Below are 60,948 nucleotides of genomic sequence, written 5' to 3'. Positions count from 1 at the left end.
GTTTCCCTAGAAGTGTCTGCACATTTTTAAGTCTCAGTGGAGCAGGCATTTTGGTTGTGCAGATCTTTGAAGTCCCTTTGACCCCCCCCCCCCGCTCCCCCCCCCATTATTTCCTCCCCAGCTCAGGCTTCCTGGCCTCCAGTTAGACTCCCTCAAATTTGTTTTCCATGCTGCTCCTTTCTTTATCTGGCTGTGTCTCTCTGCTGAAGATGAGACCAAGCTCATTGCAGGATGGTCAGGCCTCTCTTGCTCGGCCACCAACTCCCTATCAGCCTCTTGGAGCCCTCTGTGACCATGCTTTTCCCTTCATCTCAGGGCCAGTGCATACCTACACTCAGCCTGGAAAGCCCTGGGGCTAGCTGCCCATCTGGTAATGCCCTGCCTGCCCTTCACACTTAATTCAGAGGGCACCTCACTCATCAGCAAGCCCAATTTCTCCTCCTGTCCTACTGTCCCAGCCATTTTTATTGCCCAGGACTATACGGGCCATAATTATCTGCACCCCATACATCTGCTCTAGTGGACTTGAGCCCACGGGTCGCAAAGTTTAAGTCTGGCTTATGTGTGTCCCCCAGAACCTAGTACAGGGCACTGGTGTTAGGTGCAGTACACGTGAGTGAGGGGCTGTGTGTCCATGTGGATCAGTGAGTGCCATTGCCAGGAGCTGAAGATTGGAGGTGCACAGTGTGGGCTATAAGGTGGGACCAAGAGCAGAGCTGGGAGGTTTTATTACCAGCAAATCTGTACACTATACATTGGGGGGCCCACAGGGCACATGAGGGGTCCTCCCCAAGCTGCCTGCCTTATATCCACAGGCTAGAGTGGATGCAGGTGTGTGTCCCAGATGTCCATTGTTTGCCCGCCTTCCCGGCCCAGGGAGAGCAGAGCGCCTTTCTCTCCTGTCGCAGAGATCCATACAAGGCTTTCAGGGCCGGTCGCAGGGGGCTGGGCCCTTCCTCCGCTCACGGCTCAGCAGTGTCACTAGCTTGGCCTTGAAGCCTGAGTGAGCACTGGGGCGGCCAGAGCCCCCCACCTCATCACTGTCATCCAGCTCCAGTTCCAGCAGCCTCCGGTACTGGGCCTCCAGGCTGCTGTCGTGGGCAGGGCTAGGCCAACCCAAGTCCTCGCTGTTATGGTAGATGGGGCTGGCCAGGGGGCTGCGGCGGCTGGGACCCTCCTGCTCCGGGTCCCTATCCCTGGGCAGCACGGGACCTGCCTCCAGCATGCACAGGTTCTCATAGAGGTGCTCGGCCTTGCCTGGGGGCACGCTGGCTCGCTTGCACACTGAGGCATAGAGCCCAGGTGCCGACTCATCATGGGGTGCCGGGCTCAGCAGTAGGGGTAGGCTCTGGGGCCCGGGCTCAACCAGGCATGCCCTCTGGGCGCTGGGTGGCTCGGGCCCCGGGGGCACCTCCCGTAGCTCTCCTGGTGGGTCCAGTGAAGGCAGGGAGGTGGCCCGAGGCAGGGGACAGGGCCGGGGCCCAGCCAGCTCTGGCAGCCGCTCCCGCTGGCGGCCAATGGCAGCAGCCACAGCCCTGCACAGGTCGAGGGCTTGGGGGCTGCTGAAGGCGAAGAGGCCCTCGCCAGAGTCACAGCGGCGGCCGGCTTCAAAGGAGAACACGCCCTGGACATGGGGGTGGGGGGTGGTTTGGGCGGATTAGAGGTGGAGGGACCCGGGGCACCCCTCCACTTGCCACCCTTCCCAGCAGGGCCAGTGGGGTGGGGTAGCTGCCCAGCACCTCACCTTGTCAGAGCCAAACTTGCGCAGGAAGCGGTAGGGCCAGGTGTAGAGGGCCTGGGGGCTGGAGGGCTCCCTTAGCTGGATGGCGTCTTGGCCTAGCACCAGGAGGTAGGGCCCCTTCAGCTGGCAGCGGGTGGCAGCCTCTGTCCTCTGTACCACTACTGGAAACTCGCCCTCTGCAGGCAGGATGGTGGTGAGGCATCAGGTACAGCCCATATGGGTCCTCCAAAGGCCCCAGCCCCAAGTATAGGATGGCTGAGTCTGCACCTGCACCTCCCTGACTCACCTTCCTGCCAGGAGGAGTAGATGGAATTCTCCTCCATGGGGACCAGGCCCCTCTTGGGAGCCTCCACCTCCCCTGATCCTGAGGGATACTCTCCTGTGCCCTAAGGAATGAAAAAAGGCCAGAAGTTAGAGCCCTCACCCCCACTCCTCTTCCCACATCCTTTCCCTGGGCCAGTAAACCAGGACTCCAGGACAAGCAGGAGCACCTAGGGACTTGAGTGCCACTTCCAGCTTTGCCCCTGACCCACTGCATGACCTTGGGCACCCCTCTATTTTCCCACCTGCAACCCCCAGCTTCCCCCTTGAGGATGCCAAGAGCTGTAAAGTAGTGACACACAAGAGGATGTCCCCATTGCACCTGCACTTGGCCAGGGACTGGGCCTGCCGTATGTGTCCCTAACAGCTTGCAGTGACAAAGGGGCAGGAGCTTCAGGGATGGGACACATGAGTGAACTGGCTACTAGATCCTCCCCAAGCCCTCTTTCGCCAACTCCCCCTTCCAACTCCTCATCCCTTTAACTCCTCGGAGCTCTATCAGCACCTCCTCCACAATCACCTTGGCCCATAGTAGTATGGCCAGGGTCACATGCAACAGCTTCCTCACTGGTTTTCTTGCTCCTGTTCATTTCCTTCATTTGTTTGTTTTTAATTTAAAATATTGTGTTGAGGGGCGCCTGGGTGGCGCAGTCGGTTAAGCGTCCGACTTCAGCCAGGTCACGATCTCGCGATCCGTGAGTTCGAGCCCCGCGTCAGGCTCTGGGCTGATGGATCAGAGCCTGGAGCCTGTTTCCGATTCTGTGTCTCCCTCTCTCTCTGCCCCTCCCCCGTTCATGCTCTGTCTCTCTCTGTCCCAAAAATAAATAAACGTTGAAAAAAAATTTAAAATATTGTGTTGAAATACACAACATAAAAGTTACCATTTCACCATTTTAAAGTGTATAATTCAGTGGTTTTGGTATAGTCACAAGATTGTGCAACGATCACCTTTATCTAATTCCAGAATTTGTTCATTGTTCCAAATGGAAACCCTGTACCCATAAGCAGTCACTCCCCGGTCCCCCTTCCCCCAGCCCCTGGCAACAACAAATATGCTGTCTGTCCCTATGGATTTGCCTATTCTTGGTGTTTCACATGAATAGAATCATACTAATATGTGGTCTTTTGTGTCTGGCTCCTTTTACTTAGCATGATGGTCTCCAGGTTCATTTATGGTATTAGCATATAGCAGTACCTCATTCTTTTTTATATGGCCATGTAACATTCTGTTGTATGGATGGACTACATTTGGTTTATCCATTCATTGGTAATGGACATTGGGGTTGTCTGCACCTTTGAGCTATTGTGAATAACGCTGCTCTGAGTGTTCTCATACAAGTGCTATTTGAACACCTGTTTCAATTCTCTTGGGTATACACCTACTAGTGGAATTGCTGGGTCATATGGCAACTCTATGTTTAACTTTTTGAGGAACCTCCAGCCTCATTTCCTTTTGGTCTATCACAGACCCTGTGAAGCTTTAAAGCTCTCAGTCCCTGGCTCCCCAAAGACCCCCCACCCCCGCCAAAGGCTTCTCTCACTCAGAATAAAATTCCAAACTCTGCATGTGTCCTAAAGTAGTTTCAGCTGGTCCCACCATATTCTCCAGTTTTGCTCCCTCCTGGGTTCCCTACCCATTCCTTACCCTCCAGCCATGCTGGCCTTTCTGCCCTTTTAACATACCAAACTTTTCCCTGCCTCAGGGCCTTTGCCCACTCTGCTCCCTCTGTTCAGGACGCTTCTCAGACCTTAGTGTCTGCATCACTCTTCCCTCAGATCTTTGCCTGGTGGGTCCTTATTTGTCTTTGAGGACTCAGTCTCACTGTCCCTTCCTGAGAGGCCTTCCCATCTAATGTCCTGCCATTCACCCCTGGTCCTACTCGGGCTTTCATGTTCTCCATAGCATGTATGGCCACTGGAGATTCATTCTGTGGGCTTCTGGGCTATTTCCCTAGGCTTATGGGTGCTTGGCAGGTACTTGCTGAGTGATAGGATGTGAATGAGCATGGAGATGAACAAGGTGGGGGAGTCAGGTGGTACACCTCTGGCCCCTGGATGCTCTGCCCATCAGCCTTATGCTCACCTGGAAGGCCAGCTGACAGATGGGGCCCATCCACTCCTGGCGATGCTGTGCGGCCAGTAGATGACTGCGCTCTGTGGTGGTGAGCAGGAAGGCACCAGTGTCTCTGGGGCAGTTCTCACCATCAGCAGGCAGCACAGACACGCAGTCAGCCAGGCGGATGACCCGCCGTTCCCCACGCCGGCCAGGTCCCGCAGACCTGTCACCTGCTGGCCCCAGGCCACCATCCCGGACCTCCCAGCTTTCCAGCCGTGCCACACCTGATGGGCCTCCTGCATACAGCAGACCCCATACTTTTCGCCAGGACTTCTGTGGGAGATGAGGATGAGGGATAAGACCCTTGGGTAGCAGTTCTCCCCATAGCTCAGCTCTGCACAAGCTGCTTGGCAAATGCTCCTGACCACCCAGGCTGGCCTCTGCTTGCCCCAGAGGAGGAGGCCTTGCCAGGGCCAGCCCAGCAGGGGGAAGTCTGTGCTTGGGGCCAGTCATTTGTGGGTTCAAATCCACTCCACAAATTGCCTGTGACCCCTCCCCCCCCCGCCCCTGGGCACTAGTGCCCTCATGTCTCAAAAAGTTATGAGAACACAAGGTTGAGGCTTCTACTGGATCATGTCTCCAAAGTATCTAGCAGCTAAGCAGATCACCTGACACTACCATTATGTTGGTACCCCCTAACACCCAAAGAAAAGATCACTTGGGCCAGAGGGACAAGGCCTGGGGCAGGAGGAAGGCCTCAGTCTCATGATGGCAAGGAAGGAAACATGCAAATAGCGTAAAGCAAAGGAAACAGACTGTTTATCTGACCAGGCAGCAGCTGCAGCTGAGCTGTGAGGGTGTAGGGCCTACCGCCTGGTGAGAAAGGTAAACTCCCCTATGTCCCTTAACAGAGCTGGGAGGAGCTGAGCCCTCTTCTGCAGGGTGGGGCTCCTCCAGCTCAGCCCCCCGCCTTCTCTCAAGGGGCCTAGGTGCCTCTACTACACAGGGCGGAAGGCTGTTGGGTTAGCTACCCTTGCAGCTCTGCTCTGCCCCAAGGTTTGGAGTCTTAGATCCTCCCCACACTTGGCTTCCCCATCTGTAAGCAAGGCAGAGTCTCAAAAAGGCCCACTCAGCCCAACCCACTCAAGCTGAGAACGGGGTTCTGTTCTACTCCCCAACACCTTGCTTGGGTCCCCCACCCTGACTCCCTTCCCCATTCTCCTAGGTCCTGGTAGGCTGAGGCTGGGGCAGAAGCCTACTGTCCTGGGCAGCTGCCTGCCAGCCAGGGTCCTCACCTTTCCAAACTTGACGTGCTGCTGGTAGAGGATGCCGTCCTTGATGGGAGTCTCCAGAGGCTCCATGGCCGCAGCCAGGCCCCAGGGCTGCCACTCTGACGGCCCGAGGAGACTGGTGACAGGCCAGAGGGGAACTCCTCACACTTCCCCTTCTGGCCACTTCCCCCTCCCTCTGTCCAGAGAGGCAGCTGCAGGGCTGGGGAGGGGGAGGGGAGCCTGTCTTCAGTAAAGGAGCTAGGAATGGGTAGGGGCATCACATATTTCTCCCTTGGGGTTCAGTTGGCCCAAGGTGCCCACATGTGCCTGGCCCTGGCAGGGGCCTCAGACCGCTGGATGGCAAATGACCTATGTCTGCACCTGGGTCAGCTGGCTGTGAGTCATAAACTCCAACCTCTCCTCTGTGCAGGGTGGTTGTACACCCCAGCACCTGACATTCCCACAGCCCTGCCCCAGGACCCCACCTCTAGCCAGACTGGCCAATTTCCTGCTTTCCCATTCTTGAGCCCTGATTGGTACCCTCTCAGTCCTACTCTGCTTGTCTTTATCTTGGAAATATTTCTAATATTCATTTGCTCCTGTCTTCACAGCCCCTGTCCATTGCCAGCCTCACATCTCCCCTTTGAACCACTGTCCCACAGGGCCCACCATGGTCCTTTCTATCAGCCCCAAACCAACCGGTCTCTCCCCTACCCAAGCCTTTCCTGGTTTCCCACTGTCCTTGGGTCTAGCCTGGGCTCCTCAGTGCATCACTCAAGATGCTGTGTTCTGGCCTCTACCTCCCTTCAGCCCAATGCCTCCAGGGAACCCCCTATCACTGTGCCACTCCAGCGCCAGGCTGCCTCTTCCCCTGGGAGGTCCCTTTGACCACCCCACGCTGTCTGAGCACCAGGGCCCCACCAGTGAAGCTCAGTCCTCATGGCAAGGCCTGGTCATGTGAGTGTGGGTGGTGTGCCCCCAGTAGGCCCCTAGAGAGTTCACATGTTCTTTTTTAAACTTTGCTTCTTGCTGGGCACCTTTTTTTTTTTTTTTTTTTTGCCTCACCTTGCCAGAGGCTAATATCGGGGCTCTGAGTGTGTGTCTGAATTCTGGGGACAGACTCATGTCACTCATTCAATGCCACGTTTAGAAAGGAATGTGTAACCAGGCTAAGCAATACCGTTTGGGGTCACATATGGGGTGCGGGCAGGACATCTTTCCAAGGGTCTTTCCACCTGGCTTTGTATCCAGTGCAGTCCGGGCAGCCCCGAGCTCCAGTAGCTTGACACCATGTCCTTTGCATGCTCATTGCCATTTCAATGATGAGGAAATTGAGGCTCAGAAACATTAGGTAACTTGCCCCAAACCAAACACCAAGTGACAAACATGGCTTGAGCAACTGCTGTCCTGCTGGGATAAGCATGTGGTCTTGCACATGAAGTGCCGGGCACAGAGAAATTGTTGCCAGTGCTCTTCCTCTGCCTACCCCTTGCCAGATGCTGAAATCCTGTTCCATTTGCCAGCGGTCTCCTGACTGCCACCCCGTTATTCATTTCTCATCTGCCTCTGCCACTTACCTAGGAGCTTCCCAGCAGACGTCTATCTGGATTGCCTGGATCCTGAGCCCAACAGAGAGCTGGGCACGGAGTGAGTTAAGCGAGCACTAGTGGCTTGAGCAGCAGTCCTGTGGCATCTGCTTACCCCCTTGGTGAGGGGAACAGAGGGTTCCTACTGGGAGCCTGTGTGGGCCGGCAAGTGGGCAGGGGGCCTGAGGCAGGAAGTCGCCTCCCAAGGGGCCCCAAGAGCTTCATTCAGCTGACAGGAAGAGGGAGGCTGGGGCAAGGCTGGAGATTATAAAGAGCCAACCAGAGACCAGAAAACCCAACCATTTCCCCTTGGCCCACCAATGCGGTCTCTCGAGTCACCAATTCAGCTAGCCCAGAGGAGATAGCCAGAGCCCCCAGAAGGGGGCCCCAGCTACATGGCTGCTTCCACAACTAAGACCCAGCAGGCTGAGTGTTGGTGGTAGCAGTAGGAGATGCCAGTTCCCTGCCTCAGAGGGGCTATGGAAGTCAGAGGGTGAGGCCTAACCAGGAAGCAGGGGTCAGGTAAGACGAAACACAGAGGCGGGGCTGGGCTGAGACCAGAGAGGCTTGTGCTTTAATGACAGCTGGGGTAAAGGGGAACAAAAATAGAATCCTGGGGGACACAGGGAGCAGGCAGCCAGGCCCAGCCTGGCCCAGCCCAGGCCAGCTGGGCGGAGGATGCTGGCTTTTTGTCCAAGGGGCTGGTGTGTATGTGGGAGGTGGCTGGAGACTGAGGCCTCTTGGAGACAAGGTATGATAGATGGCTTAGAAGTCCATGGAGCTGTGAGCCAGGTAATCCTTGCGGCCAATGTTGCTGACCTGCTTGGTCTGCATAGCCTCCAGTTTGGGGCAGTCCGTGATTCGATGGCCCAGGCCACCACAGAAGGCACAGCCACGCTCTCCTGGGGGCACGGGGGTGAGAGTCAGCATGATTGCAAGGCCAGGCTCCATATCCCAGACCTTGGCTCCCCCAGGACCTCCTGCCCCTGCCCTCTGATGTGCAGCACAAACTTGTTTTCTGGTGTTCCTGTCATGTCCCCCCCCTCCCCCCCACTGGACCCCCACTCCTGCTCCACAGTCACCTCCAATGTCCAGCATGGACTCATCTCCACAGTGTAGCACTTGCAGCACGGGTGGTACTTTCTGCTTAGCCTCTAGCAGCAGGGCTTTGAGGTCCATCAGCACCGACTCATCTGTGGAGGTAAGAATGGAACCATCAGGACCAACCCTGGGTCCTGTAGCCAAGACCCATGTAGCCATAGGCAGATGACCCAGGGGACAGCTGAGGTGGCCCTGGTGGCAGACTTACCACAGGCCTTGTTGATGAAGGTCGTGGCAATACCTGTGTTTCCTGAGCGCCCGGTACGGCCGATACGGTGCACTGCAGAGAGAGGGAACAGATCCTCTGGCCCACTGCCCATGGGTTGGGGTCTAGCCCGCACCGCTGACCCCCAAGCTCCCCACCGTAGTTCTCGATCTCCTCAGGCATGTCATAATTTATGACATGCTGGATGGCAGGGAAATCCAAGCCCTTGGAGGCTACGTCTGTGGCCACCAGGACATCCTTCTTGCCTTCCCGGAATGCCTCGATGGCCTTGGTCCGTTCTTCCTGGTCTGGGGAAGGTTAGGCAGGAGCCATCAGAGTGACCGCAGGAGTCTGGGAAGTAGTGCTAGGCTCACCAGGCAGGGAAAGGGTTTAGGTGAGGGGCTGCAATGGCAGCAGAATCCATGCCTATGCATGCACTACTCTGACCTTTGCCCCCATGGATGGCCACCGCTTCAACCCCCTTGAGCAGCAAGTACTCGTGGATGGCATCCACATCTGCCTTCTTCTCCGCAAAGATGAGCACCTGTCCAGAGGACCAACTCCAGTCATGAGGGTTGACTCCAACTGGGCATGCCCAACCTTCTCCAGCATACTACCCCTCACTGCCCTCTCCCCTTCATCCCAGAGGTCCAGGGTCAGCCTGGCTGGCTGCACTCACGGGTGGGGGTGTTTTCTGTAGGCACTCGAGCAGGTATACCATCTTGGCCTCTTCCTTCACATATTCCACCTCCTGCCACCACAGGGGCCAGGTCAGGTGGGCCTGCAAATGGGCTCACCAGCCATGACCCTGCCAGAGCCTGGGCCCCCAATCCTGGCTGGGAGGGGACCAGAAGCCTATTGTCATCAAGGACTGGTCACCCTAAGAATGTCTGCTGCTAAGGGCTGAGGCTTAGATGAAACCCCCAGTGACCACAAGGTGGTCCCTCAACCCTACTCCAACAGCTTTGATGGAGCCTAGCCAGATCCAACCCTCACAAAAGAGACCCTGGAAGGTGTCCTCATCAGGAGTGCCTGCCTACCTGGATGACATCCAGGCTGGCGGCTCCGGCACGTCCCACGTTGATCGTGACAGGCTTTACCAGGGCACTCTTGGCAAAGTTCTGAATCTTCTTAGGCATGGTGGCACTGAAAAGTAGGGTCTGCCGCTGGCCCTAAAAAAGAGTAGGGTGGGAATGAGGGAATGGGAGGCCTGGGAAGACCAAGGAGCTGGGATGTAGCCCCCTGAATCAGGGCCAGTGGGTGTGCAGTGCAGGGCCTCAGGGCCTGCCACAGTTGAATGTGGCATCCCGGGGAGGGTGGCCAGAAGCCCTGGCTAGGCAGGCATGGGGACCTTGAAGTAGGAGAAGATGGTGCGGATGTCGCCCTCGAAACCCATGTCAATCATGCGGTCAGCCTCGTCCAGAGCCAGGTAGCGACAGATGTCTAGGCTGACCATCTTCTTCTGCAGCAGATCCATGAGGCGCCCAGGGGTGGCCACCATCATATGCACACCACTGGAGATCAAGAAGAGACCCTGAGGTCAGGGCTACCTGCCCATCCCTGCACCTAAGGGCTGCCACTCTGCTCATTCTGCCCTCTGGCCTCTTTCCTGTCTCTCCTCATCTGTCCCCTTATCACTTCCGCCACCCTGCCCTACTTGCAAAACACATCTCTCCTGGAAGGGGCTACAGCTTTCTTGACCACTGCTCTGCTCCAGAGCTCCTACCCAGCCATGAGTCACCTCTGCTTGCATATCCTTCCCCCTTCTAGATCACTCACTCCCCTTGCCCCCAGGAGGGTTTATCTGAATCTCCAAACAGGCCTTAGTCTGTGCTCCTGTAACTCCCTTTGTAGGTGTTGACGGGCTCACTTTCCTGGTATGAGGAATTAATCTTTTCTGTATCTGAATCTTCCTTGAGACTGGGAATGCCTTGGAAAGAAGGGTCTAGGTCTGGCCGGTCTGTGACCCCAGAGCCTGGTCCAGGGCATCTGGCATTGTCTCCTAGGGACTGCGCTGTGTGGAAAGGCCATGGATCCAGCCCTGCCCTAGTGCCTCAGCTTCCATGATGGACCATACTGGATGGCTCTGACCTTCCTGGAAACCCTGGGTCCTCCACCTCTGTGCCTTCTGCCCAGAATGCCCTGACCCCCTGACTTCCCAAATGTCCCCATTCCATCTGTTGTGCTCCCACAGTACCTTACCACATCCCTCTGTCCCAACCCAACTGATCTCACCGTCAGACAAAAAGCTTCTTGAGGACTAGGTCCACAGAAGGTTTCTGTAAGGGTATGTGGGGGTAGTTAAAGCAAAGGGCCCTTTGGCTTATCTAGGGGCTCTGGGGAGGCCCAGGGGGTGCTTATGCTCACTGTCGGATGGTTTCCATCTGCTCTTTGACAGACATGCCCCCAATGCAGAGAGCGCAGCGCAGGAGTGGGGAGCTATCCTCCTGTAGCAGGCGGCAATAATACTCCAGGATGCCGTGGGTCTGCCGGGCCAGCTCCCGCTGCAGGCACAGGGGCAGAGGTTAGCACCAGAAGGCAGGCCTGTCTCTGCCCTGCCCTCCAGCCTGGCTTACTTACTGAGGGACAGATGATGAGTCCATAGGGCCCTTCACGCTTGGAGAAAGGTAACCTCTTTTCTTGTTCCAGGCAGAACATGATGACAGGCAATGTGAACACCAATGTCTTGCCTGAACCCGTGAAGGCAATACCTATCATGTCACGGCCAGACAGGCTATTGGGAGAGAACAGGCCCGATGATCAGGTTCAGTAGAATGCAGGGAATGGGTCTCCAGATGGATACCTAGTGACTACTCCTTCCCATCACCACCCTCTTCAGGGCCCCCCATACTCACATGGTGGGGATGCCCTGGATCTGAATGGGTGTTGGGTGGTGGATGCCTTTCTTCTTCAGGCCTCTCAGGATGGCTATGGAAAACAACTTTAGCATCATCCTTGTGTCTCATGGATACTTTATCAGGCCCCCAAAGCTGTAAAATTAGCACTACCCTCTTTGAGTTACAAATGAGGCCCAGAGAAAGTGAGAGAGAAAAATAGACTTGTCCAAGACTTCTAGGCTGAGTGGAGGCAGGATTTGCACCCAGGTCCATTTAAGGCTAATGTCACTTGCCCACTGAAGCTCCCTAATGGCAGAGGACAGTAAATAGGGACAACTGGGGCAAATGTAATTCAAACCTAAAGAAACCCCTCCTCAAATCCCTCCATTCTCACTACCTGACTCATCGTTGCAGATGCTAAGCTCAGGGGAGGCTGGGACACAGGCTCACAGTTGTTTGACCATCAAATTCCCAGTACCTGCAGGAAATTTCATTTCCTTGAAGCTCTTTATGGGTGGTGGGATACCATCTCCTTCCACCAGGATGTGATACTTCTTCCTCACGCGCTCATGCCGCTCTTCAGACATGCTCAGGACATAACGGGGAGGTGTCCAACTGTGAGTGGGTGGTGGGGGTCAAGAGAGGTCCCAGGCACAGCTGGCTCTGGGGTGTCCCTGCCAGGCTCAGCTACATACCATTCCAAGTAAAGATGACTGCTTTTCCACAGACTAGAAAGACATACCTGGTTTTGATTGGATCGTCATATGTGATTCCCTTGGCCATTTCCTTCACCGACATCAAAGCTGAGGAGACAGATCTGGCTCAGGGATGGCTCTTGCTTCCCAGAGGCCAGGACCTTCAGATATAACATGCCTGGGGCTAGAGAGGAGGCTTAGTCCACCTCTCCCCTTGCCTGACTACAACCATACCTCGGCCCTCTGCCACACTCTCCAGGATCTTTTCCTCTTCTTTCAGCTGCTTCTCCTTGGCAGACTCCTTGCGAGCTGAGAAAAGAAGCAGATGTCAGAGACATGCCAAAGCAGTGCACCAAATTGAGCCTCCCCGCTGCTTCCCAGCACACCTTCAGCCTTCTCTTTAAGGTGCTGGTGCTGATCCAGGAGGCTGACGTTGGACTGTGGGCCCAGAGGGATGTCGTCCTCATCTCCCCGGGGCTCGCTGCCGCTGTCCTGCAGCTCCTCCTCCGCAGCTCCTTTGCGCCTTCGTTGCAATAGCTTCTGGAGCTGAGGTTCCACCAGCGCCCCTCAGAGCCAAGCCCAAGACAAAGCGGAGTATCGGGCCCAGGGGGCTTGCATCAGGATCTTGGCTTTTGGGAGAGGGTCCTGTGCCACGCGACATGGAGGTGCCCTACCCCTCAGATCAGACTGGCAGTCCCTGGTTTGCCTAGGGGCCACGGTCCCAACTACTGACAGCTCACTCCACTGGATGCCACTCTCCCTCCCACACCCTCATTTCTCTTCCGACCCGAGGCCCTCACCAACAGTTGCCGCCGCTGTCGCAAAGGCACGTAAGGCACGTAGTCTTCGTCGTCCTCATCCTCCGCCTCGGAGCGGCTTCCTGTGGCAGTCGCTTCATCTGTGCGAACACGCTACAGATACACATGAATCAGGCCCAGGCCCCCGCTTTCACAGCTGCTCGCCACCCGCACCGACCCCTACCTCGCTCCCACCTTCCGTTCAGGTTCCGAGTCCTCCATCCTTTGCTGTACGCAGGCGCGCTACGGTAAAACCCCGCCTCAATTTTTGCGTGAGATCCAATCAGATGTGAAAAAGCGGAAGGTCGGCACCTAGCAACGACCTCTGAGTGCCGGATCGCGCAGAGGGACAAACTTTCCCGAGACCCTGTCAGGCAGTGCAGCGTCAAAGTACCCTTGGGCGGCTGCGCATTTGTTGCCAGGGGCGAGGGCGAAGCGTCATACAATGCATTATGGGACGCTGGAGGACTTGGAGCATGCGCTAAAAGCTCAAACGAAGCCTGGTGGAAGGTCCCACGAGTGGAGATACAGAAGAGACCCGCCTACCGGAGGCCTAGCTTCGCCCATAGCCTGACGTCATCTGGCACGTTCCGGGACTGGGCCAGCTGGGACCCCACCGGGGACTCCATCCTGGGCACGGGGCGCGGGTAACGAATCAACTTGCACTGCAGCTCTGACTGGCGTCCTTATCTATGTGACAACACGTATGTTCAGAGTGGTGAGGGATAAATAAAATACTGATGACAGTGTTTTCGCTGAGGGTCTGTACTTATGTACGAAGTTATTATTATTGTAAATGCTGTGATAGAGCTTAGAGTAACTCACTGCCTGGGGAACCAGAGGCTTCGAGGAGACCTAGATCTGAGCTTCCAGAGAAGTGTAGAATCTCAGAACAGGGAGGGGAGGAAAGGGAGAGAAGCCTTCTGATGGAGGGCCCTGCAGGAGTGAAGGTCTGGCCTTGTGCAAGCACACAGATTCCTCAAGGAACAGACGGGTCACTTGGCCGGCTGCTGTAGGGATAGGAGTGGTCAGAGCTAAAGCTGGATAGGTAGACAGGGACCAGGGCATGCAGGGCCCTGTCAAAAGTAACTTCAACTTCACTGGGGACTTTTATTTGAGAAAGAATGAGCGTGAGGGCAGGAAAGGTGCAGAGAGAGGGAGAGAAAATTCCAAGCAGGCTCTGCGGTGTCATTGCCAAGCCTGAGCTCCGGGCTCCATCCCACCAACTGGGAGAACATCGCCTGAGCCAAAATCAAGAGTCAAGGCTCAACCAACTGAGCCACCCAGGCAAGCCCACTGGTGACTTTAGAAGAGGAGTGATGGGTCAGTACTATTCTTTCCTCCATTCATGTATTTAACATGAGCACGTGCTGGGTATCGTGCACAGTGCTGAAGCAAATGAAAGATGAAGACACAAACCTGACTTGTGAGCTTATGGATTAGTTGAGACAGAAATATAATGGATCTTGATATTCAGGAGAAATATTTTAAGACAGATAAGGTAGTACTTTCTGGAAGCATCACAAGGCAGGGCAAATTGATTTTCATTGTAAAATGGCCTTTCAGCTGGAATGTGAAGGATAAGCAGGAAATGATAAAGGAAAGGTAATCTAGGAAAAAGGAAATGTGTGAGCGAAAGTTGGGAGACCTGAGAGTGCCAGGCCTAGATGAAGACTGAGGTCATCTGGTATTGCTGGAGTGAAGTGCTGGGAGGTGGGGGCTGGTTGTGGAAGCCTCTGAATGCCACCCACAGGTTTTTCTCTGTAGGTAAAGCAGCTCCTTGATCAGACCTGCAATTTTTGAATGATGAAGCAGAATTTTAGATAATTATGCCAGTTCAGTTGCAGCACGGGAGCCTGGTGCAAGAGTTGAAAGGAAAGAAGAACAAAGGTAATACATATACAGACAGGTTTCACAGGGGAGTTTGCATACTTTCTTGGAGATTAGGAAAGTCCAGGGACCAGGAATTGTGAGCCTGTGAGTGATGGTTTTTAACATCTTTAGAAGAGGAAGCTGGCACTGACAGCCTGTGGTGGGATTCAACCTGGGAGGAATAGAAGGGGGAGGGAACAGTTTCTGATCCTGCTCCCACCTCTCCATAAAGGGCTCTTAGTGACTGAGTGGCCACAGCCTCCACTGCTTCCCACACAAGCTCAAGTTAAGTGTCAGTTTTAGAGAGAAAATGACATTGGGGACAAGGAGTTGGAAACACAAGTGTGTACGAGAAAGCATTGTTTAACAAACCTATTATATTAAAATCTGAATTTAAGAACCAGATTTACTGTGGGGGGTGGTGGGGTAGGAATGAGGTAGTTTGCTTTACTTTACAGAAGTGTTCATTATCCTCAACAATCCAGTACTTAGGTTACAGGTCTCATTCCCATTGGAAAGTCAGATCCAATTTATAGGAACCTCATTTACTCCCACTTCTCCTGACAATGTGAATCACCCAGGTTACAGGTGTACAGTCCATAAAGGCCGTAAGCCTTTCCCAGACTCCATCTCACATCAGTTGCAAAGAGATCGAGTCTCACTCCTCCAACTCACTGGTTTTGCAGAGGGGGAAACAAACACAGTATGGGGAAACAGCTGCTCAAGTTTACATACCAGAGCCCTCCCAACAGGAGGAAAGAGCACAGATGCTGCTGTTATACAGGCCTATGCTCTAATCCTAGTCAGCCAGACTGAGTGCACTGAAGTCACTTGCCCGTCTTAGCTTTAGTTTCCTCATCTATAAATTGGGATAACAGTCCCATTTAGAACTGCTGTAAGAATTAAGAGGAAATTACTGAACTGCTGACACATAGTATGTGCTCAATGAGGTTAATGACTAAGGCAGAGCCCATGCTTCTGAGTACATTCCTCACCTCACCCCCATCCCAGACCAGCAAACCACCAACACACCGACTCTGTGTCCAAATGTTGCTTTATCTTTCGGCAGGAAAGATCTTCACAGTATCAAAAGTAAAGAATTGAAAAACAAGAACAAAAACAAAACCAAACACAAAGAGAGCAGTGTTGGGCCAGCAGTACCATCAGCCCCCAGCCCACAAGCCAGTCCAGCCCCCGGGCTCTGAGTGAGGAGGCTGCGTAGCACCAGGAAGCGGCTCTGCGGAGGTCCTGAGGGGCCCCAGCACGGCACAGCGTCCATTCAACTTTTGGTTGGTCCAGGATGGCGAGGAGCAGGGAGGATCTTGGGCAGGTGGATAAGGATGTGGAGGAAGAAACTGTAGACCTTCAGCTGGCAGTTGGGGTCTCAGGACACCCTGAAGAAGCTTGACCCGGCAGGGGCTGAGAAAACAGGAGAGCATGGCTGCACCATGAGTGAGACCTTTGACTTAGCCTCCCCATGTTGGCTCTGGGTTTCCATGGGTCCCCATGGGTAGGAACAACTGCCTGCTATTTTTACTCCCTGGGCTGAAAATATTGAATAGACTTCCTTGATTACCTCCAGCAGAGGATGAAAGTTAAGACCCTGCCAGGGGACAGCTCCCCTGTCACACCTCTTTCCAAGTCAGGGTAGGGTAAGAGCCCAGCCTCTGGTCTTTGCTCTCCTACTGACAGGAAGGGGAGAGGCGGCATATGCATCCTGACTCCTGCCTCAGGCTCTGGGTACACAGCCCAGGCTAGGTCCCGAATCTGTGCCAGCACTGCTTTCTCATGCACTCTCAGGGCTCCCACTCTGAGGAGGGTGGAAAAAGCAGTGGAGAGCCCTTATGGTGGGAGTGGGACAGGAAGGGAACATCTCCAGTCTTGGGAAAGAAATCAACCAAAGAGGGAGTCCTTGAGAGAAGACGGCCGGATGAGGTTTCCTGGCTGACAAGGGCATTGGGCTGTGGGAGAAGATGTGCCCCTTTTACTCTCAGAAGAGGCAAAAGATGAAAGTGCCTGGGGTCCCCGTCACTCCTGGATCCTGTGGAGGTAGAAAAAAGAGGCAGGAGGGCACCCTGGTCCTGGCAGAAGCTCCTGAGGGTGTGGACATTTCAGTTTGGGCAAAGACCAGGGAACCTAGCCCTTTCAGAGAGAGGGGCTAAGGTGAGTCTATAGACAGTCCTGACTCCGGGCAGCCTAGCTTCAGGCTCTCTGGGCTGTTCCTGGGGAGCTGAGGCCAGCATCAAGGGTGGGAAATCCTGACCCCAAAAATGACAAAGGGACTCGGCTGAGGGTCCAGGAAGTCTGCTGCCCTGGCCCAGAGAGGCGTGTTCCTGGCACTGAAAAGAGAAGTACAGGTGAGGACACCCTCCCAGGGGTCCCTGAGTTCAGCCTACCTGCCTCAGTTTCCTGTTGCCTTAAGGGCAAGTTGTGTGATTGCCAGCCAGAAAAGGCCCGATCCCAGGGACAGAGCATGGAGTTAAGACAGGGCACTGCACAGCCATTAGGCTGCAAACCCAGCACCAAGGCCTGTCTGCTAGCCAGCCTTCTCTCCTACACTATGGTTCTCAGCCCTTCTTGGTCTTCTGTTTGCAGTCCAGAACATCATCTGATATGTTAGTATTGCAGGGGCACCTGGGTGGCTTAGTCGGTTGAGCATTCGACTTCAGCTCAGGTCATGATCTTGTAGTTCGTGAGTTCAAGCCCCTATCAGGCTTGCTGCTGTCAGTGCAGAGCCTGCTTCAGATCCTCTATCTTCCTCCCTCTGCCCTTCCTCACTCTCTTTCTCTCAAAAATAAATAAAACATTAAAAAAATATATATGTCAGTATTTCAGACAAAGGACCAGTGTAGGTGGCTCAGAGAGGAGGCCAGAGCCCAGCTCAGGGCCAGATCTCTTCTTCAGGAGGCAGCCCAGCTATCATTTCTTCATGGAGCTTGTCATATTTGTGGAGAGTGCTCACCAACTCCTCCATGCCTAAATGACCTCTCCAAGGTCTTAGTCTACCTCATCTGCCTTCTCACTGGTCCTTTGGGGCTGGCCCCTTCTTGTATGGTTTTAGCTGGGAAGCATCCTGGTAGCCTACCAGGTCAGGCAAATGAGATTCAACCCTGAGGCTAATAATGTCAGCGGTGGGGGCAGTCCTCTGGGGACTAAGGCTGCTTGAGAGGCAGATGGTAAGGGAAGCAGGGGCCTGGCAGAGATAGTCCAAGGATGGCAGTGCAGGAAGGACGCTTCAGGAGCACAGGCAAGAGGGAACACAGGAGGGTCTGGCCCAGGATATCTTCAGAGAGTGTAACTTGTGGTGCTGTTGCCGTGGAGGTACAGGGGCCAGGGCTGGCAAGCTGCTAGGCTAACTCCATGTGCCCCAGAGCATGAAATGGTCTGGCGGGGGCACAGAAGTGACAGAACTTGGGGAGAGGGAGTACGTGCAACACTTAGGGGTCTCCATACCTCACTGAACTGTGCTGGGAGTGGTTTTCTTGAGGCTGAAGTTGGTCCAGTTCACAGCAACTTTCTGACGAGTTTGCTTTGCAGAATCCAAACAGAACCTATTGGTTTTGAGAGACACCAAAAAAGCACAATTAGAGGTTCTCACTGCTAGACCCCCTTTCTAGACCTGTGTGTCCTGGTCAATAAAGGAACCAAGTCAGCTCTGTACAAGTCCTTTGGTTCCAGGGTATTGGGATCTAGCAGGTTATGTGAGCTCTGCTGGCTTTCTAGACAGAGTGCCCACAAGCCAAGGGAACAATGTGTTAAGAGACCAACACTGCCTCAGGATACAGGGTTGCTCCTCACACTGTATTTTTACTGCAGCTACACTGGGTTGCCTTCTGTTCCCCTAGGTACTGCATGTTGCTTTCAGCTTCAAACGTCTATACCTACTAGCTCCACTGTCACGAAGGCCCTGTTTTACCTTGCCCACTTATTCTTATTTCTCAGGTCTCAGCTTGGTTGCCACTTCTACTAGGAAGGCTGCCCTGGCCTTGCCTACGTTTCAGCTTTGCCTGTCGCCCCACTTCTAGCTGCTTCCCCCACAGCCCCATACCCTTACTCTTCCAACAGCACTCAACATTGTTTATGGCTCTCTCTCCCCACCTAAGCTGTGTTTGATTTGCCTCTACCCTAGAGCTCAGCCCAGGCAGAGCAGAGAAAGTGCAAATGAATAAACAAAGTGAATAAAGCTGGAGAAAGCCCTGGTTCTTGGGGCCTGACATGCCTCCTTCTCCCTGTCCCTTATACTTTTCCAGATGCCCTGTCCTGCCATGTGGCTACCTGGGTTCCAGGAGATATACTGGAGGGAGAGAGCTTGGAGAGGCTCTCCCTCTGAGGGAGTCGGGATGAAGGAGAGCCTGAGTGTGGGTGGGCGAGAAGGCATCCCCACACCTACCTCTTGAAGTACTCCACCTCCCGGTCAGTCTCATCCATCTCCACCCCATCCATGTCCTTGGGCAGGAACACATCGTCTAGGAAGACACAGCCAGGAGGGCTTAGTGCCCACGGCCAGGCCTCTGGGGTCATGCTCTTAGGGCAGCACTGCCCACACGCAAGGATTACCCTCCACCCTCTGGCCTGGCTGGGGTGGGGGTGGGGGGTCAGCCACTCAATTCCTGGTGCACTCACCCAAGGAGGCGGCTGTCTTCTCCTGCTTGTTGCGGCTCCGGCGGCTGCGACCCTTGCCCTGTGGCAAGCTCTGTGGCCTTGCTGGGCCTGGGGGCTGCACAGACTCCTGCTCCAGAGGCCGTGCTTTGGCCTCACCTGGCCAGTTTCGCCAGGAGCTGCCCTTCTCGTCAGCTTTGGGGCCGGCAGCCCAGCCTGGTCCTGGCTGACTCCCCCGGCTCCCTTCTCCAGCCTCAGCACAGCTGCCCACTTTGGGAGGCTCTGTGGCCTTGCCTGGCTGCTTGGTGCTGGGGATCTGGCCCTTGGCATTGGGAACCTCGAGGCTGGCAGGGGACCGTGGGGCTGGGCTTGCCTCGATCTTCTTGGCCTGACTGCCCTGTCTCTTGCCCTTCCGCGGCTTCCCAGCTGAGACCACAGGCTCGGGCAGCTCCTGCTTGCAACTGGGAACCTCCTTTGGGCCTGGCTCCTCAGGGCTAGGGTTGCCTGGCTTGGGTGTCTTGACCCAGATCACCCGGGACAAGTTGGGCACGGCGTTGAGTCTCCTCACTAGCCCATTCTCAGGGATGATACCAGGAGGGGGCCCCCTCACCTCTGTCCATGGTGGGTGGGAGCCTCTCATTTCTGTCCATGGTGGGGCTGGCTCACCTGGAACTCGTAACGTGTGGTTCTGAGAGGAGCCCAAAGTCAAAGGGGACAGGTCAAGATTAATGTCAGGCCGTTGCTCTGAGGAACCATTGAGGTTTGAGGGGGATAGGCTCTGGGGCTCTGGCTCAGCAGCACCCTCCTTAGAGAATCCATTGCTGTCCATGTTGAGCTCACATACACTGAAGCTGGCACGGATAGAGTCCTTGACAGTGTTCTTGATCTCTTGCAGACGGCTGCTCAGGAAGCTATTTACTCGATCCAGCTCCTGGTCAGGCCACTCCAAGAGCCTCTCCCTGGCAGGCCTTGGCTCCCGGCTTCCAGAAACACTACGATTCACCTGCTTTAGAGCTTCTGCTGCCAAGTGGGCCTTCTCCTTTTCCTGCCAACATAAGACGCAATTTCAGCGGAGGCCAGGCAGCTATCAGGCACAGTGTGACACCTGACACATCAGCCTGGGGCCCGCCTTTGCGGCTAACCGGCTAGAGGCAGGGTGTTGCCATCCTGGCCTGCTCACCCACCCTGTGGGAGTGAGGATGAAATGCAATCAGACAGGTGCATGTCCTGGGGATGGAGACAGACCCACAAAGGATAGGGTTTTTATAGCTTGTTCATCCAGAGCCCTGGTGTCGTAGGGCCTACGGACACTAGGACTCAAAGGGATAGGAATGCAGCTAATTGTACCTTGCCTTCCAGGCTTGAGCTTAAGCAGTTCAATCACTTGCTGAGTCTCCGTGGACTCCTCTGAAAAAGGGGGGAACAATAATTCTGGAGTGAAGACAAAACTGGGGATGCATGTGAGGCAGATGGCTGCTACAGAAGCATTCTCTCCAATTCTGCTGGTGGTAGGGGAAAAAAGCTGTGGGATCATGGGGGGGTTAGGGCTTTAAGAAGATGGGCTGTGAGACCACCATGGCCACCATGGTAGGTCAGACTGCTCTGGATGGCAGGAATGTGTGTATGGGCACTATGGAAGAGGGCGAAGTTCCCATACGAAGGCCACTCACCACTCAGCTGCCTCCAGTAATCAAGGCCATGCCTGAAATGTGCCTGATGGCATACAGTGGCAGCCACATGGGGCCCCACAACAAGATGTAAAAGCAGCCCCTCTACCTATGTGAGAACTTGGGGGCTGGACTGTTAGTCAGTGTCAACAGATCTCGTTCTGGAGAGTAAAAATGAGAGTCTTTGGGCTCTGAGTCACCCCATTCCTTTGCTCAACCTCAAGTGACCAGCAGGCCAACAGGCCTTTAGAGGGAGATGGGAGACAGATGTCAAAAGCCCACAGGAAGGAGGTGATGGTGGTGCTGGGCCAGGGGCTAGATGACTTCCACATGTCACGTATTTCTAGCTGATGTGGGAATGGAGGGGAGAAACAGGAAAACGAAACTGGGGAGAGAAAAGAGGGCTTGCGACCACTTCAGAGTCAACTTAAAGAGGGTGACTGTGCCCCAGCAAGCATCCATCTGTTTTAAATATGGCTCTGCAACTGACTAGCGCCACAACTGTGGGACCTTGGACAAATCACTTACTCTCTCTGAATCTTATTGTCCCCCTTTGTAAATTCAGTAGAAAAACTACCTACCTATTCCTCATGGTGTTGCTAGGAGGACATCTGAGGGGGCATGTGTCCCTTTCCCTGGGTGCTGACAAGGCTGTGCCTTGGCACCATGGTGCTCATGTGAGGAAGCAGCTCAGTCTGGAGCAGTGTTTCCAGCCACGTGCCCTGAAGTTTAAGGCCATGAGGATGGACAAAGGAATGGAAGGCCTTTCAAATCACTCCTCCCCTGCACCAGCCAACTTTTTCTGTTAGGAATGGAAGTTCTATGGAGGATTTCAAATCTGAAAACGAGTTAGAGGGAGCGATGTGGGACCACGTACGGCTTGGTAGTGAGAGGACAGAGCACAGAACACTAACTTTCTGTTACATGCCATGAGCCTGACCCTTCCCGCATGTCATCTCGTTTCACCCTCACAATGGCCCCTCGCAAACATTATCCTCAATTTGCAGACGAGGACATGTGACTTTGGAACGAATAAGGAACTGGCCCAAGGTTACATAGCTAGAAAGTGGCAGAGTTGGGACAGCACATCCAGGTGTGATCTGCAGTTCCTATGGCTTTCAATCCTGTTTGACAATCACTTCTTGACCATCAACTAGGAGGCACTGGGCTGGGCTCTGGGCAATTTAACTATGCATGAGAACTCTGCTGAGGGAGGCAGACATGCAAACAGGCTGTTTAATGCTGAGTAACAGGGAAGAAAGTACTATCGATACTCTGGGAACCCAGACCAGGCCATCAGAGGTGCTTCCCACAGAGGAGGCAGTATCTCCCTGGGCACTGGAGGGTGACTGGGATCGTCCTGGACAGAGACTAGCACTTTCTAGGCAGGAGGAGGAGCAAGTGCAAAGACTGGGAAATGGGCACACACAATCTTTAGGGAATGCAAACATTCATAGGGAGAGCTGGAGCCCCAATTTCTTTTAGGAGAGTGGTAGGGAGTGGTGGGCAGGAAGGCCAGAGGGGAGAGACTGAGAAAGAAAGCTGGCAAGCTAAGCAAGGACTGGATCCTGAAGAGCCCTGCAGGCCATGCTCAAGTCTGGGTTTGATCCCAAGGGCAATGTTCGGCCACTGAAGGCTTTTTTAAGTAGTAGTAGTAGTACAGTGGAGAAGTAGATGGTCTGAGCTATTTGGGAGGTAGTGTGGCTGGGATTTGGTGGCAGGTGGGGAGAGAATGAGAGGAGTTACAAGAACAACACTGACAACCACTGGTGCTGCTGCAGCAGCTTCCCTGACCACACGTTTTGTCGAACCTTTCTGTGCATCACTCCATTTCATTCTCGCAACCATCTGAGTTAGGTTCTACTGTTATTCTCATTTTGTGGATGAAGAAACTGAGGCTTAGAGATGAAGTGATTTGCCCAAGGTCATCCAGCAAGTGTGGCAGAGCCAGGTTCCAAACTGAGGTCCGATTCCAAGGCCCGCTGCTCTCAATCACCATGATGCGTTCCTCCCAGAATGGCATCCTGGGTTCTGGTTCAGGCAACTGGGTAGATGGTGGTGGTGCCATTAACTAGACAGACAACGAAGAAGTAAAAGCAGGCCTCTTTGGAGAAAGATAACAAGCTCAGTTTTGGATGTGCTCAGTTTGAGTACTGGTATGACATTTGTGAGGAGGTGCCCAGTAGCAGCAGGTATCAGTGTGAAGGGCAGGGAGGAAACAGGTGGACATAACGAACCAGGAACGACACTATCTAGATGGCTTCTCTTTCTCAGAAGGATATCCTTTAGGGGGAGGGTCAGAGAGAGGAAGAGGAGTCCACAAAGGAGACAGAAGAGAGATCAGAGAAGGTGAGAAATCTGGAGAACACGGCATTCCCATTGTCCTTTCCCTGTCCCCGCCTGGCTGAAGACAGGGCCGAAGAAAGCAATATTTGAAAAGGACAACCAATACAAAATGTGAGATGCTGCCTAGCTGACAAAGAAGGTGGGCCAGGAGAGTGTGATTTGGCAACAAAGTTGTCACTGGTGGCTTGGGGGGGCGGGGGATAGTTTGTGAAGACAGTGCAAAGACAGTGAATGCAGATAACATTTTTCAAGAAATTTGCCAGGAAAGAGAAAGAGGTGAGGTGGGTGAGAGAGAGAGAGAGAGAGAGAGAGAGAGAGAGAGAGAGACACACAGAGACAGAGACAGGGGGGTGGGGGGAGGGAGAGGGAGGGAGGGAGGCTGTACCCTCAAGGCATAATTTGCTTTCAAAAGAGAGAGTACTGGGCATAGTGAAACACTGGGAGATAGCCCAGAGGAGAGACCAAAGCCAGAGCAGGAAGCTGAGGTTAGACTGAGGAGGCAGGAAAGGACTGTAAGGCCTTAGGCAGGAGAAGGGGTAAACTCTTCCCTCATGACAACAAGTCTGCAGGTGGAGTGGTAAGATGCTGAGAGAGTGCCTGTCTGCTGGCTTTTTTCCCTTGCTGAAACAGGAAGTGAGGTCATCTAACAAAAAAGAAAGGCTGGGTGGGGAAAGCCTGGAGGTTTGAGAAGAATCTGGAGGTCTGACAAAGAAGCTGTGGTAGACAGAAATGATGAAGAGCGTAGATCAGGGAGCTATGCCTGTTGGGCAATGTGAGGGCTCAAGCAAGCAGGAGACCAAGGGGCTTTGGTGCCACAGACAGATCTGATCTAGAGCTTTCCTTGAATTACAAAAGGGGAGAGGCAGGTAGGGGTCAAACCCAGGGCTGCGGTTTTTCTGAGTGGGTGTAATGTAAGGGGAACAGGGCAAGGAATTGAGAGTATTGGTAAGACAGTGAGTCAATGATGGTCAGGGGATCTCTATGGCCTGGGTAGTGGAGGAAGGGGCAGGTAACAGCCTTTAATGGACGAATAGGAGTGGCTGAAAGGTTGCAGATGACAGAGCCAGGGTCAGTTTCAAAGGAGTAGGGGTTAGTACATGAGGGACAGACAGTCATGGGTCTGCAAATGATATAAGGGAGCAGAAAGACACTTAGCTTTATTGGTCTCCTGAGGTGGGAGAGAATGAGCAGTCTCCACTGGACGGCTCCCAGGGGAAGCTGTGTTTGTGATGGACAGCCAGACTGTGGTTAAGTCTGAGGGAGAGGAAGGACACTAGAGAGGAGGCTGATGTATAAACAGATAATGACCATGACTCCCCATCACATGACCTTGCAACTGCCTGGTGCTATGTTGTATTCTGGCCTCTAGACTGGGCTGGGCAGACAGTAGCTGTGCAGCAAGTTTCTGAATGAGTGAATAGAGGGTGATAAATGGCAGCTAAGGGAGACATGCAAGGTAGAGTGGCAGTACAGTAGCAGGAGTTACCTGAAGTCTGAGCTTGGAAGGAAGTTGTTGGAAGGAAAAGGAGGGGAGAAAAGAGACTGTTACTGGCGTTACCAGCAAAGGGGTAGGGATGTATGGAGCACAGATTTACGGAAAGCACGCAGGCCTATGAACTTCAAGGTGTGCTCACTGGGACCTAACTGGAAACCACTGCCTTAAGCGGCTAGGGAAGGCTAAAGAGACTGCTGTTGCCCACTAGACACTTCTGGCCAGGCAACACTGGATGGGAGAAAGAAAGTGCTGACCATTTTCTGAAGGCAGCGGTGGAACCTCTTGGCTCACTACTTCAGGCTGCAGGGAAAGGGTCCTGGTTTGTCCTTTAGGCTGGAAAAAGATGTAGAACTGCTGCTTTCCAGAGCACCAGGGCCGTTTGACCACCCAGGACCTGGAGCAAGCTGGTTGTCAAACCCAACTCTTCGGCTGCTGGGCTCCCAAGTGTGGCACTGTGCAGACACAGCTGGGGGTGGGCAGGTGAAGAGGTAATGAGGCAGCAGGGGACGGGCCGTCAAGCCCTGGGGCTCGCCTGGGAGCAGGGCTGCCCAGAAATAGCTCACTGGGTTCTCTCCTCAGCCCTCTGAGGAACTCACCCAGCCTATGGCTGGGTCCTTCCCATGACTTCAATTACACCTCCAAGCTGGAAACTCCCAGTCCCACACCTCCATCTCCACTTGGAGGTGTCGATTCTCCTGAGAATCTCCAAGTCAACGTGCCCCAACTGAATTTCCTGTCTTCTGCCAATCTCATCCTCATTCAGTGAATGGAGGGCACACCATCCTGTCAGTCATCCAAGCAAACACCCGGGAGAAATCCTGACTCCTTCATCTCTGTTCTACAATCAGATTACCAAAGCTGGTCATGTCTGCTTCCCTTGCTCTAGCCCCAGCATCATTCAGCTCTCCCCTGGCCCTCGATATTCCTTCCTGGAGTGTCAACCCTCCAGGCTACCTTCCATATTGCCACACAGTCACAGTGGAATAAAGATCTGACCTAGCGCATCCTTTGATAAAAGTCCTGTAGGGACTCCCCTCAGCTATAGGATCAAGTCAAAGCTCTTTAGCAGGGCCTATGAGGCCCTTTCTCACCTCTACTAGCTGTCCTGCCTCTGCTCTATTTGAGCTCTGGTTACACCAAACTGCTGTGGATGTGCTATGCCTGCTGCCAGAACTCTCCTAAGGAATCTGAACTCACTCCCTACAACTCAACTTTCAAGTCAGCCTCTTGGTAAGCCATTTCCAGCGTGCCCAGGCAAGATGGGGGGGAGGGGGTTCCCTTATCCCAGTGCTTGACACATGCTAATGTGCTCGTCCAGTTTTGTGTCAGTCTCTCCACTGGACCGAGCTTCTCCAGGGAGAGAACTTAACTGCGTCATGCTTTGGCTCCCAGTATTTGTAGAAGTGTTTGGTGAATGAACACATGACTGACTGACTGAAGCAATTCTTGTGCTTTGAGGAATCCAGCAGTTTCTGAGGCCAGGACTCGTCTTTTCTCCAATCATTGGCCCCAGGCTCCCTGACCCTTATGCCTCCCAAACTCATACAGACCTTCCCATAGCAGTGAGCTGTGCTAAGGCTTCTGGCAGCCAGCACTGTTTGTGCCCCTGAAGTCTTGGGGGATTGGGGCAAGGGATTCCTTAGGGAGGAGAGGTGGTACAGCTAGGCTCCCCCCCACACCCACCTTCTTTTTCAGCTTGTGCCGGGCCCGCTTGGCGGCCCTGGCGCTGTTGGGGACTTTGGGCTCCGTGCTGTTGATGAATTCCAGCAGCTCATCCACATCTCGGTGGTCCACGGCGGGCTCCCCAGGGATCCCGCCCAGGGTGCCCCCCTTCACGGGCAGCTCCTCTTTCCGCCTGGTCAGCCTCGAGCGGAGCTTCTCTCGGATCTCTGTATAATTCCGACTCGTCGGGGCAGCGGGTGGCTGGGGGAGGGGGAGGTGCTGACGTTACACACCCTGGGCCCGGGAAGCCCGGAGCACTCCCACCCGCTGGCACCGAACATGTGGTGAGAAGCGAGACAACTGTTCTTTCTACCACAGCCACAAAGGCCAAGTGGCTTCAGCCTCGGCCAGGCCCAGAGCTAAGGCAGCGGTGGGCGGAGGGAGTGGGAGGTATGCAACAGCATTGTGAGCCCACTGACTTGGGAGCCAGGAAAGCAGGTTTGAGCCCGGGCTTTGTCACTCGGAAGCTGTATGACCTTGGGCAGGTCACTTAGTCTTTGTGTGCCTCGATTTTGTCATCTTTGAAATGAGAATAATAACCCCTAGCTCAAAAGTGACTAACAATGTGATTACTTTCATTTCTTCTGTCCTCAACTGCTCTCCCCTAGCCGGCGGCCCTTTGCTCTGCACTTTCAGACTTCTGAACTGTTTTCGCTCTCTGTACAGACAGCACATACTCTGCCCTGAACCTTCTTCCTGGTGCCGCCTGTGCTTACGGCCTATCCCTCGCAGTCTCTCACACTTGGAGGACTGAGAGCCTTTGCTTCCACTCTGCCTTCATCACGCACAAGTGTTGTTCACTTCTCTGTGATTACACACATATACATACTCATCAGAAACATAGCTTTCTCTCTACCATTTCCTTTCCTTTTGCCTACGGAAAAAAAGTCAATCTTAAGGAGAAACCAGGAAAAGAGCAAAGGGAGCAAAGTGTTGAAAAATCCCTACCTCACAAATGTGCTGTAAGGGTTAAGTGAGTGGACACAGGCTGCGAGAACTCAGAAGGTTCCAGTGTGGTTATAATCCCCCTGAGCAAGGGGAACTCTGGGGAGAGTAGGGTGCTCCTTTGGCTCACCTTAACTGGCCCTCAGCCCTCTCTGGCCTGGGCAGGCTCACTCACCGCATTGTGGCCGAAGAACTCACAGTAGCAGCAGTCACAGAACTTTCCATCTCTCTGGTGAGTGGAGGATGAGGTGCAGGAGCTGCGCTCTGAGCTGCTGTCCTCTTCCTCACCCAGGCCCTCATCTGCCTCGCAGGGCTGGGGAAGCTGGCAGGCCAGGCCACTGTGTGTAAACTTGTGCCCTTTACACCCAGGGTCTCTGCTGATGGGGGAGAAAGATAAGCCCACAGATGAGGGAGGGCATGGAAGGAGCAGACTGCAGCAGGAGCCCGGGGAAGCATTCTCACCATTGCCATCCCAACTACCCTTCATGTGCCTCATCCCACAAAGGCCAAAGCAGTCAGATTGTTATCAGTGCCTCTCACAAAAACAGGGCCATCACCCTGTGGGCTGTGGGCTGATGGCTCTCCTGAAGCATCCAAAGGAGGTCAACAGGGTCAATTTCCTTTTACCCTTTAGGTCCTTAGACCAAATCTGTACCAGTGGGTGGAGCTGTCTTAGCTGTGGGGCCTTAAATCTGGGAAAGTCAATGTGCCTTGTGGGCCAGACTCTAAGAGCTACTGTACTATTTGGGACAGGTACTATATTTCGCATATTCTAAGCATCTCCCAGGTCCTGCAAAATAGATGTTGCAGTGGAGGTACTTGCAGTGGAGGTAACTAAGGGAGGTAACTAAGGGTCAGAGTGCTTAACTGCTTTGCCCAAGGAGAGGCTAGGGCTCAGCCTGTGCCTGCCTGTGTGCAAAGCTCATGCTCTCCCACTGTACTGCTCTGTCTCTGGACTTCAGGAAGCACTGGGGGCATCACGTAACATAGACTATTTTTCCAGGATAAGAAAAAGACACTGGCCCACAAAGTCCCAAAACTGGAGCCAGAAGAACAAGAGCCCTGGCCTGGCCATCAGAAGCTGGAATGCCCTAGGGCTGGGGACATGGGGTGAGGCTGGGATGGTGGGAGCCAGGAGAAAGGGCAGGGCAAGGAGCAGTGAGAAGGCTTGGCTCCCAGGGCAGTCTGTTGTGCAAGGGGTAGAAAAGGAGGGGCAGGAACCATTATCAGTGGTGCTCAGAGAAGCTTAATCCAAAATGACCATTCTTCACCTACATTAGCAAAATTAAAATAACCCATGCTCCTGAGAATATGAAGAAGCTAGCACCCTAATATTGGTGGTTACATAAATTTGGAGAGACTTTTGGGAAGCAATTTTTCAATATGTATTAGGAACCCTTCTCAAAAAAGACCTTCTGACATCTTTTAAACGGAGAACTTTTTTCATTCTGAGGGACCTTTTCCAAGGAGAAAACCCCAAAAGAGGGAAACAGCTTTAGGCAAAGACATCTTTAGAGACATTATTTACAATGTTAAAATACTGGAATGATTTAAATCATTAGCAACTAGAGAACAGGGAAGTGCACTATGGAGAATATTCTTCACCCTTCAGCTGAGACCCAGAAGACCACATAGGAACCACACAATGAATGCTATGTGAAAGAGGACAACAAAAAACTGTGAACTGTATAGACACCACCACCACTGTGTGGGTAAGACCTGTAGGGAAAACTGCTAAAAGTGGTGGCATTGGGGTGGTGGGATTTTAGAATGAGAAAATTCAAATGCATAATAAACACAGCTCTGATTTCTAATACAAAAATACGTACCTTTCTCCTCCACAAAGAATTTTATCTTTCACATACATGTTAATATAAACTTCTTCAGTACTTAGAATTACTTTAGGGAATCCTTAAGGCCATAATTCCTGACTCAAACACAGATTTGGGTACAAGAATGTTTATTACAGCCTTGTTTTTAATGGTTAAAAACTAGAAATACCCAAATGTCCAGGAATAGGGGAATGATAAAATAATTTATGAATTATGCTACTGCTATGCAAGAAGACATTTTGAGACCACTGGAAACTTTTCTGAAGAATTTTAACTGGGGAAATGATCTATAATGTTAAAAAAAATAACTACACAAAAATATATAAACAGAGACCTAATTTATATACAGAGACATCAGGAAGAAAATATACCAGTGTTAAAGGTTTATCTTTAGGTTTTGAGGAAATTTTTTCTTCGTTAGACACCCTGAACTTTTCCAAGTTTTTAAAAGATAACAGTTACTTCTTTTAGGATTGTAAATATGATACAAAAGACATAGAATCTATCATTCAATTTCTACCCCAAAGGTATGCTCTGTGAAGTCTCTCAGAACTCAAAGTCGAAGTTAGCAGGGAGTATACCCTTTGTGCCACTCACTTACCTGTGAGTGCTAGGGAGCTGCTGAGAGCTGGGAGGTGGGAGGAGAGGCCCGCTGCAGTGCCCGCCGCAGTGCCCACTACAGGGGTGGCTGCACCCTGAGAATGGTGGAGGCATCTTCAGGAGCGGCATGCTGGTGGAGGGCAGGTGGGGAGTCTGACATGCCCCTGGGGTGTGTGGGGCGGCAGCAGCGGCAACAGGGCATTCTGAAGCTTGGGCAGGGAAAGGCGCTGCCGGGGTAGCAGGCGGCAGGTGTGGATGGGGTGGTGAGCCAAAGGACCCGGGGTGAGATGGGATCGGCGACGCGGGCTGGGGGTGGTGGCCAGTGGGGCTGTTAGGTGGAGCAGTGAGGTCTGAGTGCCGGTGGTGCTCCGAGAGAGAAAAAACCTCACCTGTGGACGGATGGGGAAGAAAGGGGTCAGAGTGAGAGCCAAGACCCTGGGAAGGAAAGCCCAAGGGCTCACTGCTACAACATCCTGCTTACTATGACCAGAGGGAACCTGTCTGGGGATAGCCTCTCAGCACAGTGGACCCTGTGAACTTTTGGGAAAGTCTAACAGTGCCTCGGACTGGAGAGTTTTTCCTTGCAGGCAGCGACTTGGGTAGACAGGCTCAAGGAGCCCAGACCTTAGAGAGAAGGCACCAGGAATGCCCGCCCCACAGAAGGTCCTAGCTCCTCTGCTGTGGCACAAACAGGGGATATGTGTTCTGTCTCTCGGGGCCTCTCTAGGATTGCTTGTTCATAGGTATTCCTCAGGCCCAGGGAAGGGTCTACAGAAGCCAGTGGAGCAGCAGGCCAAAGCTCTGCCTCTGGGCCATGAGGACTGAGGCAGCTAGGGTGTACCAGACTCTCAGGTGTCTCTAGATTTCAGAGAAGTGGGAAAAGGCTTTGAGGATTCACTTTCACTTATGCATTAAAATAAGTGGAATTCTACTCATCTCTCACAATTCTGGGAGCAGCACCCCTCTAGAGAACTCAGGCCCTTAATTTAGTTATTATTATCTTTTATGTTAATTCCAGTATAATTAACATATGGTGTTACACCAGTTTCAGGCCCTCAATTTAGTAGCAGACAATAATTAGTATTTATATCATACCTCAATAACCCAAGACCTTTTCTTTGGGTCTCTAAGGGTTATCTCAGGATCTAAAGAAGGCTTGTATATCTGTGAAGTTGGCTAATAATCCTGGCAGCTTGCACCAACTTCTTGTTGATAGAAGTGCAGTGCTTTTATATCTGTTCTTTAGGTGGAGAAAAAGAGGTCTGGGAAGACAAAAGCACTCTGGACCTCTGTGCTGCTGCAGGGGTCAGGTATTAGGTGACTGTAGTCCTAATTCCCTAAGGATACTCCCAGACTCCACTTTCTGTTCAGCCAGTGTTCACCATGCCCCCTCCTGAATCTGATGGGAAAGCTATCGCAGCCAACGACAGTTATTTTTCAACTTCAGGGTTGTGGGGAAAGGGGTGCCACGGAGACAGTCAAGGGCTAGGTACCCCTGCTTCCATTAGAACAGCTCCTTTTACTTCTTTTAATAACTGGCCTCCTGATTTGTTTAATAAAGTGGACAGGAAAATAGCTCTCTACATTTATGTGGCCTGGCTCTCTCCCGAGCTCGGAGACTCACCAGGGATGGTAGGAGGACTCCCGAGTGAGCTACCCGGCACGGCCCCACTGGAGTGCGGAGAGTTCCAGAGGCCCGAGAGCTTATGTGCTGACAGGAAGGAGCTGGGATCCCAGTCCCCTGAGTTCCCATGGCAGGAGGAGGAGGACGAGGACGATGAGGAGGAGGACGAAGAGGAATGAGAGTCACCCCCACAAGACTGTGATTTGCAGGATGTGTGTGACAAGGAGATCTGGAGAAGGGGGAAGAAAAAAGCTCATGGTAAAACAGCAAACATCAGAGCTGACCCTCTGTGGCCTTAGCTTACCCAGGAGCATCTCCTCCTCCAGGTCCTATGCCATGGTCAAAGCCCAAGTCCCACAACCCCAGGTGAAAGGGCCAACGTGGATCAGGCCTTTGTTGGGAGAGGCCGAGGTGCTCCCGATAAAGTGAAGTGTGTGGATACTGGTGACAGAGACTCTGGTAGGGATACAGACTGCCTGTCAACTGTGGGCCTTTGGGGAGTCCTGATAGCTGCCAAGGAAAGGAAGGGACTTTAAGTCAAAAGTCCTGAAACGGACATGACCCTGGGGAAAAGAAAGGGGCTGGAGGGGAATGAATGAGAAATGAGGCAAGTCTGACTGCTGTGATTCAGGAGATGCCAGTTAGATGGCTCTTGGGCATCTTGGAGGCCTTCTAACTGAGGCACATGGTAGATCCTCAAACGAGCCTTTGCTCCCTGGATCATACTGGTTGGCTTTCAAGCTGCCACAGAGCTGAAGGCAGCACGGTGACATGGAAGGGGCAGGATCTTCATCGACCAGTACCTACAAGCTGGCCCTCACACTGCAGAGACCCTCCTCAGGGGCAAGGGGGCTCCCTGAAGCCTCTCTGTTCTTGCCCCAATTGTGAACCCAACCCGCAGCCCCTAAGTGCTCGGGCGCAGGGTCTGCTGGAGAGCACCTGAGAGAACAGGGAAGGAACAGCTCAACAGCCTGATCTCTCTGGGCAGGCAGCCCTCCTGCATTCAGGGACCCCTCCTCAGCTGTTACCTACCGCCACTGCATGTTCTCGACCTGTCTGCCTTTCATCTTCCTCCATGCTCTTTCGGCAACTCTGGCAGACCCATAGAGGCATCTCGCCTAGGAGATTCTTGACGAGCTTTGGCATGAAGTCAGGGGGCAGCTTCTCACCCTGCAACACCAGTCCATTTTGGGAAGGGCCTTCTTCCCAGCCTTTGCGTTCCCGATGACATAGTAGGCAGCAAGTCTGCACAGACTGGGTGGATGTGGGGGGAACCTGTCCAATAGACAGAAACAGGGTTTCCCAGGAGGGGAAAGGTTTTGCTTAGAAATAATATCAACAAAACTAATACCTTCACTTATTATGTGCCAGGCACTGGGTTAGGCACTTTATTAGGCACTACATAATTTTAGTCCTAGTGATAGCTCTGCAGACTAGGTGTTATTTCCATTTTTTTTTTTTTTTTTAAAGACGAAGAAACAATTTCAAGAAGTTAAGTAAGTTGCTCAAGGTCTTAGAGCCAGTGAATGGCTGAATTAGGAGTTGAGTCCCAGTGAGGTTGACTTCAAAGCTCATGCTCCAATGCCCTGATGTCTCCAAATCTTGAAGATTAAAGGAAGGTCCTCTTCCTTCTCTGGTATGTCTGGGAGAGCCCTCCATTCTTAGGCTGTCTGTGTAGTCCATAGACCAATTCCCATCTGGGGGTGGGGGATGCTCTCAGTTAATGCTGAGTTTGGGAGAATGTCAGGGTTTCCTGAAAGCTGCACAATTCCATTAGGATCACAGCAGAATTTTGGAGGCGGGGTTTTGCACAGCTAGTCAGAAAGCATTAATTCAATAAAAAACTGAGTTGGAGAAAGGGTAAGGCAAACCCTGGCGTTCTGAGAGGTAGTGAGGTATGGTGAAAAGAATCTGGGCTTTGTGGGTCAGACTGACACACATTCTAATGCCTCCCCCCTGAGCACACATTAGCTGGGTGACCTTGAGCAAGTTATTCAACTTCCCGAGCTCTGATTTCCTACCTACCTTGCAGAGTTGTTGTGAGACTCAGTGTATAAACAGGGAAAGTGCCTAGCCCTGTGCATGCTCAAAGCATAGACCCAATATACAGTAATTATTATTTGGACTTTCATTTTTCCTTCTAGGACAAATGACATAGAAATATAAGTCTATAGGTTTTATGTCACATTGAGGGGTATGATTGGGAACCCGATTGCATTTAATGACCCCAATTAATGGCTTTCCTATATCCTGCAACTTTGGAAGGCAGCTTTGCTCACCACTATACCAATGCCACTGCTTCCAGGGCTATTCTGCAACTTTGTAGAACCCTCTCTCTCTGACACTTCGTCATGTCACTTTCTTTGGCCAATGGGATGTTAGCAAATTTGCTGCCAGCATAAGCTTAAAAGTATGTATGCATTTCTACTTGCTTCTTTGCATGGCTGGGCTTGCTCGCTCTTGCACCTCTGCCTCCCACGAGAGCATGACTGGGCTAGCGGCTGGAGGGATGTTGAGAGACATGTGGAGAAATCTGAGTCTTCCTCGCTGACTGGCCAGTGGATCTGATAACATGAGTGAGCCCAGCTGAGATCAGCCAAGCCAACCCAATTGGCAGAAATACCCAGTCAACCCAGAAACTCATGAGAAATAATAAATGGTGTTGTTTTAAGCCACTAAGTTTTGGGGTGGTTTATTACATGCAATAGTTATATTAACTGATATACCTTCCAAACTTACCCACCACTAGGTAACAGGTGTTTGCAGAGGCCTAAGCAAAGGAATAAGGGTATCATCCTCATCCTACCAAGAAAATAAATGCCATCATCTTTCTCGAATAAAATCACTTTCTCACAATAAATTGGCATCAGGGTATCCTTAAACCTGTAATGTTACAATTACACTGACCTGGGTCTCTGGTTTCTAGGAGAAAAAAAAAAAAAAAAAAAAAGGAACCAAATAGTAGTACCAGAAGCATAATGAAACATTTGGGGCAGTACAAAGACCTTCGAAAAGAGTACCAGAGAAAGAGAAATCTTATATGTGGAACTCATGTGAGACACTACCTAAAAGGTTTCTGTCAAAGGCACATTTCAGTGGACAAGGCAACTGCTTAACTGTAACCTGCATAAGGATATAGCTTCTAACCCACTGGTGGTGAGCATCTTATGGAAAGGGTGGGAGTATGATGGAGGAGGATGGTATTCTGAGTAGTTAAGGCAAAGGAGGCCTTTCTGAGAAGTATCCCCAGGAAAAATTTCTTAGCTATCTATAAGGTGCCATAGTAACTCCAGAGGGAGCAGGTGAGGTCAACACCCAAGTCCCTTTTCCTGTACTGATGGTGACCATCCATATTCTTATGGAAAACACCAGGACATGTCATTTTACTACAACAGAGTTTCATTTCATTTGGGTATTAGGTTCTAAAGTTACTACATAAGAGGAAAATCTATGAGTAAAATTATTCTGAAATTCTTTGTATGCATTGTGAAGTATAGTATATATAGTTCTGGCACAACCAAGAATTCAAATGTATAACATATATGCTCAATGTTCAATAAGCGGTTTTTTTCCTTTTAAAAGCAAATACAGAATTTTTGTAAGTTAAACAGGTGATCAGTGTGACTATACTTAGTGCCAAAGTACTTGTGGGAGGCACTGGGTGTAGTGGAAATAACACTGGTTTTTGGCACTAATCTTGGGCCTCCAGCACTTACCAGCTGTATGATGTTGGGCAAGTCCTACTCTCTGTTTCTTCATCTGTAAAACAGGATTAAGTCCTAACTTGTAGGGTTGGCTGTGAATATTAAATGGACAAAGCACCATGCTCACTTTGGCAGCACATATACTAAAATGGACAAAGCACCTACTCCAGTGCCAGGCCCATAATACGTTGCTCAACATATGGTACTAATTATGAACATGATGGGAGTGATGGGAAACATTTAAAATCAGGCCTAAGCTTGAAAAATACAGAAAATATGTCACTCTACTTTTTAATACAAGCATCTCTAATGTGCAGTGAATTTAAGGTGACTTTTAGACATCTTAATCTCTGCCCTCTACCCCATGAAGTCATTCTTTAAGTTCCCCAAATACTTTCTATACTCTCCTACCTCTACCTTGTGCCTTTGCTAAAGGGGATCTTCTGTTTTAAATCCCCTTCCTTCCCAAGTTTATCAATAAGTAGTTGGGCAGGGCTTAAATCCAACTTCATCCAGTCTTTCCCAGAGGGTTCCTGTCATAATTTACCTCTCCTCTCCATATCTCCATAGCACATTATGCCTTGGTTACAGCATCTGTGCCTTCCACTTAATTTATTTACCTGCATTTTCTGTCCCTTCAACTAGAATGTGCTCCTAGAAGGCAAGCATCTGGTATAATTCTTGTCTGGATCTCTTACAATGTACCAAAGGGCATAGGATCAGCTGGGCACATAGTGGCTAACTCAAATTTATTAGATGTCACTATGGCAATACAGCTTAGTGAGACATTGCTTGAAATTCTGAAATTATTGCTTCTCACAGAGAAAGGCCATCCCCCTACCCTGGACCTTCATCTGAATGGTTCCAATCTCAAGCATGCAAGAGTGAAAGATCACATTCCTTGGGGATTACAATCAGATGGCCTCATTTATGGAATAATGTGGTTCTCCCTAGAGCCAAACTGGTCCACATTATAAATGAGATTAGCCATCAATGGAAGTGAACTTACAGGACAGGCTGCCTTTCCAGTTAAAGAAAAGAAAACACAGGGCATAGAAAGTTAATTAGGTCCTAACTGAAGCAGGAATGATACCACCTACATTGCATAAGGTTGTCTAGACTAAGTGACATTAGAGATGCAAAGCTTATTAGCTCAAAGGAGCCATACAGTAGACAATCTATCATCACCTAGGCCCTCTGGCTGTTCTGTTCTTAATAAATCTACATTGGAAACCAGTTATCCACTGTCATGAGCTTGGTATACTTTTCTTCTTTCTGGCCTGGCAATTCTTGGGGCTATCTCCAAAGCTGTCTTAATCCTAAATATTAGTGCCTGCCCCTGAATACGATGCATGGTGGAACCTGGGGACTTTTTTCTCTGACATTTTCATCTCTACTGCCAGAGGGTGGTGAGAATCCCAAGTCCTAGAGATGTTATATTCAGTCAGTACTACCACTGTTCCTGCAAATTTTTGCTTTGCTATAGAAAAGCTCTTGGTTCAGAATTCTCTTTGACTGCAATGTCCTGCCATTTTTCAAATTCCCGTCAATCATTACCCCTTATGTCCTGAAGTCAACTCAGGCTTTTAAAGTAGCTGTTCTCAAGCTGCATTTTTTACACCAGGCACAGTATCCCCACACAAGAACACGAACAATAAATGTTTATAGAATGAATGAAACACCCAACCATTCTTCTTCATCATAATAGGTAGGGAACTGATCCTTAAACTCAGGAGCCCTGGACAATAATTATTCCTTCTTACTTCAGTTTAAATGTCAGAGCCTCTCCAGCTAAAGATCTGTAACTAGGAAAAAGATAGGGGAAGAGCTAGGAAAGGTTCTAGACTTGGGATCTGCTCAAAAAAGACTCCAAGATTAAATTCTGCTTCACTCTAGACAAAACCAGAATCTCTGGAGTGTGGGGTTACTCACACAAGGGTCCTGTTTTAGCATGCAAATTCCCAGAGCAGTCAAGGAGCCAGGTGAACCCTAGACTGTAGCCACTCCTTGCCCAGGGGGCAGGCATATGCAACTATATCTCTGCTCTCTCACCTGACCAGGTCCAAGACTTTTCTGTCTTGGCCTGAGAAACATTATGCTAGGGTATTCTAGATATTTCTGGATAAGAATAGTTAAAATCAAAGGAAAAGGAAGCCAATTTTTCTCATGGAACACCATTTTTACTTGAAGAATGACTGACAAACTCTGGTTATTCAGACTTGAAAAATGCCAGACATTTTCTCAAAAAATGAACAAAATGAACCCATCACTTCCAGGAAAACAACTTTTTACTTGTGGCCAATGACAAAATTCAAGCTTTCAGGCAAAATTCAGAATTTTGGAAATTTGGAAATTAGAATTTTGTATCCACCATCATGAAATCAAAAGCTTCCCAATCCTTAGACTTTTCTGGTGTAAATGGTGGTTATAGTGACAAATGTTATTTTTTGATATTGTAAAATGAAATGGGAAAACATTTGGAAGAGCTGCATAACTCAGTGAACCTATTTTCCAAATGAGCAAAGCATGATGTTTCAGAATCATGCATTGTTAAAAAAAAATCCATTCAAAGTGCTAGATAAACCAACAGATTTTAATGTAATGAGTGCAAAGACTTCATTAAAATGGTCTCAGATTCCACACTGCAAAGAAGAATTATCAGCAATCACCTGGAAAGGCTTTTAAAATACTCCTTCCTAGAGGCGCCTGGGTGGCTCAGTTGGCTGGGTATCTGACTTCAGCTCAGGTCATGATCTCCCAGTTGATAAGTTGGAGCCCCCCGTCGGGCTCTGTGCTGACAGCTCAGAGCCTGCAACCTGCTTCGGATTCTGTGTCTCCCTCTCTCTCTGCCCCTCCCCTGCTCATGCTCTGTCTCTCTTTCTCTCTCTCAGAAATAAAGATTAAAAAAATTTTTTTAAAATACTCCTTCCTTTTCCAACAACATCTGTTTGAGGCTGGATTTTTAAAATATACTTCAAAACAATGTACTGCAGCAGACGGAATACAGAAACACATATGAGCATCCAGCTTCTTTCTATTAAGCCAGACAAACAAATTTGTGAAAATGAAAATGAGACCAGTCTTCTATTATTTTTTTGGAAAATGTATTTTCCATTAAAAAATTATGTATGTTAACATGGCAGGTTTAATATTGTTATTCTTAAATGATTTAGTAACTAAATATTTTTAAACTTTCTCAGCTTTAATACTTATTTTGGTAAATATGAACAGATAAAACCAACAAAAGAAAGCTCTTTTGGGTCCTCAATAATTTTTAGGAGTATAAAAGGTCCCTAAGACCAAACACTTTGAAAACTGCTAATGTAAAGTCTCTAATGGTATGGTGCTTGTAACCCAGTGGGTGCACAGTAAGCAATGGCGATTATTAACAATGATACAGTTCATGGCATATCTGGATAGCTCTTTTGGGGCATAAATTTCCCACCTCATCTTTCTGTCCACAATTTGGGAATTGCTGGAGAATAACCCAGGTCACCAGGCGAGGCAGCTATCAAGGTCTGCTCTGAGGCTGGATCTAACAGCCAGCACTAAACCTGTTCTCATTTCTCTCATGGATTCCTTTTAATCCCAAGAGTTTGTGTATGTTTGTAGAGGATTCCCCCAAGACATATGCTGTATTTAACCAGTGGTCCTGCAATAGCTTCCAAATCCTATTCTGAAATGGCCCGTTAGAGCATTCAACTCTCAAGGCACCCAACTCCAAGAGCCTCCCTGTCACCAAGGCAGAAGACAACAGTAGCAGCTAAAATTCCCTTCCAGAAGCAGAGAAAATTATTAATACCCAGCCTACCAAAAGTCACCAGCTCAGTCACTGCCACTTACTCTTCCATTCACCCACTCATTTCCTCCTTCAGTGAACATGCTCAGAGCCCATTCTCATTGTGCTAGGTAGTGGGAAACATCGAATAACATAGAATTTCTGCCTTAAGAACACATGCTTAAACCAGGCAGGTTCATGCATGGGGACATCAATACTCCCAAACTCCCAGATGCCTCATATTCATTTTGGAGAATCAGGAAGGGACACAAATTAAAATAACACGCAATTAAAATTAATGTAACAAAATAATATACAAATTAAAACAACCAACCAACCAACCTGGGCACTGGGCTTCTCTGCTTCATGTAAGCTTATTATGTGCCTTCTCATGTACCTATCCAATTTGAGTATCTCCTTCTTTTAGCTCCTTTTCCCACCTTGGTCTCTCTTTAATCTCCTGGCTTTCTGGTTTTCACTACTGCAGCACTTTCTGGACCCTGTGTTTCATGACTTGGCCCCAGCTGACCTCTCCATGCTTCATTTCCAAGCTTAACATCTGAGAATCTTAGGTTCTATTCGTACTGCTCCTCCAGCAAATACACTGTGCCCTGGAAACCTCAGCATCTCAGTTCCACTCCCCAGCAAATTTGTACTCATGGCCTAAGATCTTGGTCAAAGGTCAAGCTTTTGCTGGACCAGGCTGAGTAGAACTATTTCTTTTACTATAGTACCTATCACACTGCGCCATAGACATATTCTGTCTGTCTCAAACCCCTGGTGGAATGAGGACTCTTTGGGGGCAGGGAGTGCATCTTGGTCATTTAAGTGTGCCCGGGAACCCAGGCTTGGCTTGGACCTGACACATAGCGGCATTCACTGAATAAATGAATAAGTGCTTAAAAGCCCACCTGGCTCACATTTTAGTTGCTCTATACAAAGGACAGAGTCTAAAGACAAGCTGAACTGGCCACTTCCTGGATATGCTATGCTAAAAGGCCTATCTTTGTGACTCTGGGCTACTGATGAGAGGGCATCAGTGTGAAGAATCTCAGACCATTCTGAGGCTGGCAATCAGAGCTACATTTAATTCTTAACGAGGTGATATAAGTGCACCTCAGTGCCCTAGAGCTTTCACCCAAACTCCCACTCAGTCTGTTGTCTCTGTTCCTTCCTGGATGAACAGCTATTTCATATCAGCCAGTTTGTGGAGAATCTTCTCTGGTTGTACAAGCTCAGCCAAGGATAGGGTAACGAGTCTCTCTGACCCCAGTGGCCTTCTACCTGCCCAAGGCTAGCTCATCTGTTGAACCTGCTTTCTGGGTGCAGTCAGCCACAAGAAGGCCTAAACTGTTGCTTAATAACTTAGAACTTCAGGCAAATCATATAACCTACTCTGTCACCCGAGCATGGATTTCTCATGGGTGGAAGAGTATGAACTTTGGAGATAGACTGTTGTGAGTTCAAAACCCAGTTCTGCCATTTCAGTATTATCTTAATTACTCAATTTCTTTGAGCCTCAATTTCCTCATTTATGAAATGAGAATAAAACCATACTTCACAGAGTTGTGAGGACAGAAGGAAATAAATTATGTAAAGTACCTGGCCTGGGCCTGGCACACAGTAGGTGCTCAATACCCGTTAGTTTCTTTCCTCTTCTGTCCTGGAAGAAATGACAGGGAAACTTACTAAGTGAGACTTGCCCAATCCAAAGTTATTACTTGAAGCACAGGACAGAGGACTAGACAGGTGACCTTCAAGGCCCCTTTGTACCCCCCCATCCACGATCTCTGGCTACAACTTCCTAATAAGACCCTTCCATGTTTCAGGGTCCTTCTTACTATCTAGTTTCCCTATATCACTTTTCAGAGTAGATGAAGAACCTATTCATTTCAGAATGGAGAGAGAACCACAAAAGTTGCTGGAGAGCTGAGAGCCTTGAGGAGGGACTAAAAGGAGATGGCCTAGGACTGCAGCATGTTCATCCACCTACAGGTTGAAGGATGAGTGTGGGAGCAAGGGCACAGAACCAAAGGGTGTAAACAAAGGGCCCTTCCTGGGACACAAGACCTTCTCTCCTTAGCCCTTTTCTGTTCTGCACATCCTGCCAGGAAAAACCATTAACCACTCCTTTCCCCAATATCCATTCTTTCCCCAAATATATAAAGCACCACACCCTCACTGATGTTGTTCCCCTCTGCCTCTTCTTTTTTAGGCACAGTTAGGGTGTTACTTCCTTCTAAGTCCACAGGCAGAATTAACTGCTTTGCTCTGGGATGCCCTAATGCTTTGTTACATACCTCTTGAATAGAGCTTATCGTACGTGTCCCAGTTTTTGAGATCTGTCTTCTCCACAACACTGAGAACACTGAGGGCAGGACCTGTGTCCCATGACTCACTGCATCCTGATCATTCAGCAGAGATGACAGCATGTAATGGGCATGGTAAGAGTTTGGATACACAAGGGAAGATCAGCAGTTGGAGAATAACATTAATGGGGCAACAACTGGAAAACTGGGGAAAGCCTGTTTTTTGTTTTTAAAACTAAGGCTGTTTCTATTCCTGCTTATGGAAAAGCTCCCCTCTCCGGAAGCCCTATTCTTTGAAGAATATCTTAGGCTTCCACAAAGCTCCTCATACCACCCTCAACTGAGCAGTTAGCAGACCCAGCCACATACCAGAATCACCTGGGGCAGTTTAACAATAAGATTCCTGGGCTCTGGACCTAGAGACTCTAATTCTGTAGGTCTGGGACAGAATCCAGCAAAACACGGAGGATCTGATGATTAGTTAGGCTAGGATGAGGAAGAGGTGGAATCAAGCAATCACAGCTACCTCTTCCACTGAGAATTACATCCTCTCATGCTATCAGAGAACTTACCCAAGAACATGTTTATTTTCCTATTTAAAAGCTTTCATTGATTCCTCACTGCCTGCAGGATAAAGCCCAAACTTCTTGCTGTGGTTTTCTAGAACCCTGCTAACCTCTCCAGCCTGAACTCATGCTACTCTGCCTGAATTGGGCAATTCTCGCCTCTGGGTCTCTACATTGCTTTCTTTGTTTAGACACTTTCTCTCACCTTCTCTAAAGGAACTTCTATTCAACCTTGAAGCATCAGCTCTGAGAAATCTTCTATTGGTTATCATATTTGTGCATCTTCACCAAATATCTATAATAATCATAGCTACCACTTGTGCTAAGTGCTTGACATGCAGCACTTGCTGCCCTAATGTGACTCTGGCATCACTGTCATACATGTGAGAAAACATGCTAACAGGGCTAAAACTCTTTGAAAGGCTGCGTACTAAGATCTAGGATTTGAACTGTAACTCAGAGGAAGTGATGCTCTTCTAGCCTAACTACAATTAATACACACATGTGGGCAGGGACTGATTCACTTCTGTATCCTCAGCTAGCCTAGGGTCTGATACAGATCAGGTGTCCATTAGTATTTGCAGAATAAATGAACACCAGATCAGGTGAGAGGGAGACTGGGTGTGATGTGTGTATCACGGGCCTAAATGAATGAATGACCGCCAGCCTGGCCCAGCAGAAGCTGGTAAGCACAAAGTGGAAGAAACCTAACTTTTACTTCTTTTATTTTCATTTGGTTTAACAGCCACTTATTGAGCACATGAGGACCGTGCACACTAAATACCCCACAAATGAGTTAAATATAGCCCCTGCTCTTAAAACTTCTAGGTTCAGTATATAAAGTCGTTAGGATCTTAATAGTTTATCTGATATTAGATATTAAGATAATAACTCTGGGGATATTTTAAGTAAATTAAAAATTAAAAAAATCTCAGCAGCTAAGTCTTCATCTTCAAAGGCCCTTTAACATTTCTACATAGTGAATCTCTACTGGCTTACAAAGAACCAGAGGTGGCAGGGATCCACCCCTTCTTGTATCATTTCCTACTACTTGCAGTGAAAGTGGCCAGGCTGGGTGGGCAATGATTTTAAGGGGGGAGATTCCTGGGTATAGGGACTATCTTATTTATCTTTGTGCCCAAAATAAAAGTCCTAGCACAGAGGTCATAATGCTTGCTCAGTGGATCAAACATAATGAGATGGTTTCAATAAAGATACTGACTAATCCTGTGCTCCAGTCTCTTGAGGGAGCAGGTTTAACTCTGAGCAGTGGGGAACCAGGTCTCTAGAGTCTCTTTAAACTGGGCCAGGCAGGTCTCAGCAGGTGCCGTAGAGATGAGAGATGGGAAACACCAGATGAGCTCAACCAGCACCAACTGCTGGTTTACAGTCTGGCAAGTCTCCTGAGGGTTTACTGAGTGTGCCCCTGGACTGCAGGCTGAGTGGTCCAAGAGAGATGGAAAGACAGAAGCAGAGCTGGCAGGCTTTGGATGGCCACCTGGCACAGTTCCCACTATCTCCAACTCCTGCTCTAGCCTTGATGTACTAGGTGCTAGGTGGGTTGCTCCATTTTCTTGTGATGTTGCTGATGAGGCTTAGGGAGGGGAAAAAAACATGCCCAGGAACACAAAGCTAGAAAGAGACTGAGCTTGGAGTTCACCCCAAGTCTGGAACATTAAACACTTTCTCACTATTGCCTTATTCAGCTGCTTTGTAAGGTTTTTTGTTCTTTGCTAATAAGGTAGTAACAGTTTTAGTTTAGTGAATGAGGATTTCGATTGTTAGTGAACAGATCAATAAAGTTTAGTGACCTGAAACAATTCTAAATAAGGACTTTTGGGATCCCCAATAAGCTAGCTCAAGGTCCCACATTTAAATGTGCACAAGTAATGCAGGGTGCCTGGATGGCTCAGTCGGTTGAGCATCGAACTTAGGCTCAGATCATGATCTCACCATTCGTGGGTTCGAGCCCTGTGTTAGGCTCTGTGCTGACACTCAGAGCCTGGAGGCTGCTTCAGATTCTGTCTCCCTCTCTCTCTCTGCCCTTCCCTAGCTTGTGCATGCGCATGCTCTCCCTCTCTTTCTCTCTCAAAAATAAGTAGATAAACTTAAAAAAAAAAAATTAAATGTGTACAAGTAACCAAAGTGAGCAAAAGGGTCTGGATGGAACCAGAGTGGCCTTTGAACCCGAATTCAGAGTAATCATGGCTCTTCCAGCCTACCTGTGATTACTATATACATGTTCTCTGAACCACGAGCCCTTTGTGGGCAGGGACCATGTCTGATTCACTTCTGCATTCCCAGCTAGCCCAGGGCCTGGCACAGATCAGGGTGTCCTTCATATCAGGGGCAGACACTACTCAAAACTTTATATTACTGGCTTGCAGAAATTGGGCTCAGTGGCACCAGATTTTTAGAGTTTTAAGACATGGCACAAATCCAGTTTGTAGGAATCTTTTGGCTTTTAAGAAATTGGCTTAAAACAAAACCAAAGCAACATGTGACCTGGGACATTAGAACCTATCTGTGGATTGGAAGTGGTCCTATTCGCTGTTTTTGGCATGCGACAGTGAGTTTCACCTTGCTGACCCACTCTGTGTACACAGAGTTTTAAGTGGCAGCGGGAGACAGAGATCCTCACCACAGGCACGCTAGGGGGCAGAACAATGACTCCAACCCTTTCAGCAGGTGCTTCTCACCAGGGCACAAAAGTCTGCTTCTGGCATTCAGAAACCCCCTCCCCAGCAAAAAAGTGGGGTACAATCAGAAAAGAGTTTGTCAGTTTGTTTTACCTCTTTGTGGCTATAATAAAAAAAAATGCCTTGTAAATCCCACATAGTACACAAGAGTGTCCTTTTTGGGGGGCCAGGAGGCACCTGTGACCTATAGTGGGAGTTATTTGGGCATATGTCATATGAGCATTTGTTTCTTCATCTGAAAAACAGTGTAATCGTATTTATATCCTTCAGTTCATTAATATTTGTTAATCACCAGGCATAGGGGTACAATGGTAACTGACGTGGTTCCTGCACTCTCAGAGTTTATGTAGCAAAAGTAGACTAATAATTAAACCAATAGTTAACTCATCACATTTGTACTAAATGCTGAGGAAAGAACAGGAGCGGTGGGAAGATTAGAAGTATGGTATGTAAAGTGTCTGGCATGAATAAATTAATGAATTTGCAGGTCAGGCAGTGGAGTAGATAATGATGATTATAGCTCTTAGGAAAGCTGCGTCCTAAATAAAAATTAAATGATTAAGCCATTATCCAAAATTTTGGCCATGAATACTATAACCTAAGTGGCAGGGGACCCTAAAATATTGCTGGTCTGAATGGGAAGGAGAGAAAACAACAGCTCCCCTGGCTCCCCCTATCCCAACTCTCTCCTTTTGTCGGACTCCCAGGGTGGCCCAGAGAAGCAAAAGAGGAAAGCTAGAGGGGGGAAGCAGGTGAAGTCAGACCAGGCAAGGGTGGGGTCCAACCTGGGGAGTTGCATCCTTTGGAACCAGTCTCAGCCCAGGGGAGGGGGTGGGGGTGAAGGTGGGGCTTCTGACACTCAATAAGTGGTGACATTTTCATTAATTAAAAATCTTACTGTGATCTGAAACACAAAGGAGACCAGCATCAAAACTAGGTTACAATAAGCACAGGTTCTCAACGGATTCATTCTCTCTCCCATTCACCTAGTTATTTCTACTCAGTGTCAGCAAGGCCCAGGGCTAGGCATGGAGAATCAGAGATAGATGACATAGTCTGTGCCCCTGCGGAGTTCACAGTGCAGTGCAGGGAACAGATACATCAACAGAATGTCTCACTGAAGAATGGGGAGTGCTACCAAAGGGAAGCACAGGGGGCTGTGGGCACAAAGGGGGCACCTCACGCAACTGGGAAAGTTAGGGAAGGCTTTCTGGCAATGGTACCCCAAATGACATCCCCACTCACATGCACAATTCCAGAGATTCTACTAGAAGGCTGTCAAGAGCCATGCCTTCTGGCTGCACCAGCCTCCCAGAGTCCCCTGCTGCCCGATGCAGTGTCTGCAGAGCCAAACGCATCTTCCGCCACGCCTCATCCTCATCCGGCGCTGCATCCGACCCTCCAAGACTCCTGCAGGAGCCTGCCTTCCTTGGCAGGCTCAGCCAAAAGACCAACTCAAAACTCTTTTGTCAGAGCAAGCTTAGGGCGAGCCACCCAGCCCCATGTGCCACAACCCTCCCGGAGCAACTGAGGCTCATGTCACCCCGGGCTCTCAGTGAACACTGGCAGGGTACCTCCCATTATCTCCTTTGCTCAAAAGAAAGTGACCTTCTTCCAGGTGGCAAGCTGGAGGCTTTGCGGAATCCTGCTACTACTGCTCACTCTCAGCAGGATTCACCAAACCCAGGGATCTGAGGGTTGAGATGGGCCACCTTGTGGGTCAGGGGTATAGAGGGAAGAAAGGGAAGGCTTTGCTAGGTTTTCACTTCAGTGCAGGAGCCCCACTAAATAGTCTTCGGGGCTGCCTGACAGTCTGCTCCAACTGCTATGTTGGGCAGGGAGAGGAGGGAGGCCACAGGAGACATACGCTGGGGGCACACAGCTGCTGAGGGGGCAGTGGCTGCAGGCAGTGAAGGGAAAGGGTGGGGCCGTTCCCAGGGTTGGGGGAGAGGGAAGAGGCTGTAGCCTTCCAGGCCACAGCGCCCCAGGCTGCTCTGTGGGTAGGTGGTGGAGCAGGTGGGCCCAGGGGGAGAAGGGCAGAGAGCTGGGCTGTGGCCTCAGGATCAGAGCCCAGTCCCAGTGTGGGTGGGTATGGGACCACAAAGTCTAGCCCCTGCTCCAGCCCGGAGGCGGCGGGAGAGGGCAGGCAGCCTGGTCACAGGACAGGACGGGCCATGCTCCGGCTTGGAGAGAAGGGTCCAGCCTCCACTCCCGTCTCGGGGGAGAAAGCCTCAGCCCCAGCCGGTGGAAGATGGTTCATCCCCAAGCTCACCCCGGCCCCGCTCCCGGGAGGTGAAAGTGCCGGAGCGGCCGGACTCGCCTCGCTCGCTCCTACCTGTGGTCCGAGAGCCAACTTGGGCTCGTCCTCCTCCCTGGGGCCGTGGCGGTCCGGCTCCGCGGGCGCCTCCGGGGGCCCTGCACCCGCTCCAGCTTCCAGGCTCGGCGGCGGCGGGGGTTCGGGAGCCTGGGGCTTCTGTTGCCCCGCGGCTCGCACCCGCTCGCGCCGACCCGCGCCGCCGCTCGGCCTGCTCCGCCTCCGAGTCATGCCGCTGCTCGCGCCGATCCCTCGCTCCACACGCGTCGTCGCCGCCGCCGCCGCCGCCGCCGCTCCCCTCGCAGGACAACAGCCAATATGGCGGCGCCCGGCTCCCCCCTCTGCTGCTGCCAGCAGGTCATAGGGCGCGTCGGCCGCGCCGCCGCACTAGCCCCCGAGGCTGCCTGCGCCATTTTGAATAAGGTCACCACCTGAAGTTCTGTAAGAGTGAGAAACTGGTGGACTCCCGGGATGCGACCTGTGCCAGGGGTGGTTGCTGTGGTAACCGTGCTGTACCGCCCCGGGCCTGTAATAACTGCCTGCTAAATGGATGAGTGAATTAATTATTTTCTAGAGTACTTTCACACCCACCATCTGACTCCTTGCAGAGTCGCTCCTCACACGAGGAGGCAGGTATGGTCGTTCCCATTTTGCAGCGGAGAAAAATCGAGGCTAAAAAAGGCGAGGTGGCTGCTCAACATCAGCCAGCCGGAACTCATGGGCCCGTGGATAGTTTGAGGTGAAAGGGACGAGGGAATGGTCTGGGTCTTTTGTTTGCAACGTATGGTCAACTAGGAGTCCAGCGTTCGTTGCTTGGGATAGCAGAGCTCAGACCCCACTCCTGTCCCCAGTCTGGTGGGGAAAGTGGATAGTTAAATACCCAGTTACAACCAGTGTGATGAGATGAAAATGACTGGGGCACATACTAGGTCAGTGTTTTCCCAAAAGTTGTGTGCAGGAGAGGATTTTGAGTGGTACACAAAGGAGCATTTAAAAATGTAATAATTATGTATTTAATTGTTAAAATGAGTTTTCCCTACTTTTTTGAATATATGAGATATGCACATGGTGCACATTTTTAGAAAAAGTTTTGAGTGCAATCTTTCTCATGCCAGGGCCAGTGGTACCCTGCAACTATGTAGTGGTTATATGTAGAGTTGCTCTTGGTATCACTAAGAAGACGGAATAATGACATTAGCCTAATTAATGGGAGCAAGGGCTATTTTGAGAAGCAGTGCTACATGGCCTTGGAGCTTTCCTTAAGTGCCAGGAACCTAAACGAAAAATACTTCATCTTAGGTGGCCAGGTGGCTCAGTCATTTGAGCATCTGACTCTTGGATTTCTGCTCAGGTCACAGTCCCAGGGTCTGGATCAAGCCCCTGCCTCGTGCTCTGCGCTGAACGTGGAGCCTGCTTGGGATTCTCTTTTTCTCTCCTTCTGCCCTTCTCCCTCACTCTCTGCCCCAAAAAAATGAAAAAGAAAAAAGAAAAATACTTCATCTCATTATGGGGATTAGTGCCATCATCAAAGATTTGAAGGATTTCAGGGTGATTCCCACTACATCAACATGACCTCTTAGTTTGGACAGAATAGAAGCTAGATACTCTTTTCCCCCCCCCATTTATTTATTTTTATTGTGGCAAAATATGCCCAACATAAAACTTAACGATCTTAGCCATTAAAATTTTTTTTAAAGTGTTTTATTTTATTTTTGAGAGAGAGAGAGAGTGAGCAGGGGAGGGGCAGAGAGAGGGAGACATAGAATCTGAGGCATGCCACAGGCTCTGAGCTGTCAGCCCAGTGCCAGACACAGGGCTCGAACTCACTGATGGTGAGATCATGACCTGAACTGAAGTTGGACACTTAACCAACTGAGCCACCCAGACACCCCCTAATCTTAGCCATTTTTAAGCATATAGTTCAGTGGTATTAAGTACATTCATATTGTATGCAACCATTACCACCATCCATCTCCAGAACTCTTTTCATCTTGCAAAACTGAAACTCCATACTTGTTTAATAATTACTCCTTATTCTCCCCTCCCACAGCAGCCCCTGGAAACCACCATTCCACCTTAAAAAAAAAAAAATCCCTTTTTCTCCACACCCCAGCCTCTGGTAACCACTATCCTACTTTCTGTTATGAGTTCAGCTTTTTTTTTTTTTTTTTTTTAAATACTCCACATATAAGTAAGATCATGCAATATTTGTCTTTTTGTGACTGGCTTATTTCACTTTGCAAAACGTCCTTCAGGTTCATCCATGTTGTTGTAAATGGTAGGTTTTCTCCTCTTCATCCTCCTCCTTCTTCTTTTTAAAGTTTATTTATTGACAGAGAGAGAGAGAGAGAGAGAGAGACAGAGAGAGAGAGAGAGAGAGAGCACAGAGCCCGCTCTGGGGCTGGAACTCAGGAACCATGAGATCATGACCTGAGCCAAAATCAAGAGTTGGGTGCTTAATTGACTCAGACACCCCAGGATGTTTTTCTTTTTTAAGGTTGAATAATATTCCTTTATATATGTATATATATGTATATACATATATATGTGTGTGTATATATATATGTATATATATACATATATGTATATATATACACACATATGTATGTATGTCTTTTTATACTTTTTTACATGTATTTTTCATGTGCCACATTTTCCTTATTGATGGAGAAGATAGATTGTCTTGAAGAATTACAGAGCATTATGGCAAACTTATTCTGGTAAGGACTCCAGTTGCAGGCACTTTTTCAGAGTGGTCATTCTTGGATCAAACCTCAGGAATAGTTTGTGTTCCTCTGGCAGGGGCAGCAGTAAACCTTTACTGTTTTGCTTCAGGAATATGTCACTTTCTGAACACACTTACTTTACAGGAATTTTTGACCAAATCACCATTCCATTGGCTATCAGGGTAATCTACTGTGACACTGATGACATCATTCTGATGGGCCTTGAGAACAGGAGGTAGGAGATACCCTAGATAACTTGGTAAGCATGATGTGTGTGCTAGAAGGCAGATAATAAATCTCACAAATATACAGTGGTCTGTCCACTCAGTGCACTATCCAGGGGTCTGGGGTGTGTTGAGATATTCCCTATAAAATTAAGGACAAGTTGCTGTACATCACACTCCCTATCACTAATAAAAGAGGTACTATACTTGGTGGGCTTCTTTAGACTTGTGTGGCAAAATATACTGTATTTAGGTATATTACTTTTACTTATTACTGGGTCACTTGAAAGCTGTCAACTTTAGGGGGAACCATACGAAGAGAGAAGGTTTTACTGGATCAGGTTGCAGAGTAAGTAGTTCTGCCTTTGGTCTTTATATTCAGGCATTGAATTTTGGAACAAAGTTATGCCCTCCTTTGGCAAGTAGCATCTCCTTTTGAGATGCTCCTGACTTGCTCCAGGAGTCTGGTGAAACTGGTTGTCTGACCGTGGCATACCAGGTTACCAGGTGACCTAAGGTACCATGTTATCTGACCTACCCAGGCATAAAGTCAGGGGTGGCCAGCAGTACTCTATTACCAAGAGGAGTGGCATATATGGCCTGGGTCCAAGCAAGCCCTAAAGGCACAAGTGCAGTAGGTTGTCTGAGCAAGTTGTTTACATTCCTCTCCTGTTACTGATATTCATGTCTCATGGGGAATTGTTTACGATATAAGTTGACTGAGGAAGAAAAATCTCAAGCCCATTTTATAGATGGCTCTGCACAGTGTGCTGGCTTCACCCAGACTTCCTCCAAGAGAGCCTAAGGGACCTAGGAAAGGGAAATGTGCCCGGAAGCCCTGAAGTACAGACACACTGGTTCCTGGGCATTGGATAATGGTTTAGTCTATTGGTCAGAAACTTGAATGGAAACAGACTGAAGGTTAGTGATAGTAAGTTTTGAGCAAGACAAATGTGCATAAACTACCCAGAGTGGCTTCAGAGCATTAAGTGATTTGTGTCTCAGGTGGACATTTACCAAAAGGGTCTCACTATGGAAGAACCTCTTTTACCTGGTGGGCAGTATGACACCTTCTGTGACTATCAGGCAGTCCCCCTTCCTAGCCATTTTGGGATTTTCTCAGTGGGTTTATGACAAAATTGGCCCAGCAACATGGACTGCTCCCTCCCACAGCTAGCCTCGCCACTATCAGTGCTGAGTCTGCCAGTCAAGAAACCAGCCTAAGCCCCTGGGGTGGAACCTTACTTTGAGAAGACTGGCTAGCTATCTTCTGGTAGAGATTGCGTTGGATTGTGTGTTAGTTAGGGTTGGCCTCTGGCTGTAACCAACAATCCCAACGTGTTAGGGGTTTAACACCATAATAGTTTAGTTATTTTTCATGTTATAGTCCAATGCCAGTCAAAGGGGATTTGCTTCATGCACTTATTCAGGAATCCAGTCTCCTCCTATCTTGTGGCTGTCCCTTCATCTAGGTTCTCTCCATTCAACTAGAGGATGGGGAAGAAGACAGAGTGAGGGTTGCATGGGATGTTTTTATGAGCAATACCCAGAAATGACTATACATCATTTTCACTTCACGTTCCCTTGGTGAGATGTTAGCCATATGGCTCCACCTGATTCTAATCCATCCCCTCTTCCCAGGCAACCGCTGATCTGCTTTCTGTTTCTATGGATATTTTACATTTCATATAGTATGAATTGTTTTGCCTGAGTTCTCTTCCTCAGCATAATTACTTTGTGACTCATCTATGTTGTGGTGTGTAACCATAGCCCATCCATTCTTACTGCTGAGTGGTAGTCCACTGAGTGGAAGTACCATAGTTTGTTTATCCATTCAACAGAGATGAGCTGTCAGGACAAACATTTCTCATACATTAAATTAACTTTTTTGCCGGGCGCCTGGGTGGCTCAGTCAGTTAAGCATCCGACTTCGGCTCAGGTCATGATCTCGCAGTCCATGAGTTCGAGCCCCGCGTCAGGCTCTGTGCTGACAGCTCAGAGCCTGGACCCTGTTTCAGATTCTGTGTCTCCCTCTCTCTCTGACCTTCCCCCATTCATGCTGTCTCTCCCTGTCTCAAAATTAAATAAACGTTAAAAAAAATTTAAATTAACTTTTTTGCTGCTCTGAGAACTGGAAGAAAATATTTTTTATGTCATATTATATTATATTATGTTATTTATTTATTTATTTTTAATATAATTTATTGTCAAATTGGTTTCCATACAACACCCAGTGCTCATCCCAACAAGTGCCCTCCTCAATGCCCATCACGCACTTTCCCCTCTCCCCCAACCCCCATCAACCCTCAGTTTGTTCTCTGTATTTAAGAGTCTCTTATGGTTTGTCTCCCTCCCTCTCTGTAACTTTTTTCCCCCTTCCCCTTCCCCATGGTCTTCTGTTAAGTTTCTCAAGATCCACATGAGTGAAAACATATGGTATCTGTCTTTCTCTGACTGACTTATTTCACTTAGCATAATACCCTCCAGTTCCATCCATGTTGCTGCAAATGGCCAGATTTCATTCTTTCTCATTGCCAGGTAGCATTCTATTGTATATATAAACCACATCTTCTTTATCCATTCATCAGTTGATGGACATTTAGGCTCTTTCCATAATTTGGCTATTGTTGAGAGTGCTGCTATAAACATTGGGGTACAAGTGCCCCTATGCATCAGCACTCTTGTATCCCTTGGGTAAATTCCTAGCAGTGCTATTGCTGGGTCATAGGGTAGGTCTATTTTTAATTTGTTGAGGAACATCTACTCTGTTTTCCACATCGGCTGCACCAGTTTGCATTCCCCCATCAGTGTAAGAGGGTTCCCGTTTCCTCACATCCTCGCCAGCATCTATAGTCCTGATTTGTTCATTTTAGCCACTCTAACTGGCATGAGGTGGTGTCTCAGTGTGGCTTTGATTTGTGTTTGCTTGATGATGAGTGACGTTGAGCATCATTTCATGTGTCTGTTGGCCACCTGGATGTCTTCTTTGGAGAAGTATCTATTCATGTCTTTTGCCCATTTTGGAAGAAAATATTTTTAAATCAAGTATACAGTATACTGGAGCTACACCTTCTGCAACTGTGTATTTATATGTATATTTTTACATGCTAACTCAAAAGTGTATGAAAGCAGGACTAGCTTCCTAGATGCACAGCCTGTGTAGCCACTCAGGGCACCACCTTGAGAAGGGCTGTGAGCTTGGCTTAATGCCTTGCCTTTGTCTTCTTAAAATTTTTTAAAAATTAAGATTTTTAATTCCAGTATAGTTAACATACAATGTTATATTAGTTTCAGTGTACAATATAGTGACTCAACAATTCTGTACATTACTCAGTGCTCATCATGGTAAGTATACTCTTTAATTCCCTTGAACATCTTTTTTTCTTTTTAATGATTATTCATTTTTGAGAGACAGACAGAGCCATGAGTGGGGGAGGGGTAGAGAGAAGGGGAGACACAGAATCCGAAGCAGGCTCCAGGCTCTGAGCTGTCAGCACAAGAGCCTGATGCAGGGCTCAAATCCATGAACCATGAGATCATGACCTGGGCTGAAGTCAGACGCTTAACCAACTGAACCACCCAGACACCCCAATCCTCTTGAAATTCTTAATAAGATTTGAGTAAGGTACCTATGTTTTCATTTTGTGCTGGGTGTTACAATTTATTTTGCAGGTCACATGGGGCGCCTGGGTGGCGCAGTCGGTTAAGCGTCCGACTTCAGCCAGGTCACGATCTCGCGGTCCGTGAGTTCGAGCCCCGCGTCAGGCTCTGGGCTGATGGCTCAGAGCCTGGAGCCTGTTTCCGATTCTGTGTCTCCCTCTCTCTCTGCCCCTCCCCCGTTCATGCTCTGTCTCTCTCTGTCCCCAAAAATAAATAAACGTTGAAAAAAAAATTTTATTTTGCAGGTCCCATGCAAGAGAGTGTGTAATTTTTCAAACTGCTTTCAAACAGTCAAAAGTTTGAAGACCACTGGCTTCATCACTTAGGTCTGTAAGGGCTTGGGCATGGAATACAAAATCCAGGATAGTTTGCCAGTTTTACCTTGACTTACTTTCCTTCCCACCCAATGTGGTGGGTACAGAACTAACTAATTGCTTGAGTGGAGAGGGGGACAGGGGAAATTCTAAGGGCAGTGCAAAGTGGATTACCACCTTGGCATTGTTTCCATCTGCACAGGTGATGTTGGGCATCAGTGGGCCTTCCACAGATGGGAAGCCAGCTTCAGCTTCATCCAGCCCCAATGCAGTTACTGAGCCTCACCAAGCACACCACCCTCATCCTGGCCAGCTTCTGGGAAGAAGTGATTCTACCAGAGGAAAGCGGATCAGGGCCCCTTCCTCCCCTTGAGTCCTGTAGTTGTACCTCAGGCTAACTAAGGACTTTCTTAGCACTTTTTGATGGAGGTAGCCAATTTTCCTTCCCTCTCCTTCAATCCAACTCCCTCTAAACTTGAGAATGGGCTTGCACCTTTGGGCAGGAGGGCCTGAGGCTGACTCTCCCCACTTCCCCCAAGAGGGAGAGGGGGGCTGGAGGAGAAGAAATAAGGTTGGAGAGGATGAGAGCTAGGGTCCAGTGTGAAAGGTCTTGAAACCCAGGGTGAGATTTGGACCTTCTATGAGGGTGGTGGGGTCTAGGCACAAGGGAAGAATGAAAAAGGGCATCTAGATGAGGTGCTCTGGAAGGGGAAGTGTGTTGCTCTAACCTTTCTCAAGCCCTACAAGCCCCACTGGTTTGTTTTTTTTTTAACGTTTCATTTATTTTTGAGACAGGGAGAGACAGAGCATGAACAGGGGAGGGTCAGAGAGAGGGAGACACAGAATCTGAAACAAGCTCCAGGCTCTGAACTGTCAGCACAGAGCCCAACACGGGGCTTGAACTCACAGACCGCGAGATCATGACCTGAGCTGAAGTCGGCTGCTTAACCGACTGAGCCACCCAGGCACCACTACAAGCCCCACTGTTACAGTGACTCTAGTACAGTCTGAATGGTACAATTCTAATATGTTTTTTTCTAGGTAGTAAATAGAAAAAAGTCTTTAAGTAGGTTGCTTTATTAGAGCAATTGGTTATTGTTCCTAATCATTAATTGAGTGGGTAAGAACAGTTGAACCTATGTTACAGGGCCATGAGAGGAGACCATTGGGGGGAGGCAGGAGAACTTTGCAGACAGTATTGAAGAACCTGAACTAGCCTGGGGTGTTCAGGAAATAAATCTCTTAAATGGAGGAGAGACTTTCTCCTCCTCACCACCCCATCATCCATCTGACTTCCAAGTCTTGTTGATTCTGCCTTCAAAACATCTACTCCAGCAAGGAGGAATCTGTCCATAAATTCATCTGTGTAAGAAATATAATTAAAGTTTTCTTTTAACTCAACTTAATTTCTATTTTGAACTCCCATTCTGTTGGAGTGGCAGAAACTTAATCTCAGCTAATTGAGGGTTTTACCCCTTCCCTGGAGGTTGTTTTGGGGCCCTGGAGCCTTATCTAATGTGTGTGTGTGTGTGTGTGTGTGTGTGTGTGTGTGTGTGTTGGGGATCTAGTTCTCAATGTCATCTGTCTACATAGACATTCATGGAGATGTCATTGGTGCTGCTGGTTGCTGCTGAGACCTGCCTGTTCTCACTCACTCATCTGCTAGAGACCCCAGTTGTCTTCCAGCTGCAGGCCACTCTTGCCTGTGGGATTAGCTAGGTACTTTTTTGCCTAGATGTGCCTCGGAGCCATCTCTATGATAGGCGTTGCTGCTTCCCAGGGCAATGTTCCTCTCTGCCCCTGGGTTTTCTGCCCTGTACTCCAGCCCCTGTGTACTCTCATCACTTCCCTCCATCCTCCTCTTTTGCACTCCCTTTTCTCCAGACCTCAGAAGCCCTCGTTTTGGGGTCTCTGGAGGACCCTCAGTAGATGGCACTGTCTTCCTGACTAGGGTTCTAAACATACTACAAAATGAAGCAAAGGAGAGGTGGGTGAAGGCCGGGACATTGCCTAATTGCTGACAAAGACCAAGGTGGAGCATTTGCTCGGTGTGGGCAACTGAACCCCTGAGCTAGGCAGACACCTTCCTGTCCTCCAGTCATGGCAGTGCTCGACTGGGTGGGCCTCCCTCCCAGAGTCCCTGAAGGGGCAGTGGATGTGGCAGATCCTAAGAGGAAGAAAAGCAGAGCTGAGCAGAGCGTGCACTGTATTCTTCCCAAATACATAAATCAGATGAGTTCTTCTCTCCCTCAGGCACAGAAGTATCCTATAGGCAGAGCCTCTTCTCCTGGGCCAATTCTCCCCACCTCCTCTTACTCATGAATTTCGCAGAACTTTTCAGCTGGGTCTGAGATTTCTCTCCTTGTCCCTAAGTCCTTTTTGAAACCAAATCCAGTAATACTTGAAAATTTTCAAATAAAACTAAAAAAAAAAAAATGTAGACAGATTTCTATAATGAATCCCTTGCAGCCATCATTCAGCTTCCACAGTTATTAACTCATGGCCAGTCTTGATTCATCTAAAACTGTCACCCCCACCCTCAACTCCTGTATTATTTGGAACATGTCTGATGCATCATACCAGAAAGATTTGTTTCTGTCCTGTCACATCCCACTCCCGAGGGGCAATGATCACATCATGGACTAGCTATTTGAAAGGAGCTGGGGGATGAATTACCAGAAAAAAGAAAAACAAAGGGTCACATTATAAAAACATTATCCTGCCATAGCAGTAAGGCTGTTTTCATTTTTCTTACCACTGTTGGAGTCCAGGACTCATCATTTGTCTCTGGCAACAACCTCATAATTAGCCTCCTTGTTGCTTCTCTCCCTCTGGATTACTGGTGTTTCTTCAAGTGATGATTCACATCAGAATCACTTGGAAAATGTTAAAATGCAGATCCCTGGGCCTCTTTCCAGCCCTGTTGAATCACACTTTTTGAGTGTGGGTTCCAGGTGTGTTTTACAAGCAGCCTGGATGATTCTGATCCACACCCATGCTGAGAACTGCTGTTCCAATTCAGCCTCCATGCTGTCCCCAGATTGTCTTGAAATACCAAGTCTGACTATGTCTCCCCAGCTTAGGACCACCCAGGAGGCCCTGCCCCCCCTGCCACCCAGGGTAAGTTTCAAGTCCCCAAGCCTGGTATTTAAGGGCCCTCATGAGCTGGACTTTGCTTGTAGCAGCCTCTATCCTCAGCACTGTTTTCCTTGAACCCTGGGTTTCAACCTTTCAACCCCATCTTACAACCTTGTTGTGCTCAAACACTATATTCTCTCCTTTACTCCTCCTGGGTCTGATAAACTTATACTGACCATTCAACGGCCAGTCCAAGGGTGTCTTTTTCTTTGAAGCCATCTGTGACTCACTCCTCTGTACATTGTAGGCTTGGGACTAAATCAAACATTTAGATTTCAGTCCAAGCTCGACCACTTAATGGCTATGTGACCTCAGGAAAGGGCTTGATTTCTCTGGGACTCAGTCTTATCATATAGAGAATGGGGATAAAAGTAGTGTCCCATGGGATTGTGACATATAAACCAAGAACTTAGTACTCTAGGGAGGCAAAACTTTACCTCCATCCTCTTAGGGTCTCCAGCTGAGCCAGAGAACTAAATTGACATGGGACAGATTAATAGGAGAAAGCATATAGATTTTCACATGTGCATGGGAATCACCACAGGAAATTGAAGACCCACAGAGGTGGCCAGGCCTAAGTGTTTATATAGTAGGTTGAACAAAGAGAGGCAATTGTGGAAAAGTAACTAAAATGGCAAGACTAAAGATAAGAATTATTTTAACAAAATCTATTTGTACAGATTTCTCTTGGCCTCAGTTCCCTGTTTCTGGTGATAATAACATTTCTCTACTCCTGGTATAGGCAGACCATCTTTCACATGGGAGTTTTATCTCCTGCTTTCAGGAAGTAAAAGGGAGGTCAGAGTTCCTTTCTTGTACCTGCTGTTTTTCAAGGGACTATAGCTCAATAATCCTTATGCCAAAGAGGCATATTTTTGGGGTGGCATATTCTGCTCCCTTCAGCACAGGGCCTGGCACATATAGTAAGATATTTGTAAACAAAAGTGTCCTAACAAGATCTTGGCCAAGAGAGAGTTAAAGGCCAGAGCATTCTGAAATACTGTGATAACTAATATAGCCTGCCCTGTCAGAAGTCAGCTAATACAGTGATTTATCATGGAAACAACAATGAAGTCATCACCATTATGTTGGCCAAAAATAGCTCCACTGCAGTGCATTCTGACTCTTAAGTTTGTCCCTCCAGCCCCCTGCCACCCACTGCTCTAGAGAGAATTTTCTAATAGTATGATAATGTTGTAACTCCAGGTTTTAGTAATTTTTCCTAAGTGGCATTCCATGTCTGCACTTTTGACCAGTGTCACGGTTTTTAAATTCTCTGCAGACAGAAATAGTCAAACTGAAGTAATAAGAAGAATTCTTCTACCTCACCGGAAATGAGGAAGAGTCTCATCTGCACTCCTGAGAATACATAGTTGTGGTAGGAAATCATTCAGATTAGGGCAGAGTATGGATGGGGAGTCTTCAGGGGGCAGCCCACTCTCACACTCCCCAGTCCCACTATTATCTCTTGGCTTCAAGTGGGGCCAGTAGATGAGAGGACTAATAGTCTGCAAGAGATGTGAGCTCCAATGGGCTTGGAGCCCACACCCAGGGACCTGAATCTGTGGGGAGTAGGGATCCTACATTGCTCATATCCACAATGCCCATTACATTGGCTTCTTGACAAGTAGTTAATTCAGGGTGGCTTCTGTGTAGCCACACATTGGGTATGTGATGAAAGCTTCTATTCAGGATGCAGGCAATAAGGGGTGTGTCTGCAGAGAATTTAAAAATAATAACACCAGGGGCGCCTGGGTGGCACAGTCGGTTAAGCGTCCGACTTCAGCCAGGTCACGATCTCGCGGTCCATGAGTTTGGGCCTGGCGTCGGGCTCTGGGCTGATGGCTCGGAGCCTGGAGCCTGTTTCCGATTCTGTGTCTCCCTCTCTCTCTGCCCCTCCCCCGTTCATGCTCTGTCTCTCTCTGTCCCAAAAATAAAATAAAAACGTTGAAAAAAAAATTTATAAAAAAAAAATTTATAAAAAAAAAAATAACACCAGTTAAAAGTTGGCCTGTAAGAAGGTGGCTTCTTCAGAGTAGTTAATTGGCAAGAGGGACTGTTTTAGTAACAAATTACACTAAAACTTAGTGGCTTAAAACAAAAATAGACATTATCTCACATCATTTCTCTGTGGGTCAGGAATTTGGAGCAGCTTATCTGGGTGTTCTGGCCCAGGGTCTATCATGAGGTGTAGTCAAGATGTCACTCAGGGCCACATCATATGAAGGCTTTGATGGGGCTGGAGGATCTTCTCCCAGGATGGAGCCAAGATAGCTCATCACATGGCTATTGGAAGGAGCTTTGGTTCCTCACCATGTGGGCCTCTCCACAAGGCTAGTGGAATGTCCTCCTGACTTGGTGGCTGGTTTCCCTCAAGTAAGTGATCCAAGTGATAGCAAGGCAGAAATGCAATGCCTTTATGACCCAGCCTTGGAAGTCACATGTTCTCATTTCTGCAGCATCCTATTGGTTGCACAGATCAATAATGTTCAGTGTGAGAAGGGACTACACGGGACCATGGATACCAGTAAGGAAGAACCATTAGGGGTCATCTTGGAAGCTGGCTGCCACAGGGCTGCTGTTTCATGCATCCTTGGATTATCAAGATGGAGGAGAAAAGAAGAGGTCCCCCCACTCCAAACACAAAGTATTATATGAAATGTAGATACATTGTTCAGCTTGAGAAAAAGGAAAGTGCATCTTCAGGGTCAGGAGAAAGAGGCACATCATTGTAGCAAGTGAGCCTTGAAAGCCTGTGAGCAACAATGAGTAAATGAACTTTAGGAGATGGAGTGCACACATAACCTCATGATGCCATAAGATATATCCAGTCTCTGGGCAACAACTTAGTGCACAGCAACCTTCACCCACATGGTGTCATGATGATCTATTAAATGGATGACATCATGGTGATAGGAATAGCTTAGATTCCTCCCCATTCAAAAAAAACCCCAACACATTGCATGTCTTTTAATGTTCCTGTTAACTGGGTTGGGGCCCTACTTACCATTCCAAGAATGTCTTCCTTCCCATGGTGGGTCCACAACTTTGTTGCCCTGGTCAGTCCTGGGTGAAGGTGTTTACAGGATAGGACCCTGGAAAGCTTGAAGAATCTCCAGAAGCACGTTGATTTCTCTGGATGCTGCTGCTTCCAGAACCCCACTGTATGGTGTGGGGAAGTCTGTTCTGGTGTAGCTGGAATGCCCTTAGGCCCTTAGGAAGCTGGGTCTCTGCCACCATCGCTCAGACTGTTATCGCTTCTGTATATCAGCGGCTCTGGGAGGAAGAGAGCAGTGGGTCCAGGAATCTGGCTCACCCTGGCCATCTCCTTGAAGAAGGAAGCAGTTCTCTGTTAGAGCCTCCAGAGACTCTGATTTGGGCTGAACCGCACTGGTGGCCTTGAATTTGAGGCACTTCTTTTCCTCTGTTCCAAAGCCCACTCTCATTTTCTATCCAAGAGGTGGTACATCCCCTGGGGAGATGAGAGGAAGCTAATGTGGCTACATTCTTTTCTGTAGATAAGTCTTTGCAGTTAGTTACAAGGATGACACCCTCCCTTCAGAAATCTTCTTGGAGAGCACCTTGTGTTAGAAATGTCCTATGCTTCTAGCCTGGTCCTCCAGGGCTGAGGATTTCCACATCCAAGGTAGCTTTTCACAGAGCTTGGGTTATGGAGGGGGCATTTTCTTTCTTTCTTTCTTTCTTTCTTTCTTTCTTTCTTTCTTTCTTTCTTTCTTCTTCTTCTTCTTCTTCTTCTTCTTCTTCTTCTTCTTCTTCTTTTTAAAATGTTTATTTATTTTTAGAGAGGGAGGGAGAGAGAGAGAGAGAGAGAGAGCAGGTCAGAGAGAGAGGGAGGGAGAGAATCCCAAGCAGGCTCTGCACTGACAGCACAGGGCTTGAACCCATGAACTGTGAGATCATGACCTGAGCCAAAATCAAGAGTTGGATGCTCAACCAACTGAGCCATGCAGGCACCCCTATAGATAATTTTTTAAATTTATTTTTAAATTTACATCCAAGCTAGTTAGCATATAGTGCAACAATGATTTCAGGAGTAGATTCCTTAATGCCCCTTGCCCATTTAGTCCATCCCCCCTCCCACAACCTCTCCAGTAACCCTCTGTTTGTTCTCCATATTTAAGAGTCTCTTATGCTTTGTCCCCCTCCCTGTTTGTATTTTTGTTTCCCTTATGTTCATCTGTTT

The 60,948-nt window shown here is 49.3% G+C and overlaps 3 protein-coding genes and 1 long non-coding RNA gene across 27 annotated transcripts; 1 reads left to right on the top strand and 3 right to left on the bottom strand.

Moving 5' to 3' along the window:
- Positions 1-710: 710 nt before the first annotated feature.
- DOK3 (docking protein 3) lies at positions 711-7,171 on the bottom strand. The gene is made up of 6 exons (XM_047877169.1): positions 6,967-7,171; positions 5,414-5,609; positions 4,146-4,451; positions 2,028-2,127; positions 1,745-1,917; positions 711-1,624 (listed from the first exon to the last, which is right to left on the bottom strand). Exons 2-6 carry the CDS (start codon positions 5,477-5,479, stop codon positions 926-928), a joined length of 1,344 nt encoding a protein of 447 aa, XP_047733125.1. The 5' UTR covers positions 5,480-5,609; positions 6,967-7,171; the 3' UTR covers positions 711-925.
- A 356-nt stretch (positions 7,172-7,527) lies between these two features.
- On the bottom strand, positions 7,528-12,945 carry DDX41 (DEAD-box helicase 41). The gene is made up of 17 exons (XM_047877047.1): positions 12,806-12,945; positions 12,614-12,724; positions 12,200-12,359; positions 12,048-12,122; positions 11,861-11,921; positions 11,597-11,733; positions 11,137-11,209; positions 10,862-11,015; positions 10,649-10,785; positions 9,633-9,795; positions 9,322-9,453; positions 8,961-9,032; positions 8,729-8,825; positions 8,440-8,589; positions 8,285-8,356; positions 8,058-8,168; positions 7,528-7,877 (listed from the first exon to the last, which is right to left on the bottom strand). Exons 1-17 carry the CDS (start codon positions 12,830-12,832, stop codon positions 7,741-7,743), a joined length of 1,869 nt encoding a protein of 622 aa, XP_047733003.1. The 5' UTR covers positions 12,833-12,945; the 3' UTR covers positions 7,528-7,740.
- A 229-nt stretch (positions 12,946-13,174) lies between these two features.
- On the bottom strand, positions 13,175-47,028 carry FAM193B (family with sequence similarity 193 member B). 23 transcript variants are annotated; one of them, XM_047875870.1, is made up of 14 exons: positions 45,614-46,687; positions 45,154-45,272; positions 40,397-40,457; positions 35,029-35,108; positions 34,052-34,114; positions 32,345-32,587; positions 31,313-31,541; positions 29,690-30,077; positions 27,432-27,633; positions 26,273-26,512; positions 19,106-20,126; positions 18,873-18,948; positions 17,936-18,033; positions 15,519-15,901 (listed from the first exon to the last, which is right to left on the bottom strand). In XM_047875870.1, the coding sequence occupies exons 6-13, from the start codon at positions 32,456-32,458 to the stop codon at positions 17,937-17,939; spliced, it is 2,367 nt and encodes a 788-aa protein (XP_047731826.1). In that variant the 5' UTR covers positions 32,459-32,587; positions 34,052-34,114; positions 35,029-35,108; positions 40,397-40,457; positions 45,154-45,272; positions 45,614-46,687; the 3' UTR covers positions 15,519-15,901; position 17,936. The 23 variants fall into 23 exon arrangements, with proteins under 23 accessions (XP_047731457.1, XP_047731826.1, XP_047732196.1 ...); XM_047876240.1 differs by having other exon boundaries at positions 35,029-35,071; XM_047876637.1 differs by having other exon boundaries at positions 45,267-45,272.
- On the top strand, positions 13,231-18,501 carry LOC125176209 (uncharacterized). Of its 2 annotated transcripts, none has more exons than XR_007156180.1 (3): positions 13,231-13,314; positions 14,378-14,500; positions 18,425-18,501. It is a non-coding gene; the product is annotated as an uncharacterized LOC125176209 (long non-coding RNA). The 2 variants fall into 2 exon arrangements; XR_007156175.1 differs by lacking the exon at positions 18,425-18,501 and adding an exon at positions 15,552-15,636.
- Positions 47,029-60,948: the final 13,920 nt, after the last annotated feature.

This window comes from Prionailurus viverrinus, chromosome A1 (assembly GCF_022837055.1).
Source record: "Prionailurus viverrinus isolate Anna chromosome A1, UM_Priviv_1.0, whole genome shotgun sequence".
Lineage (NCBI taxonomy): Eukaryota > Metazoa > Chordata > Mammalia > Carnivora > Felidae > Prionailurus > Prionailurus viverrinus.
This window is presented reverse-complemented; position numbering and strand designations above follow the sequence as displayed.

Coding starts and splice junctions, on each gene's coding strand:
- DOK3 (XM_047877169.1), bottom strand. CDS start 5,479: ATGGAGCCTCTGGAGACTCCCATCAAGGACGGCATCCTCTACCAGCAG. Junction 4,452..5,413: donor AGCACGTCAAGTTTGGAAAG/GTGAGGACCCTG, acceptor CATCTCCCACAG/AAGTCCTGGCGAAAAGTATG. Junction 1,918..2,027: donor CTACTCCTCCTGGCAGGAAG/GTGAGTCAGGGA, acceptor TCCTGCCTGCAG/AGGGCGAGTTTCCAGTAGTG.
- DDX41 (XM_047877047.1), bottom strand. CDS start 12,832: ATGGAGGACTCGGAACCTGAACGGAAG. Junction 12,360..12,613: donor GACAGCGGCGGCAACTGTTG/GTGAGGGCCTCG, acceptor GTGGAACCTCAG/CTCCAGAAGCTATTGCAACG. Junction 8,169..8,284: donor CTTCATCAACAAGGCCTGTG/GTAAGTCTGCCA, acceptor TTACCTCCACAG/ATGAGTCGGTGCTGATGGAC.
- FAM193B (XM_047875501.1), bottom strand. CDS start 46,913: ATGACTCGGAGGCGGAGCAGGCCGAGCGGCGGCGCGGGTCGGCGCGAG. Junction 31,542..32,344: donor GTCGAGAACATGCAGTGGCG/GTAGGTAACAGC, acceptor CCCCTTCTCCAG/ATCTCCTTGTCACACACATC. Junction 30,078..31,312: donor GAGTCCTCCTACCATCCCTG/GTGAGTCTCCGA, acceptor ATCCGTCCACAG/GTGAGGTTTTTTCTCTCTCG.